Source organism: Zingiber officinale, chromosome 6B, assembly GCF_018446385.1.
Source record: "Zingiber officinale cultivar Zhangliang chromosome 6B, Zo_v1.1, whole genome shotgun sequence".
Lineage (NCBI taxonomy): Eukaryota > Viridiplantae > Streptophyta > Magnoliopsida > Zingiberales > Zingiberaceae > Zingiber > Zingiber officinale.
In genome coordinates, this window is record NC_055996.1 from 71,455,594 (window position 1) to 71,527,682 (window position 72,089).

Here is a 72,089-nt window from a genome sequence, read left to right on the forward strand (position 1 = left end):
CCGCCCTTTGGGCATTTAGAATCATGTCTAGAGTCTTAGAGCTAGTTGAGAATTTCTCAAGCATTTTCTTGAGTTTCTCAACCTCACCCTTTAAGGCCTTGTTCTCATCCTCAAGGACTTCTAGATGTAGGTCATCGACCTCATCTTCCCTAAGGGTCCTTAAGGTTTTACTTCTTCTTTCAACAATTTATTTTCTGTTTTTGACTTTTTAAGCAATGTAGATAAGTGAGTGATAGTTTTATAACACTTTTCTATATGAGAAGGGGTTACCTCTTCATCATCCGAAGATGATGAAGCCGTGGTTGAAGCGCTTGAGTCATCACTCTCGGATTCGGACTCTTCCCTTGCCATGAGTGCCAATTGCCGAGTGCTCTTTTCCATCTTCTCTTCTTCCTCCGATGAGCTTGATGAGGACTCATCCCAAGTGGCCTTGAGGGCCTTCTTCTTCTTGGCTCTTTCCTCCTTCCTTTTGACTCGTTCCTCCTTCCTCTTTAGTTTCGGACACTCGCTCCGAATGTGTCCTTTCTTGCTACACTCATAACATGTAACATTAGATTTATCAAAATTTTGATCATTAGTTTTACCTTTTCCTTTGTATCTTCGGCCTCTTCTCATAATCCTCCTTACGAAGTTCGCCATCTCGCTTGATGATGATCCACTTTCATCATCGGATTCGGAAGAAGAGGTGGATGAGGAAATCTCCTTTTCTTTCTTCTTTTCCTTCTTCCTTCTTCCATCCTTGCTCTTTGGTCCTGCAAATAAAGCAATACCCTTCTCTTTTTGACCTTTGTTAGCAAGCTCATGAAGTTCCATCTCACAGAAAAATTCATCTAGTTTAACAATGGAAAGATCCTTGGATACCTTGTAGGCATCTACCATGGATGACCACAAGGCATTCCTAGGAAAAGATTTAAGAGCGTACCTTACTAAGTCACGGTTTTCTACCCGTTCATCCACGGAGTGGAGACCATTGATGATCTCCTTGAATCTCCCATGAAGTTCACTCACCGTTTCATTGTCCTTCATGGTTAGATTTTGGAGCTGATTCAAGAATAGGTCCCTCTTGGCAATCCGAGAATCTCGAGTTCCCTCTTGGAGCTCGATGAGTTTGTTCCATAGGTCTCTTGCACTTGAGAACGGACCTACCTTGACGAGTTGGTCCTTGGCGATTCCACATTGCAAGGTGACCATAGCCTTGGCATCGGCTTGTGCTTTGCGGAGTTGTTCGGTAGACCACTTTGACGACTCGAGTTCCTTACCTTCTTCATCCTTTGGTGGTGTGAAACCTTCCTTGACTGAGAACCACATGGCTATGTCGGTTTTGAGGTAGTACTCCATGCGGCCCTTCCAATATTGAAAATCTGCTCCTTCGAAGTAAGGTGGACGGTTGGTGCTAAATCCCTCCTTCATGGCCATTGTTTTGCTCTTTGGGTTGTTAAGCCGAAATGAAGAGCACCAGGCTCTGATACCACTTGTTGGGACCTTAGATGGCTAGAGGGGGGTGAATAGCCTCTTTGAAAAAAACACTAAACAACAATTTCTTCAAGAACTTTGTTAGCACAGCGGAATTAGAAAACTAAAACAAGAAAACACAGCACACTAACTCAGAGATTTACGAGGTTCGGGGATAACTTGCCCCTACTCCTCGGCGTGTCCGTAAGGTGGACGAATCCTCTTGATCTTTCGGTAGATCACACCCCGGAAGCTATCCGGCTAAAGGATTCTCCTTCTCGGTGGAGTAACCTCTCCACAAAGTCTTTAACAGCAGTAAGAAATTAAGCACAAGACTTACAGTAGTGGCTCAAGTGAAATGATCAAAGGAAGCTCACAGCCACAATCAGCGAAGAACAAGCACACTGCTTCAATCTTCCAGAGAGTTTTTCTCCACAGTGTTTTTCACAGCAAGAGCACAAAAAGCATTGTGTCGAGAGCCTCTCCTCTCCACCTTCATATGCCTCTCTGCTCTGTAACGGATCTCTGCCAAACCTGCAGCAAATCCCTGCAAATCCCTGCAACCGTCCACGACGTCGCCAATCACACTTCTTCCTTGTCTGATTGTCTCAGCTCCCACCAATGGCATCATCGTTTCCACTGGTACCTCTGAGCTTGAACCTATCAGCACAAGTCAAGCTGATTTCGACCAAACGGCTGCCAGCAGATCGCAAACGAGACGTTGCTACCAAAACTGGTTTGTCCGCAGCGAGACACAGCAAAAGCCTTTTGTTGCCTTCTACTAATGATCCTTAATTTGAATTCACCCAACATCGTAATCTGTAACCTGAAACTTCGAGAAAACTTGCAGCAGATGGTTAGAAACGAAATAGGTAAAAGCAATTGCGAATCAGAAACAATAAGAGAAAGCGCATGCAAAACAAGCCATACTGTGGATCGGTCTGCAGACCGATCCATGTTTTCTGGATCATCTCTGATCGATCTGCGGACCGATCAGGAACTAATCTGATCGGTCCCCAGACCGATCAGGCTTCGCTCTTTCCGAAAGTGCGCAGATTCTGATCGGTCTGGAGACCGATCAGGAACTAATCTGATCGGTCCCCGGACCGATCGATGTCGCCGTCCGGTGCTTAAAGCCTCGATCGGTCTCGGACCGATAAGTGAAATCTCGATGAACATCGATTGATTTCGATCGGTCCGCATGACCGATCGATGCTTCTGATGGGCTCGATCGATTTCGATCGGTCCGATCGATGGCGTTCGATAGCCATTAATTCTGATCGGTCGGCGACCGATCAGTGATCGGTGCGGGCCGATCCGATCCGACTTCTTGACTCCCGGGTCGAGCCCTCTCTGACCTAGTCCGGAGGAACGAGCTCCCTAGCTCTCTCCGACTTCGCATGCCAAGCTTCCTTCTTGGACTTTTCAACACCAGATGTCCGATCACCCTTGATCCATCTGGATTTTCCCTTGCCTGGCTTCACTCACCAGGACTTGCACCTAGCTTCACTCACTAGGGTTTTTACCTGGCTTCACTCACCAGGATTTCCAATCTGCCTGGCTTCACTCACCAGGACTTTCCAACTGCCTAACATCCCAGTTAGGACTTTCTCAATCAGGTCAACCTAGTTCAACTTAGATTAGTAATTAATCTGAGTTAAATATCTGATACAAACTTAAATCAGTGTCAACAGCAAAACAACATCCAGGTCAGACTGTATCAACACCAAGGACTCTTGAGAAGCTAGGGCACAGGTAGACTACTAATAGGGGTTAACCACCTCTATTTCGTCAACCTCAACCAAGCTCCCAAGGCTTGGTTATATAGGCCACGGGTTGGAAAACCCCGTCTACCAGTCGACTGCTAAAACATGCAGTCGACTGCCCTCTATGGAAATTCGACCGTTACATCTTAACGGCTCGATTCCACACTAACTGAGCGAACAGAGACATTCTGTTCGTTGCCAGTCGACTGCCCGAGTCGACTGCACCAGTCGACTGCTACAGTACTGCTACAGTAAACCCCTAAAACTGGGATTTTACTCCGAGTACAATCTCTCATGCACTCGTACCCTCACCCTTATGACTCATTTGACGCTTCATTTGCAGCTTTAACCTCTTGCCTTCAAGCCTACTTCCTTTGGCTCTCGTTCCTCGGATGCATTCAAGCCCACGGCTCGTCCCCAATGTCATCCTTCGTGTATGCCTCGAAGTCGCTTTCCTCGGCCCTTGTCCTCGCTGCCTTGTCCACGGTCCCTCGGATGCTCCATCCTTCACCGGACCCGAAGCCATCAACCTGAGTCACATGTGTATCCTGCAAACCTGCACAACTCAAATACACATATCAAATACAAGGGTGAACCTAACTTAAACGCTTTGCCCAAACACCAAAACACATGGTCCCGCGGACCATCGGGATTGCTCCAACATTCATGTCATACACCGTGCCTCTAGACTCTTGTGACGCTCAGTCGAGTTATAAGCGAGCCTACTCTCGTGCCACTCGGCCGAGTTATAAGCGAGCACGTACGCCCTCTCGCCCATGTTCCAAGGCATTCAGGTCATACATTATGCATTCACTCTCTAGGGCATCTGGGTGATAAACCATACCTCCAGACTCTCATGTCGCTTGACCGAGTTATAAGAGAGCTTACTCTCGTGCCCAAGTCTCAAACTCTCGTGCTGATCGACCAAATTTTAAGTGAGCATGCCCTCGCACCCATGTTCCAAGGCATTTAGGTCATACACTATGCCTCTACTCTTAAGGCATTCGGGTCATACATCGTGCCTCCAGATTTTCATGTCGATCGACCGAGTGATAAGCGAGCCTTCACTCGTGCCTATTCCAGACTCTTGTGCCACTCGGCCGAGTTATAAGCCAGCCTGTTCTCCTGCCCAAGTTCCAGACTCTCGTGCCTCTTGACTGAGTCATAAACGAGCCTACTGTCACGCCTAAGTCCCAATCTCTCATGCTGGCTAAGCAAGTTATAAGTGAGCATGCTCTCGTCCCATGTTCGAAGGCATTAAAGTCATACATTGTGCCTCTAGTCTCTAAGGCATTCGGGTGATCCAGATTTTTATGTCGATTGGTCGAGTTATAAGTTAATCTGCCCTCACACATGTCCCAGACTCTTGTGTCACTGGGCCAAGTTATAAGTGAGCTTGCTCTGGTGCACAAGTCCCAAATTCTCATGCAACTTAGTCGAGTTATAAGCCAGCCTGCCCTTGCGCCTATGTTCCAAACTCTCGTGTCAACCGACCGAGTTATAAGCGAGCATGCTCTCACGCTCGTGTTCTAGACTCTCGTGCTGATCAGTCGAGTTATAAGTGGGTTTGCCCTCACGCCTATCCTGGACTCTCATGCCACTCAACCAAGTTATAAGAAAGCTTGCTCTCACACCTAAGTCCTAGACTCTTGTGCCGCCCGGCCGAGTTATAAGCGGGTTTGCTCTCGCACATGTTCTCAACTCTTACCACAACTCTAAATTATTCGAATGGGCAATGCTCCCAGCATAAAACTCTAACGACAGAAATAGGACCAAGTGTCTAAGCCAATGACACCAAAGAACATAAGTGTCTAGTCAGTCGAGCTTGCAACTTCTTTCGAATAGATTTGAAGGGGAGACTAGTGATACAACAAGTAAAGTGGGACCCCCGAAGTTGGGTTAGATGTCAAGAAAGATGATTGATGTGGTTGTTAAAGTCAAGAAGGGGTCAACTCTTGGGTAGTATCCATACCATGTTGAAATAAGTTTAATGTCACTGCCGAGTGCTCTGGCTAATCGGACCAAAAGGTTGATCGAACATACAAGGAACATCGCTCAGCTGGACTGAACTCCATATTCAAGTAAAATGACTGAGTTCAAAATGAACCCCCCCCCCCCCAACATAAAGTCTAACAGGATATATTGTCCGAGCGGATTCTGAAACCCCAATATAAACCCGGTCAGCTCAAAGCTAGTTAGACCTTAGGGGTTCAACTCCCCACTTCTCCTAATGCAAGGCTCTCAACTTGCATTCGCTCGACCCCAACACCAGTCAGATATCTGGAGCCCAGTTCCCCATATGAGCATGACTCCTAGTTTATAGTTGGTCGACCCAAAGCCGGTAGGATTCTCTCTAGGAGACAACATTGTTAGAGAATCGTAACAACCTGTCAGGAAATATGACATTACTCTAACATATGCATGTAATGGAACCTTCCTCCGCCTCTAAGAAGACTATCGTACATACTCCACCACTCGACATACTCTGACACCAGACATTCTCCACAGTCTCATTAATGTGGAGGTTATGAGAGGTGGTATAAAAAGGATGGTCTAATGACAACAAAGAAAGTAGTTATAGAAAATAATCTCGAATTAATTTCAATCAATCAAGATTTATCATATTTGACATCGTAAATAAAGAACGACAACAAAAGATAATATTTCTAAATTTATTATATTCAATGCTGTGATTATTATTATGATTGATGTCATATTTAATATTTTCATTATTAGTTAGACAATTTGTATAAATAAGTCCTTTGGTTTCATCAATAAAATTATCCAGAAATAATTATTCTCTATTTTCTTTATTTTTATCATGGTATTGGAGTCATGATCCTTAATCTCTTCCATCGATCGCTCTTCTTCTAATCTCTTTTTTCCTCTATCCCTCATCATTCCTCTGTTTCTTTTATGTATATCGTTCCTCTGTTTTTTCTTATTTTTATCATGTACGTCTCTATGATTATTGCCTTTTCTTTCTATTTTTTATGTTCTTTATCTCTATCTTTCTTTTTTCCATTTCCGCCATCCATCAATTGCCTTCTTAGCAATGTTTGGCTTCAGATTAAGAGATCTAAGTCTTCCTCAATATAAATCTGCCTTTCGACTAGCAATTCCCCAACTAACTAGGTAGAAGCCGAAGCAGTCCTTTCGGCCAACCACTGAACGACAGTTCCTGTTCTGCTACCGTTGTCGATCAACAAGAAGAGAAGATCTCCATGTGCCGCCGGACAATAAGGTTGGCCAATTTGCTCCTTTTCTATTCATGAGCGGTAGTTTGTAGAAGCCAACTTTCTTTCCTTTTCTATTTAACTCTAGCCAATTTACTCCTTTTCTGTTTGTGAGCGGTAATATGCAGAAGCTGTTGGAGCAATCCCAATGGTCCGCGAGACCATGTGTTTTGATGTTTGGGCAAAAGGTTTAAGTTAGGTTCACCCTTGTATTTGATATGTGTACTTGAGTTGTGCAGGACTGCAGGATACACATGTGACTCAGGTTGACGGCTTCGGGTCCAGTGAAGGATGGAGCATCCGAGGGACCGTGGACAAGGCAGCAAGGAAAAGGGCCGAGGGAAGCGACTTTGAGGCATACACGAAGGATGACATTGGGGACGAGTCGCGGGCTTGTATGCATCCGAGGGACGAGAGCCAAAGAGGAAGTAGGCTTGAAAGAAAAAGGTCAAGGTTGCGAAGGAAGCATCAAATGAGTCGTAAGGATGAGGGTTCGAGTGTTGTGAGAGAATGTACTCGGTACCAGTCGACTGGTGAAGTCGACTGGTGCAGTCGACTGGGAGTAAACAGAATGCTTCTATTCGCTCAGCCAGTGTAGAGCAGTCGACTGCTAGTTTTAGCAGTCGACTAGTATCGAGCCGTTGGGATGTAACGGTCAAATTTCCACAGAGGACAGTCGACTGCATGTTTTGACAGTCGGTTGGTAGGCGTGGTTTTCAACCCGCGACCTATATTAACCAAGGCTTGGAAACTTGATTATCTCTGACGAAATTAGACTTGGTTAAAGTCTTATTAGAAGTCTTTTATGCTCAAGAGATCTTTGTATACCAAGAGATCTTGGTTGGAGTTGTGGTGAGGTTTCTCCACCCACAAGGAGGTTGAGCTAGCCGGAGTTTGTCGGGGATTAGTCCACTGACGGATTGAGGGATCGTCCATCTTACGGACACGCCATAGAGTAGGAGCAAGTTATCTCCGAACCAAGTAAACGAACGTGTTAGCGGTTTGCTTTCTTGTTCTTTCCTTTAGTCTTTAGCTTGTTTGTTTTATTTGTATTATTCCACTGCGCAAGCTAACATAGTGTAGGAAGCAATCGATTTGGGAGCGCCGTCTATCCAACCCCCCCTTCAAGCCGGCCACCGATCCCCTACAAGTGGTATCAGAGCAAAGGTTGCACTTCACCGGACTAATCGTCGAGAAGAGCAAATAGAAGAAGATGATCGGCTTGATTGCACCTCCAAAGTTTGAAGGAGGAAGTCTTGGGGACATCACATTTTGGATGATGAAGATGGAAGTCTTCTTCGACACGGATTGGGACACCATGATGGTGATCAAGGACTCGTTCGAACTCCCAAGAGACAAGAAGGGAAAAAGACTCCGACCACGACATTGGACGGAAGAGCAAACCTCACGATCGGAGGCAAACTCAAAGGTAATATCAATCTTAATAGATATATTACCGTCTAATGTGATGAGTGGTATAGGTGAATATAAGAACGCCCACGATTTGTGGAGCAAAGTGAAGATGGTTCTACGGGAAGAACCTAAACCTACACAAGAAGAAGAATAACCCAAGGAGATGAGTTTAATTGCTCAAGTTGAAGAGGAGCAAACGGAAGTTGAGCCTTGCTCAACATCCGAGGAAGAGAAGGATGAAGAAAGGCCATCCACAAGTATGGATGAGGAAGATGAAGCATCATCAACATCCTCAAGGGTTGAAGAAGAATCCAAGACGGATGAAGAAGAGGTCTTGGAGGTCAACCTAGTGAGTACCTCCACCGAAGCAAAGTCAAAAGATCACATTGTGTGCTTCGGGTGCAATGAAAAGGGACACTACAAGAGTAGATGTCCATTGGGTAAGAAAGAGATATCTCCTAAATTCAATTCAATTCAATTCATTTTAAATATAATTTGAGTTGTAGGAAGAAGAAGGGGAAGAAGCACATAGTGTGCTTCACATGTGGTGAGCGGGGTCATTACCACACCAAATGCCCAAAGAAGAAAGAAATCAAGAAGTTGACGCATTTGAAGAAGGAGGAGAAGAAGTGGAGGAAGAATTGAGTCTCATGTCAAGGGGGAGCCCCAAAGGTAAAGGGTAATGTAAACCCTAGTTTAAATTTGAAGTCAAATTTAAATTCCTCCATGCATGCTAGGAAAAATAATGATTATCATTATGTAGCAATGAAAAATTTTAGATTTAGATATCATGATAGGAGTAGGGTAATTGTAGATCATAACCCTAGGAGACCAATTCATGATAACTCTAGAAATGGTAGACCTAAGGAGACCCAAGGCATTAATCCCAAGAAAGAGAGACATATGCCTAGAAAGGGTAGGTCTAGGAATGTCCATGGTGGACATGTTGACTCTAGGTTTAGGAACCTAGAAAGGGGAAATCAAGCTTTGAACGCAAAGCTTGATAAATTGGAGAAAACCCTAGAAAGATTCAATGTTGGATCTAAGGGTTTAGGTATGGTGTTGGGTAGCCAAAGATCCAACAATGATACATCGGGTTTGGGGTACCGATCTAGTGTCTCCAAGACTAAGGGAAAGTCTTATGCTAGGGTTGCATATGGCTATAACAAGGAGAAGCCAATAAATGGCAAGGGAAAGCCATTTAAAGGTAAGAAGAAGTTAACCAAGGACAAGGTGTCCAAGGTTAAGAAAGTTAGGTTTGTAGGCCAAAGGTCGCCGGAGGTGCACCGATGTGGCCTAACTATTGTGGATGAGTCACCTAGGGAGATGACTAAGGTTAAGAGCTCTAAGGGGAGCTCAAAGAGTCAATTTGGGACTCATGGAAAATGGATCTCAAGTAAGTTTTACTTGGGAGTCTAGATTGGGTCATGGAATGTGCCAAGTGGTTTGGAGACGGACTTGAGTCTCAAACCTAGGGTTTTGGCACAATTGGGTTGTGTTTCATGCTTAGAAATATAACATTGGGGTTATATAGCATGATAATTAGGTTTGGATGTATAAATGCCATATAAATCAATGCTAGGGATGCATTGTGGGTTAGTATGGGCAAATACATCAAGAGGAAGTCCAAATTAGGACTTTAGGTCAAGGTTCAATTGAACCATTTAGCTAGTTTTGTGTTTTGTGTCAATCTTGGGATTGGTGATAGATATATTTTTTTAATGTATTTTTCCTAAGTAGACATGGGTAAAACAGACCTCTTCATAAAATTTGGAAATTTTTGGATGTCTGTGGAATTATTGGTGCATTTTTGAAATTGGATCAAAAGTGTTGAAAAGGGCTGAAAATGGGTGTCAGTCGACTGGTACAGTTACCAGTCGACTGGTAACAGTGAAAATCGAGCACAGAATGATTCTATGTGTTGTTTCGATGAGGCCAGTCGATTAGGATAGTCGACTGATACCAGTCTGAAATTGTTTTCAGCATTGACTTTGACCAGGTCAACTCATATATGTGTATGAGATCCATGGGGGATGAATACATGAGTTTAGGGCCAGTTCGATGATAAGTTTTCAACAATTGGGATATTGTTAGAAAGCTTGTTGGATGTTAGGAAAAGGGGGAGAAGTAAGGTTTAGTTGGGAAAACCTGAAAATGTCTTTGCGTAGGGGGAGCCTTGGGATAGGTTCTTAAAAAGCCCTGTGGGAAGGTTCTTAAAAAGCCCTGTGGGAAAATCCTAGCTCAATGGGGAGCATAGGTGTACGGGGAGCCTTGTTATAGGTTCTTAAAAAGCTCTGTGGAAAAATCCTAGCTCAATGGGGAGCATAGGTGTAGGGGGAGCCTTGGGATAGTTTGCCTTTCGGCGGTGTAAGTCCAAGTGTGTAGCCTTGGCAACGTAAGTCCATTTGTTTTAGCATGTTTATTTGCTATTTGTTTTCTCTAACTTAAATGTATTGTCAAACATCAAAAAGGGGGAGATTGTTAGAGCAATCCTAATGGTCTGCGGGACCATGCGTTTTGGTGTTTGGGCAAAGGGTTTAAGTTAGGTTCACCCCCGACGGACCGTGGACAAGGAAGCAAGGACAAGGGCCGAGGAAAGCGACTTCGAGGCATACGCGAAGGATGACATTGGGGACGAGCCGCGGGCTTGTATGCATTCGAGGGACGAGAGTCAAAGAGGAAGTAGGCTTAAAGGAAAAATGTCAAGGTTGCGAAGGAAGCGTCAAATAAGTCGTAAGGGTGAGGGTCCGAGTGCTGTAAGAGAATGTACTTGGTACCAGTCGACTGCATGTTTCATCAATCGACTGGTGAAGTCGACTAGTGCAGTCGACTGAGAGTGAATAGAATGCTTCTGTTCGCTCAGCCAGTGTGGAGCAGTCGACTGCTAGTTTTAGCAATCGACTGGTATCGAGCCGTTGGAATGTAACGGTCGAATTTCCACAGAGGGCAGTCGATTGGTAAGCGGGGTTTTCAACTCGCGACCTATATAATCAAGGCTTGGAAACTTGGTTATCTCTAACGAAATTAAACTTGGTTAAAGTCTAATTAGAAGTCTTTTGTGCTCAAGAGATATTTGTGTGCCAAGAGGTCTTGGTTGGAGTTGTGGTGAGGTTTCTGTTGGTTGCTACTCGGAAAACCTATAGGTTCCACTGTACAAAAATTTTGTACAAAGGTCTGAACCTTTTCCTAGCTACCATGTGTTCTTTTAAATTAAATTTTGGATCGCCTGCGGAACTTAACACGTTTGATCCAAAACTTAATCTATTTGTTCTTTTAGGTTTTGACTTGGATCTCCTGCGGAACTTAACACGTTCGACCCAAGTCTCCTTAAGTTATTAATTCAATTAAATATTAATTTCCATAAAAGGTTCCCAGTACTGACGTGGCGAGGCACATGGCCTTCTTGGATATGGGAGCAACCACCACCGACTAGACAAAACCTTTAATAGAAAGCTAATATTTAATTTCCTAAAATAACTTTAGGTTAACCAAAGAGAACAATCAAATCACAAGGAAAAGAAAGAAACAAAAGAACACAACTTCGAAAAACATATTCGAAATTCTAGAACGTAAGCCTCTTGTATTTGGTATTATTTCCATAAATAACTAGCATGATGCGGAAATAAAATTTACTAGTTATACCTTGTAGAAAAACCTCTTGATCTTCTACGTATTCCTCTTCTAACCTCGGACGTTGTGTGGGCAGCGATCTTCCGAGATGAGAAACCACCAATCACCTTCTTCTCCTCCTAGCTAGGTTCGGCCAACAAAGAGGAAGCTTCACCAAGGAAGAAAAACAAAATACTAACCAAGCTCCAAGAGATGCTAGCTTTCTCTCCTTCTTCTTCTTCTTCTCCAGTAGTATCCGGCCACCACAAGAGCTCCAAGGGAAGGGAGAGGTTCGGCCACCACAAGAGGAAGAGAGGGAGATGATGGCCGGCCACACCAAGGAACAAAAGAGGAGAGGAATAATAGATGTTGTGTCTTGTGAAGGCACCTCACCCTTCTTTTATATTCCTTGGCCTAGGCAAATTAGGAAATTTAATTACAATAAATTTTCCTTAATTTCCTTGACATGATTTAATTGAGAGAAATAAAATAAAATTTCCCAATTAATTTCAAGTGGCCACATCATTGGAAAACAAAGAGGACAAGTTTTAATCAACAATTAAAACTTCCTAATTTGTTTCCGGAAATTTTAAAAATAAAATTTCTCTTTAAAATCTCTTCATGGTTGATAAAAGGAAATTTCTATAATTTTAATTTTATCAACATGTGAATAATTTTAAAGAAAAATAAAACATCTCTCAATCTACAAATAAGGAAAGAGATCTAATCTCTTTCTTTAATCTTTGTAGATCTTTTACAAGAGATATTTTAATTTTAATTCTCTTTAAAATATATCTTCCACATAATAATAAAAATTAAAATTAAATTTCTTTTTAATTTATTTTGGCGGCCCTACTAGCTTGGGTTCAAGCTAGGGCCGACCCCTAGCTTGGTTCCCAAGCTAGCTTGGCCGGCCCCTTATTGGTGGGTATAGAAGGTGGGTATGGGTGGGTATAGAACTCTATAAATAAGAGGCTACGATAGGGACCGAGAGGAGGAATTGGTTTTGGTCTCCGATAAAATTAAGCATCCGTGTTCGCAACACACAATTTTATCAATGATAATTCATTCCACTGAGAACTATCATTGAACTACCGCACCAATCCCAATTACATTTTGGGCTCCTTCTTATTATGGTGTGTTAGTCTCCATGTTTAAGATATCGAATGTCCACTAATTAAGTGAGTTCGACAACTCATTTAATTAATGTCTAAGTCCAAGTAGTACCACTCAACCTTATCGTCATGTCGGACTAAGTCCACTGCGAGGTTTAACATGACAATCCTTATGAGCTCCTCTTGGGGACATTATCAACCTAGTATCTCTAGGACACGGTTTCCTTCTATAATCAACAACACACACTATAAGTGATATCATTTCTCAATTTATCGGGCTTATTGATTCATCGAACTAAACCTCACCCATTGATAAATTAAAGAAATAAATATCAAATATATGTGCTTGTTATTATATTTGGATTAAGAGCACACACTTCCATAATAAGAGGTCTTTGTTCCTTTATAAAGTCGGTATAAAAGCGACCTCAAATGGTCCTACTCGATACACTCAGGTGTACTAGTGTAATTATATAGTCAAGATAAACTAATACCTAATTACACTCGACCTTCTAATGGTTTGTTCCTTTCCATTACGGTCGTGAGTTCTTGTTTATAATTTATAAGGATTGATAACATCATCTTACGTATGTGACACCACATACTATGTTATCTGATATAAATTAAATGAACAACTACAAACAAATGTAGATAATTAGACCAAATATGATTCTTTATTCATAATGAATGTTTACAAAGCTTAGGCTTTGATATACACTCAACAATCTCCCACTTATACTAATGACTAGGCTGCCATATCTTCTACCATACATCCGATTCTCATTCCTCCACATGCCGGTCGAAAGCTTTTGTGAAAGGGCCTTAGTGAAAGGATCGCCAGGTTATCCGTGATGCAATCTTGGCGATGACAACTTCTCCTCGCTTCGCGATATCTCGTATCGGGTGGTACTTGCGCTCTATATGTTTACTTGCCTTATGAGCTCGTGGTTCCTTGGAGTTTGCAACTGCACCGCTATTATCACAATAAATTGTGATGATTTTGGGCAAACCAGGAATCACATCTAAGTCCATTAGAAAGTTCACGAGCCATACTGCTTCTTTAGGCGCCTCAGAGGCTGCTACATACTCAACTTCCATGGTTGAGTCCGAAACGCATTTCGCTTAACACTCCTCCGTGAAATGGCTCCACCTCTAAAGTAAACACATGCTGATGTAGACTTCTGTTATCCCTATCGATTGGAAATGCGAATCAAGTGTAACCCAGGAGGCGGATCGTCTGCTTGGTAAACTAGCGTATAATCTCTAGTCCTTCTCGGTACTTTAATATATGCTTTACTGCGATCCAATGTCCTTGTCGAGTTACTCGATATCTCGACCATGCCGCACCGAAAGCAGATATCGGTCTAAATACATAGCATTGCATACATTAGGCTTCCTACGGTTGAAGCAGGAACCGCTTTCATGTCCTCTATCTCTTCGATGTCTTTGGAGACATCTCTTTAGATAAACTACTCCATGTCTAAAGGTAAGAAATCTTTCTTGGAATCCTGCGTACTAAAGCGAGCAAGGATTGTATCTATATATGAAGCTTGGGACGGACACAACATTCTTTTCTTCGATCCCTTATAACTTTGATTCCAAGAATGTGCACAATCTCTAAGTCCTTCATATCAAATTGTTTGGACAACCGTACCCTTACGATCGATAATACCTTGACATTGTTGCCATTAACAAAATATCATCTACGTATAGTACAAGAAATACCACCACGTTTCGTTACACTTCTTGTATACACAAGATTCATCCGGACTTTGAATAAATCCATATTATGGATTACTTCATTAATCGGATGTTCCAAGACCTGAAGCTTGCTTGATCCATAAATGGACCGATTGAGCTTACACTAGATGCTCTTTGCCTTTTCAATGAACCCTTACGGTTGCTTCGTATGGATGTTCTCTTCAAGACTTCCATTAAGGAAAATCTTGACATCCATTTGCCAAATCTCAATAAAGCAGTGATGGATAAGAGTATCCGGATAGACTTAAGCATAGCTCTGGTGAAAAGGTCTCCTCATAATCGACTCCCTTCTTTTGAGTGTACCCTTTTGCAACAAGCCTAGCTTTAAAGGTTTCTACCTTCCATCATCCCTCTTTTCCTTTTGTAGATCCACTTGCATCCAATGACTTTTACACCATCGGTGGTTCTACAAAGCTCCGGACCTTATTAGAGTACATAGACTCTATTTGAGAATTCATCGCCTTTTGCCAGGATCTTGCATATCTTGGAGTGCTTCATCGTATGATCGGGATCGGGTTGTTTACCGGGATCAAGTCCGAAGACTCTCCCAAAACATGAATCTCTCGGGCTACCTCACAACCCTCCCACTACGACGAGGCATGCGTGGTTGTGTATCATGTGTGACACGTGTTGCGGTCTCTTGTGGTACTTCATCTTGTCTTGTTGGTACTGAAGTAGACATGTCCTCTCTAAGTTCTTCTAAAAGAACTTTACTACTTGGGCTTGTGATCCATTATATAGTCTTCTTCTAAAAGCGGGCATTGGTGCTAACAATGACCTTCAGGTCTTAGGACTATAAAATAAACCACCTTTCGTTCCTTTGGGATATCCTCCAAAACGCTGAACTTCATGCGAGATTCTAACTTATGCATCTGAGGTTATGTGCTGGACTACCCCAAATCGAATATGTCTTAGGCGGGTTTCGCCCATTCCACAATTCTATGGGAGTAGAAGAAGCGATTTAGAAGGTACTAAGTTCGGAGCATATCTTCTGTTTCAGAGCATATCCCAAACGAATTTGGTAATCTGAATAACTCATCATCGATCTAACCATCTCCATAAGAGTCCTATTCCTTCGTTACGCTACACCATTCTGGGGTGTTCCAGGTGCGAACAATTGGGATTGAATCGACCTCGATAAGTAATTCCTAAACTCTCCTATGAGGTATTCGCCACCACGATCAGATCGTATTGTCTTGATACTTTTACCTAATCGTTTCTCCACATCAGCCTTGTATTCTTTGAACTTGTCAAAGCATTCGGACTTGCGGCGCATTAGGTAAATGTATCCATATCTTGAATAATCGTCTATGAAAGAGACAAAATATTCAAAACCTCCTCTTGCCTGGACAGACATAGGACCACACAAATCAGAGTGAACCAACTCTAACACTTCTTTGGCTCTATACCCCTTGGCCTTGAATGGCCTCTTGGTCATTTTACCTTCTAAGCAAGATTCACAAGTTGGAAAATTTTCCAACTCTAATGAACTCAAAGTCCATCGCTATAAGCCTCTGAATCCTACTTAAATTAATATGACCAAGTCTTAGATGCCAAAGATATGCTTGGTTCATTTCTGAAGGTTCTTTTCTCTTATTAGAATTAGAAGATGAGTTATAAATTTCCATGTTTTGCTTTGTGGAAGAAATTGGATTTAAAATATACAAATTGCCAACTAATGCACCATAATAGATAATCACTTTATTTCTTTTAATAACTACATCGTTACTGAAAGAAACTGAATATCCATCTAAAAACAGTTTAGAAACTGAAATTAAATTCTTTCTAAAACTGGGTACATAAAGACAATTTCTTAAAACCAAATTTCTATTTCTACTAAAAGACAAGTAGACGTCTCCCACTGCAACAGCTGCCACCTTAGTAGCATTTCCCATGTAGACGGTAATCTCCCCTTCAGATAGTCGTCGGGTTTCCTGGAACCCCTGCAGAGAATTGCAGACATGAGTGGCTCCGTATCTACACACCAGGTCTTGGTAGATAACACCGCTAAACATGTTTCAACAACTAGAGTATGAGATATACCTTTGTTTTGGTTCTTACGAGGACGGTCCGCCTTCCAATGTCCTGCTTGCAGATGAAGCACTTGCCCTTCGACTTCTTCATTCCAACTTTAAATCCGTACTCTGAGATTTATTCACTTTCTTTCTGAACCAGTTTGTTTCTTCTTCTTCTTTCCTTTCGGTTTAGAAGTAATTTCAGCATAGTGAATTTGAGCATTGTGACGAAATAACCCTTCTGCTGCTTGAAGTTACGTCAGTAGTTCCCCTAATGAATAAATCCTTTTATTCATATTATAGTTCAGTCGTCAAAACTTCTAGGTAGGGTTTGGAGGATCATATCGATCTGGGTTTCCCATCAATTTCTCCTCCAAGATCCGTATTTCGTTCGGATAAGCCATCATCTTTAGGATATGATCCCTTACGAGTACCCTCTTGCATGGTGGTGTCATTATCTTTCTCATGGCTTCTTGCCTAGATGCCTATCCCGATGACCAAAGAGTTCCTTGAGATTGTTCATGATATCATAGGCTGTTTGGTAAATCTTGATGTTGCAATACATTTGACATTGAAGCGAAAATGTAACACAGTGCCATCTCATCTGCTTTTACCCATTTCCTATGATATTGATCTCCTCTTGGGTAGATTCACGATGGGTGCATCGAGCATGCTCGATCGAAATTTATAGCTTTCGTGATGAAACAATGTCCGGTTTCTTTCCAATCTATGTAGTTAGGTCCGTAAGTCTATTTTGTTGAAGTATGATGGACAGTGGGTTGAATGACATCCTAAGAATCACAAATAACTTTTGGTCGAACTCTAAATTTAGAATAATATTGATTCCTCAAACAATACTATTTTAAATTAACCAACACCTTAAAACACCGTGAATTTTGTATGCCACGTTAGTGTGGACGTATACAAATTCAACATTTGTAAAAGGAGGGTGTTAACCCATTAATTTTATTATCTTGTCAACCTAACTTTTTGACAAATAAAATTAATAGTTGGTATTATTGGTCACACAAATAATAGCAGTGACTCCGTTTGGGAGGATACTATTAGATGTGTCTAAGTGTACACCATTACTTGACACTAAGTCCATTAATAAGATTATGCCCTTTTTGGGGAAGATCACACGCTCTTAATTAACTTCCTATAGTCATCCAAAATGGAAGTCCATTCTAGTGATCCACAAACAAGCTCATCCATTATGGAGGAAGGCACTCAGAGCCAACGCGCAAGCTTGTTTGCATCACTTACAAACCAGTAATGGAGACCATGGGATTTACTTAAAAATCCCTCTCCCACTTAGTTATTTATAAATGAGGAATTTCAACTATGCTAGCCTACTAAAGTTGTAAACTAACATGCACACACAATATAAAAGCAATAAATAGAAAATCTAATTTTCAACTATTATGGCTTTTATCTTTAATTATTCTCCGTGTGTTGTCATCCGAAGCTGCTGCCATATTTGGCCACCGCCACCGGGTCTAACTGTCACATCCATCTTGCTCCGAGTTCAGCTGCGCCTCTGGTCCTTAGAAGGTTCCACGCTTTGCAAGATTCGATCCATGACATAAATAGAATTTTACATTTTGATCCTATATTCCATAAAAGGAATGTACATGTATCTAGATCAAAAATAAAATCCTAATAAATCTAAATACGACTCTGCTGTATTTTAATACAATCATGCACACATATAAATTGCCCTTGACATGTCCAAGGGTCCAATCACACATAATTAACTAAAAGCCATAATAGTTGGATCCTGCGTCCACAAAGTTAGCACATCCTATTATCATCCCTAAATTATGTATGACATGTGCATAATTAAACTAAATACCAAATACAGAGGCAAAACCCTAGCTCGATACCAATTGTTGGTTGCTACTCGGAAAACCTATAGGTTCCAAAAAATTTTGTACAAAGGTCGAACCTTTTCCTAGCTACCATGTGTTCTTTTAAATTAAATTTTGGATCGCTGAACTTAACACGTTTGATCCAAAACTTAATCTATTTGTTCTTTTAGGTTTTGACTTGGATCTCCTGCGGAACTTAACACGTTCGACCCAAGTCTCCTTAAGTTATTAATTCAATTAAATATTAATTTCCATAAAAGGTTCCCAGTACTGACGTGGCGAGGCATATGTCCTTCTTGGATATGGGAGCAACCACCACCGACTAGACAAAACCTTTAATAGAAAGCTAATATTTAATTTCCTAAAATAACTTTAGGTTAACCAAAGAGAACAATCAAATCACAAGGAAAAGAAAGAAACAAAAGAACACAACTTCGAAAAACATATTCGAAATTCTAGAACGTAAGCCTCTTGTATTTGGTATTATTTCCATAAATAACTAGCATGATGCGGAAATAAAATTTACTAGTTATACCTTGTAGAAAAAACCTCTTGATCTTCTACCGTATTCCTCTTCTAACCTCGGACGTTGTGTGGGCAACGATCTTCCGAGATGAGAAACCACCAATCACCTTCTTCTCCTCCTAGCTAGGTTCGGCCAACAAAGAGGAAGCTTCACCAAGGAAGAAAAACAAAATACTAACCAAGCTCCAAGAGATGCTAGCTTTCTCTCCTTCTTCTTCTTCTTCTCCGAGTAGTATCCGGCCACCACAAGCGCTACCATAGCAGGGACGGGGTCGGCCACCACAAGAGGAAGAGAGGAGAGATTGGCCGGCCACACCAAAGAACAAAAGAGGGAGAGGAATAATAGATGTTGTGTCTTGTGAAGGCACCTCACCCCTTCTTTTATATTCCTTGCCCTAGGCAAATTAGGAAATTTAATTACAATAAATTTTCCTTAATTTCCTTGACATGATTTAATTGAGAGAAATAAAATAAAATTTCCCCAATTAATTTCAAGTGGCCGGCCACATCATTGGAAAACAAAAGAGGACAAGTTTTAATCAACAATTAAAACTTCCTAATTTGTTTCCGGAAATTTTAAAAAATAAAATTTCTCTTTAAAATCTCTTCATGGTTGATAAAAGGAAATTTCTATAATTTTAATTTTATCAACATGTGAATAATTTTTAAAGAAAAAATAAAACATCTCTCCAATCTACAAATAAGGAAAGAGATCTAATCTCTTTCTTTAATCTTTTATAGATCTTTTACAAGAGATATTTTAATTTTAATTCTCTTTAAAATATATCTTCCACATAATAATAAAATTAAAATTAAATTTCTTTTTAATTTATTTTGGCGGGCCCTACTAGCTTGGGTTCAAGCTAGGGTCGCCACCTATTTGACCCTAGCTTGATCCCAAGCTAGTAGGGTTCAAGCTAGGGCCGTCCACACCTGGCCCTAGCTTGATCCCAAGCTAGCTTGGCCGATTGAGTGGGTATAGAAGGTGGGTATAGGTGGGTATAGAACTCTATAAATAAGAGGCTACGATAGGGATCGAGAGGAGGAATTGGCTTTGGTCTCCGATAAAATTAAGCATCCCGTGTTCGCCCGAACACACACTTAATTTTATCAATGATAATTCATTCCACTAGAGAACTATCATTGAACTACCGCACCAATCCCAAATTACATTTTGGGCTCCTTCTTATTATGAGTGTGTTAGTCTCCTGTGTTTAAGATATCGAATGTCCACTAATTAAGTGAGTTCTTGACAACTCATTTAATTAATGTCTAAGTCCAAGAGTAGTACCACTCAACCTTATCGTCGTGTCGGACTAAGTCCACTGCAGGGTTTAACATGACAATCCTTATGAGCTCCTCTTGGGGACATTATCAACCTAGTATCTCTAGGACACGGTTTCTTCTATAATCAACAACACACACTATAAGTGATATCATTTCCCAATTTATCGGGCTTATTGATTCATCGAACTAAATCTCACCCATTGATAAATTAAAGAAATAAATATCAAATATATGTGCTTGTTATTATATTAGGATTAAGAGCACACTTCCATAATAAGAGGTCTTTGTTCCTTTATAAAGTCAGTATAAAAGAAACGACCTCAAATGGTCCTACTCAATACACTCTGAGTGTACTAGTGTAATTATATAGTCAAGATAAACTAATACCTAATTACACTACGACCTTCTAATGGTTTGTTCCTTTCCATTCTGGTCGTGAGTTACTGTTTATAATTTATAAGGTACTGATAACATCATCTTCTGTATGTGACACCACATACTATGTTATCTACAATATAAATTAAATGAACAACTACAAACAAATGTAGATAATTAGACCAAATATGATTCTTTATTCATAATGAATGTTTACAAAGCTTAGGCTTTCAGTATACACTCCAACAGTTTCTCCACCCACAAGGAGGTTGAGCTAGCCGGAGTTTGCCGGGGATTAATCCACCGACGGATTGAGGGATCGTCCACCTTACGGACACGCCGTGGAGTAGGAGCAAGTTATCTCCGAACCACGTAAATGAACGTGTTAGCGGTTTGCTTTCTTGTTCCTTCCTTTAGTCTTTAGCTTGTTTGTTTTATTTGTATTATTCCACTGCGCAAGCTAATATAGTGTAGGAAGCAATCGATATGGGGGTGCCGTCTATCCAACCCCCCTTCAAGCTGGCCACCGATCCCCTACAGAAGCCAACTTTCTTTCTAATTTGGAACAAGGTCTATTACTATCAAAAGACAAGTTATTTATTTTCAATGTCACAGACTCAACAACATCAAGATGGTCAAAAGAAAAGTTCAAACTGATGTCAAATTTATCGCATCGTTGGTCATACTGGTATTCATTGCTCTAGAAGATTTGATTGGTCTTATAGTCAAAGAAGATGTCAAATTTATCTTAGAGTTGGACATGTTGATATTTAATGTCCTAAAAGATTTGACTTAAATTTTACTGGTGGTACTGCAACATTAGGACAACCAGCAATTTCGCAATGTGAACTTGCATCTTTAAATCGACCACCACCTTCCTGGCAATCTATAACTCAGTTATCTCATTCTGGAGCATTCTCATTTTCTATCTTTCCTAATATAATTTCATCGATTCCTGAGAATCCAGGATGACATCAAATTCTGGAGCAACTGATCATGTTATACCAGATTATGATATTCTTACAGAAGCTTCGCCTTATCATGGACCCGACATAGTACAAATACTTAATGACTCAAGTTTGCAAATTACTCACCTTAGAAACGCATCCTTTCGCCCATGTGGTCAAACTTTTCGTACGTGCAATGCTCTTCATGTTCCTTTTATTACCAAAAATTTACTTTCTGTGCATTAATTTGCTCTTAACAATAATGTGTTCTTTGAATTACATCCTCATCATTGTCTTGAGAAGGATCCCACAACAGTAACTATTCTACTCTGAGGAAACATTAAAGACGACCTCTATCATCTTCAACCCACATATACTAATGCTTTTGTTGGAGAACGTATTGACAAACTCTCTTGGCACGCACGTCTTGGTCATCTATCTCTACATCTTGTTCATAATATCATTATTCAGTATGGTTTATTAATTTCTTTAGCCTCCTTATCTCATTTATGTGAAACTTGTATGAAAGCAAAATCTCATAAATTATCTTTTGTGTTTTCTACTAGCACCTCTAATTTTTCTTTTTAAATTATTCACTTTGATGTGTGGGGTCTTGGTTCTATTCTATCTAATCAAAGTTTTATTTATTATATTATTTTTATTGACAATTTTAATAAGTTTACTTAGATTTTTCCTATGAAAAGAAAGTCTGATCTCTTCAATATTCTTTGTCATTTTCAAAAATATGTTGAGCATTATTTTGATTGTAAACTACTATCTCTTCATTTTGATTGGGATAGAAACTATTAATCCCTTCATCATCATCTTACCTCCTCAGACATCCTTTATTAAGTCTCTTGTCCCTACATTCCTGAACAAAATGGATCTGCTGAAAGGAAACATTGTCATATAATTGAAATCGCCTTAGCCCTTCTTAATCATGTCTCAATTCCGCTTAAATTTTGGGATGACGTTGTCTAAACCTCAATATATCTTATCAATCGTTTGTCTACTCTACTACTTCAAAACAAAAGTCCCTTGGAAAGACTTTATAATCACTCTTTGAATTACTCATTCTTCCGTATCTTTGGTTGCACATGTTATCCTTGGTTGCAACCTTACTCTAAACATAAATTAAACCCTCAGTCTCAACAATGTGTTTTCCATAGTTATAGTAATTTGCATTATGAGTGTCGTTGCCTACATATATCAACTAGATGAATATATATTTCTCAACATGTTACTTTTGATGAGTCTCTCTTTCATTTGCAGTTGTTCTCTTAGACACTCCCTCGGATAATCAAGGTTACCTTTCTAATTTCCCCTAACAGTATACCAAAACTCTCACAGGTTACTCCAACAAAACATACTCAAAGTCCAAAGGAAGATGGAATTTTGAGCTCTGCTCCATCTCCACCAAATTTTGCAGACTTAACATCTAGTAATGTTCTGCTCTCTAGTCCTGATTCCCATTAATCTGACCACTCATCTCTGAGCAGTTCCGATGATGATACTTCTCGTCGTATGCTTCCTCTAAGTGAGATTATGCTCGATGTCCACCAATTTCCATTCGCTATCCTCTTCCACGAGCTATAATTGCTTCTTCAAGTTTTGTTGAATCAACTAGCTTTACACAGGCAATCAAAGACCCAAATTGGCGTGTTGCGATGGTTACAGAGTTGGGTTTACCGAATCAAGTATCACGTAGATGAATCCATTGAATGCTTCAAAGCTCGCCTTATTGCAAATGACTTTAGTTAACAACCATGTATTGACTTTAATGATACTTTCAGTTTGGTCATAAAAATTACAACTATTACATTGTTACTATATATAGTTATTAGCTCCAATTGGCCGATACAACATTTAGATGTTTTCAATGCTTTCCTTCATGGTCAACTTGAAAAAACTATATTTATGGAGCAACCATCATGTTTAATTCACCTGCAACTTTCAACACATGTTTATAAACTTCATAAATCTATATATAGTTTTCAACAAGCACCTTGTGCGTGGTTTCATTGTCTATCTAATTGTCTTCACATTCAGGGTTTTTCTGAGTCAAAAACTGACTCTTCGCTATTCTATAAATGCAATGGAAAATTTACCCTATTTTTTGTAATTTACGTGAATGATATTTTAATAACTAGTAGTGATCAAGAAGACATCACTTCTTTCCTCTATCTTCTTAATCAAGAGTTTCTGATTTGGGACTTCAGTAATGATTATTTTTTCCTTGACATTGGGTTTCTTCCACATGTTGAAGGTTGTCTTCTCTCTTAGAGCAAATATATCACTGGACTTCTTCAAAGAGCTAAAATGGGTGACACGTGCCCTATCATCACACCAATCATTGAAGGAGGTTTTAATTCTCCTTTTTCATCTCCTTTAATGGCTGACCCTAGATTTACGGAAGTATTATTGGTACCCTATAATATGTCATCATTATATGACTTGATATTGCTTTCACAATTAATCGTGCCTATCAATTTATGCATTCTCCCACTAAGTACCATTGGAAAAATGTTAAGAGAATTCTTCGTTATCTTAAAGGCATAATTTTATATGGTCTTCTTTTATGTCGTCAGTTCTCACTAAAGTTGAATGCCTATAGTGATACAAATTGAGCCGGATCTCCTAAAGACAGACGTTCGACTAGTGGATATGTAATATTTCTTGGACGAAATCTTATTTCTTAGTTCTCAAAGAAATAACTTACAGTCTCTTACTCAAGCACTGAAGCTGAATACAAAGCTATCGTTAATACAACATCCGAAATTATTTGACTGCAATATCTTCTTTTGGAATTATATTTTCCCCCAACCGTTATGTCTAAAATTTGGTGTGATAATATAGAAGCAACTTATCTTGCAATAAATCCAATCTTCCATGCCCCTACTAAGGAGATTGATTTTCATTTTGTTTGCGAACGTATGACGACTCGACAACTTTCGATTCTTACGTCTCTATAGAAAATTAAATTGCTGATATATTCATCAAGTCATTATCTAGACAATATTTTACTAAGTTAGCAATCAAACTCAACGTTCGAACATTCCCGTTGAGTTTGGCGGTGGTAATGACAATAAAAAAAATAGCTATGGAAAATAATCTCAAATTGATTTCAATCAATCGAGATTTATCATATTTGACATCGTAATTAAAGATCGATGGCAAAAGATAATATCTCTAAATTTATTATATTCACTGCTATAATTATTATTATGATTGTATGTTATATTTAATATTTCCATTATTAGTTAAATATTTGTATAAATAAGCTTGTTTCATCAATAAAATCGTCCAGAAATAATTATTTTCTATTTTCTTTATTTCTATCAGGGCCCTCTCCATTGGCCAGGTACATCCTCATATGCTAGAAAACACACACGCACCCACTCTATTGTTTATATTCTTCTCCACTTTCCACTCGATTACTGTATTAACTTGAGTGTTGGAGTGTCTACGCCAGGACCCCCTTCCTGATTCTTGCTTCTAACGCTTCCCTTTGTTTTCTTTGCGATATCCACAAGTAGCGCTAGAAAGGAGTGTCAGGTGTCATCTCTTATCTATCTCAAATTCTTCTCTAGTCAACAACAAAGTCATCTATCTAGTCCATTGTCTCCATCGTTTTTAGACCGGATTAGATGCCATGAATACTTGGGTCTGTAAAGGGTTTAGGGATAATTGTTTAATTTTTATTATTATTAAAAAGATATTCTAGGTTGAAAAATTATTTAAAGGTGTACACTTATATTTTTATCCAAAAAAATATCCTTTTTTATCACTTATCTTGATCAAATTAACGCATGTAAGTTTTAATAAAAAAATATTATAATATATATAACAATTTAAATTAAATTTAAATAACCAAGAACAGGTTTAGTTTTGATAACAATATTCAAATAGTTCTGATTAAAATTACTTAAAATATTTTTTTTAATTTTATAATAATTTTGATTAAAATGACTCTACTTCAGTAAAAAGCATTTTATTTAAAAAATTAAAATGTCATTTTTTAAATATTTTTTAACAGAGGGAAGAAAATAAAGAAAAAAAAAATCAAAAGGATGTTCTATTTTTTTAAAAATTATTGAAGGGACACTACAACCTACCATATTAACAACTAATATATAATTAATAAACTATCCTCCATTATATTATGAGATGAGATCCTCCAATCCCCTTGTCCTGATCCGTTCTTAGACCAAGATAAGGGGATTGATGAGAAACAATGACCTCCATCTATTTATAGATGAAGAACCATTACCTCCACTAATACAAAGACTGGATCAGAAATTGATCTAAATTTTACGAGCTAAAGGATCTCATCCCTTATATTATTCCTACATTATTACTTTCTATCATTCAATCCTATCAATCATTTGTATAAATAAATAAATCTATATTATAACAGCTACCTTTATTATTCAGTTCTATCAATCATGTCTATAAATAAAATAAATCTACATTATAACAACCATAACTATAATCATCATGGTAGTGATAACAACTCGTCTCCTCAGATGGATCTAGTGATTAACACATGAAATGTTACCACCAATGAAGTCTGGAGTTCGAATCTCGGCAAAGCCGAGATCAATATCTCCCTTATGTGCTAGTCACTATTCCAAAGACTAGTAACCGCCCATGATTTATCTCCTCCGTGTTGACCCTGGGATGAATTGACGGGAGCACTGAGGACAAATATATTCATCTTTTGTCACCAATGATAATGATAACAACTCAATTCTATTTGTATAAATAAAATAAATCTATATTATAACGACCATAACTATAGCCAAATGATAACAACTAGTGTTTATAGAATAAGATAAGCCACTATAAAATTATAATTATTACAATGTAAATATTATTAAATAAAATATATTTATATTATAATAATTATAAAATCATAATTACTTCAACATACATTATAATAGTTATGATTCACAACTACTATAATTTAAATGAGAAATAATATTTTTAAGAAAAAATTTCAAGAAAAACTCTTAAGAATAGACACATAAATTATGAAACCCATAAAAAATGAAATGATTGATCCCATCATTTATGTATCTATCTTTAAAAAAAAAATTTAAATTTTTCCTTAACAATATCATAGCTCAATCTAAATATAGGAGATAATAATAAAACGTAATTACCAGCATATAAATGTTCGTGAACGTATCAAATCTCTTTGCGCCCTTTATGGTTCAGAAAAAATGAAGCACTTTTGCCTATAAGCTCTTTTTAAATTTTTGTCTATGAAATTTAATCAGCTGCAATGATAATTAATTTTAACCATGCCGCTAAATTTCCAATCAATCCAGAATTTGTAGCCCAAAAGCAGATCCATCGATCAAACGTCATGCATAGTCTCCTACAAGAAAAAGCCAACACAACCACCACCTGGCTTCTGAATGTTCCCCTTTTTCTTTCCTTACTCCAAAACTATCATCAATTAAAAAAAAAGCACTAAGTTTTTAAATGTGAACCCAAACTAACAATATATATAGACAGACACACATGATCTACAGTTTATTTATGAAGAATCTCATGGATAAAACAAGCATGGAGAGTTATAGATTGATCTCTTATGCCCTAACAGCCCTGGGTCCATTTCCTGGCAGCAATGTCTAATGAGCAACAAGACAAATTACAAACTTGAGGTCACTAACAGGACTGTTTGATTTAGCTCGCTCAGGACTCGATGCTAGAAATTAAAAAGTTTGGCTTGAAATGATCTCAACTATTTCAATGAAAAAAACCAAGAACTTGGCCCCCAACATTTTGCTTTATAGCATCCTCATGGTCCAAGACACCATTTGGAGTTGTGATTACAACATATCCCCACTGTAAAAGGACAAAAAAAAAAGAAGAAAAATAGTTGAACATTTCACCAATTTAGATAGCAAAAGGGAATAATTTCCGACGTCACACATCCATAACTAAACTAACATTGTGAGCATGGAAGCAGTAAATATGCATATTTGAACTAGTAAAAGGTATGCTTAACTTAGAAAGGATGCATGATCACTGTTCGCTCTATCATAATGGCAGGTGTTTTCAATTAGGGATTGACGAGAAGTCAACTAGATAGGTTCCTAATTGATGAGAAGTCAACTAGATAGGTTGAGTATGAACAATAAGCCTAATTTGATCAAATTTCAACTAATTCCATCCGTTGTCACTCTTACCTCCAAATTTCAATTGCTTCTGTCCATTTTCTAGTAAGGTCTAGCTTGGTAGATTCTAGTTAATTCTTCCAAATCTTTATTTTTTTTAATCTTCACCATAATCTTCCTGAGAAGCACAATTCTAAGAGAAAGATAATATAAACCTTTGCTGATACCAATCCATCTTCAGACGATAAGTATTATTATCCAGATAGTTTGACAACCATGTATTTAGCTTGTCCAATTCAAAATTTTGACTCAATAGATACTTTAAAAATACTCGAACATACAAGCAAAGGGTACATTGTCATTGCCAGCTATCATGGAAGATGGTGTGTTTTAACACCTACCTACTGTGGCTAGAAAAAGTTAGAAAATGAAATCGAAAAAAAAAATAGGAAACTGAAAGTGATAAAGAGAAAATTGAGTACCTTAAGGTCGGATTACTAAATCAAAGAGTAAAAGATAGGCAAGTTAGAGGACATCAATACATGTTTTCCATTCCCTGGCTCAAAATCTAGCCTTATAATTTTAGAGTAATCACAAGAATTAATACTTAATAAATTGTCACTTCGAGGTTTCTGAATTTTTATCATCTTGATTAATCTGCTCATAACCCAAATCACAATGTAAGTAGAATAAATGACAAAAAACTATTAAAAAAATGAAAGATAATGGATCAGATTATATATGCTCACATCTGTCAAGTGGAGGATATATTAGAATGATACAGAAAACAATTGTGGCAAACAACTGGCAAAAGAGAAAGAGGTTATCATTAGAGAAAAATTAAGGTGACGTTTGATTTAGAGGTTTGGGAATGAGGAAATGAATTCATTCTCAAACCTTGTATTTGGTTGATGGGAATGAAATCAAGATTTTGGAATGAAATCCAAAAATTTGAGTATGGATGAAAGTCATCCCTTCCCTTGGGTTTTGATGGAATGAGAATAAGAATTAAGTTTTGGACGAAAATACCCTTAGTATGTTTATTCAATTTTTCTTTCATTTTACTCTCTCTCCTTGTTCTCTCTCATCATATTTTCTCTTTTCATTCTATCATCACACTTTCTCTCTCAACATACTTTCTCTCTCCTCATTCTCTCTCATCACACACTCATTATTGTCTCTCTTCATTTTCTTCTCATTTTTTCATCATACTTTCTCTCTCCTCAATCTCTCTTACCATTTTCTCTCTCCATATTTTCTCTCATCACACCTTCTCTCTCTTCATTCTCTTTCATCACACTCTCTCTCCTCATTTTCTCTCATCACACTTTCCCTCTCTTTATTTTTTTCCCATCACACTTTCTCTCTCATCACATTTTCTCATCATACTTTCTCTTCTCAATCTTTCATTTTCTCTAATCACACTTTCTCTCTCTTCATTTTTTTCCCATCACTCTCTCTCTTAGCATACTTTCTCTCTCATTATACTTTTTCTATTATCAATCTCTCCTATCATGCTCTCTCTCTCCTCATTTTCTTTCATCACACTTTCCCTCTCTTCATTTTTCCCCATCACACTTTCTCTCTCATCATTCTCTCTCATCATATGTTTCTCTCACATTCAACTTTCTCTTCCATCTAATTTTTCCTCTTATTTTTCCTCTAAGGACAAAAAAGAAAATTTAGGTTCATTCCGATTGAAAATATTCAACTAACCAAATATTATTTTTAGAAATGATATACAAGCTCATACCCATTCCCATTCCACAATACTGATACTCATTCCTATTCCGATTTATATGAGAGAACCAAACGACACCTAATATTCCAAATATATAGGGTCGGAATCACTCTTCAGTCCTTATCAAGACAAAAGCCTAAACTATTTAGTGTTAGGCATATGGACCTTACAACTCTATTGAGCTCTAGACATAAAAAATTATATTCAAAAACAAGCGTCCCCTCATCTATATTGTTTGATGTGAAGATTAGTCTCAATGACGACAATGCAAATTGAAAGGAAGTCTAAACTTTTGGGTTTGTGAGGACAAAGATACCCACAGGGTTGAGACAATGCAAACTGGATTAAACTAAAGCTTTGTGGAAGAAAGTGGTGCAGTCTAAATGATGAGAAGTTTTAGCAATATATGAATAAAATAGACCAACTCCAAACAGATAATTAATTTGTTCTGAAATTTTATAGCTGAAATACGTTCCAGTTAGTGCATGCATCATACTCTGCCAGAAATGTGCATGGCAACAAGACAAGATAGTGAATACATGCAAAATTCTTTATGCATGGTAATTTTAATGCAAAGAAAAACTGGAACATTGGACAGCAGACTTATATAACGTTAGGCCTAAATCCAGTTATATCTAGTTCAGTAATTAATTACCCAAGAATGCATGCTAGAAAGAACTATAACAGATCATAATGTATTCCCATTTTTCCGATTGTATCATATAGTAAAAAGCCAACAGTTAAAGATCCAAATAACAGCAAATGAATAGAATTGTACAGTATGAAACTCTAATTTGGATAATATATATATATATATATATATGCACCATTAGTTTAAAACAAACCTGCCGTGTTGGAAGCATTCGTATTCTGTATTTTTCTATATCTTTAGCTTTGATGTCTTGTCTATATGAAAGAGCTTTGCAATCCTTTAACCTGCCAAATAATTCTACAGAAATCCGCCCCACTCTATGTGGATCAAAGACTTGAAAGTCTTTAATATATCCTGCAAAAGATATGGGCTCTTGTTAAAATTCGGAAAGACAAAATACTAAGGATTGTGGAAGAACTTAGTATTGCTGGGGTATCTTTATGAATCTTATTTCTACTTTTCTCCCCTCATAGAAAATGTGCCCTAGGAATCATCCAGAATGAAAGAAATTCTACCAAATGGTTTCTAATATGTATATTTGATTGTCATCAAATATCAACATAAAACCAAAATGGAGTTCACAGTGGAGTGAAAAAATCCATGGAGTTAACCTAAATAGTTGGGAGAAGATGATTAAACTGTGTACACATTTTTTGTTCTATAGTACATCAATTTCAAAATTAAATATATTAGAAATAAATTCAGTGTCAATAAAATAAATGTAATTCATAGAAATAAAAAATTGAAAGTTTAAAGGAACAATTACTTGATAGTTCACAGCAGCAACAAAAAAAAAAAAAAAAAGAGTTGCACTAGAAATTGAATTTTTCTTCCTGGTCAGCAAGCACAAACCGAACCCTTTGTTCCACCTACCATCCAACATGAAAAACAACAAGACACAAATCCAGTCACAAGTATTCCTTGAAAAAGTGACACAGCTATAAGCTCCACCCAAGGCATCTAAGACAACCACAATGTCATATGACCTTCTCCTAAGCAAGGCAATAATGAGGCTTCTGCGAGGCAAGTTTCTTCCTCTTCTCCACCCAAATTCCTTCCTTCTCTCCATCAGTATCTCAAGTTTTTTTATAACTGCCTGTTGGTACTATTGGCACACCTATCATTCTAGCCAGGACCAAAATGTGATTCCAAGCTTTGCATTACATATAACTTAATATCAATCAAAGCATTAAGAGCTCCAACTTCACTTATTCTTCACAAGTGGCTAATAACTCTTGACTAAGAAGAATGAATGTGAATATGAAGAGGGATTAAATGAAATTGTTTCTAATAAAAAAAATATTTTACACATTTCACAAGTTGCCTTGACAGTTGGTAAGTCTTTGAACCACGAAGAAGATACTATTTAGAATTTAGTTATCAATTGTTCATGGTATAGATTATGTGAATTTATAACAATCATTTAGATTATAATATTCTGAGGGAAAAAATTAAACTGCTTCCTGAAGTTCCACTATTGTTTTTTAGCTATGGCATATTGTTAGCATAGAAACTCTAGCATAGAAGGAAGAAATTCTTTTTGCAATGAACCAACCCTCTGTCGTTTATATACACTGCTCTGAATACAGTAATTCCACCTTGCAAGATGCATCAATTAGAACCATGATTACACAAGTTTGGTTGAGAAGCTTGAATCTAGTGGACTGTACATAGTACACATCGTATGGTTCTATAATGTGCACAAAGTGGGTTTTAGATATGGTTGTGTTGGTGACGTAGGAAGGCAAGTACAAATTATAAGTGTAAATTCAAAACAAGATTTGCATGCCAACTATGGGATTGGATACTCAAATCATATCTTGCCATAAGGTTATCAGTGGTAATACCAAGTCATTATGATTACTCTCACGTTAGTGAATATTTTGCAAGATTATATTACAGATCATGCCATTGATAATGTGGCTTGTATAATTACAAAAAATACTAAAGATTATAGCCTGATTTTAACTTTTCCGAGAAGTAGGTTGTCTCATGTGCATCTAACTTCCAAAAGGTCACAGTAGCATATCTTAATAATTATTTATTCAAGGTTTTAGCACAATCATCTACACGCTAATATGCACCAATATAAGGAGAAAAAATGTTCCAAAACAATGTTAAATACCGCATAGGTGTAGAATATGTTCTTTATAAATACAAAGCACCTTGATGAAAATTATAGCAGTGTACATAGATGTCAAAGGGCTTCGAGAACATAAGAAGTACAACATTAGCACCTGCAACGCATGTATCTCAAGAAAGACACTAAATTGAGTAGATACAATAGCAAATCCAGACAAAATGAATGTAAGGAAGCACGAATATAAAAAATAGCTTAAGATGAAAACTACCCTGTCAATTGAAAGCATCCTGTAGGATAAAATTCTAACCGTCTTTTTTAATTTTAATAAATCCTGATACTTATAATCAACTATGCCAGTTCCAGCAAGTTGAGGCTGAAAATTAGTAGCTCGATAGGTCCAAACATAACAGAAAGCACGTTATCTCCTAAATTATACTGATAAATATACGACCTATATTTTCCTTCTCCTAAAATGGATCAGAATGGATAAGGAAAATATTTCTTATTTGTCTCCAAAACCTTTTTTCTTCTCATCAAACACAAATTCAAATTGTAGCAGTATCTCCAAGGCATTCGCCAGAGATCTTCAAGACTCGTCCAATTACCACTAGCTATTAGTTGAAGTTTACGGAAACTCTTGAGCAACTTTTTCATAGATAGAAAAACGAACAACTCTCTTTTACAAGAACAATTAACTGCATTTAACAAAAAATGGAGTGAGAACACAAGCAACAATAGAGAGAGAGAGAGAGAACCTCGACTTTTCATGACGTTGAGGAAAGCAATAATGGTGCCCGAGATGGGCTGGAGGGTGGTGGATGCGTTGCCTCGCCTCTCCGCGTTCAGCATCTTTTGCAGCGCATCGTTCAGTATCCTGCGACCCATTGCTTAGGATGAGGCGTGGCTGCGGCAAGACATTGCAGAATTAGGATGCCCTAACGCTTTTAAAAATAATATTTTCTTTGATACTTTTAAATATTTTCATAAAAAAATCATAATTGCAGAATAAATGCTAAAATATTCTATACTCAAAAGGTCGTTGCGCGGTGCAAACCACAAACGTGGAAATAGAAAGAAAGGAAACAAAAAAAAATCTCACCTCCAGGAGCTTGAAGAATGGAGATCAAGGACGGCCGGTGCGGACTGGTGGGATTCGAGCTTGGAGTTGGAGATCAAGGAGTGCTGGAGGCGGACTGTCGCCTGTCGGACCGCCGGTCCAGGCGATTCGGAGGCGGCGAGGCGGCGAGGCGGCGAGGCGGCGAAGCGGTAGATGGGTAGGCGACTAGGGATAGGGTTTTTCTCAACCCGCGGATGAATCCGAACCCAGCGCGGCTGATCTGTCTGGATCCGTTGCGCGGGTTGATCCGTTAAAACCAACTCAATCCAAAATTATTGGGCCTAACCCGACGGGCCCAAGTAATCCAAATTAACGGCTTGCCTTCGCAGCAGCATTCGTCGGCAGTGGCACTCGGAATAGATCCATCTGCAGATCTCGGCTCCTCATGTCTCTCTATCAACGGCAGCAGCCGCTGCCGCCGGCGGCCAAACCCTACCCGCTCTCCCCCCGCGCCTCTTTCAACGCTCAGACGCAACGCACCATCCCCTCCTTCTTCCTCAGTCGATCCGGCCTTGTCTCCATCCTCGCTCTTCTCCTCCTCCTTGGCGTCTTCCTCCCATTGTCCCGTCCCATGGCCGCCCTCTTCTCCTCCTCCTCCTCCGTCGACGCACGCCGCGCATCCGCATCCCGGTGGAAGGACTACACGCTCGCTCGCGCTGCGGCCTTCGCCGCTCGCAACAGCACTGTCATCGTTTGCGCCGTCAGCCAACCCTATCTCCCCTTCTTGAATAACTGGCTCATCAGCGTCGCACGGCAGAAGCGTCAGCAGCAGGTGATCGTCATCGCCGAGGACTACGCCACCCTCTACGAGGTGAACCGCAGGTGGCCCGGCCACGCCGTCCTGGTCCCACCTGCTCCCGATTCTCAGACTGCCCACAAATTCGGATCTCAGGTGCTCTTCTGAGTTTTGATTTTGTCGATGTTGCAGCATTGTTGCCGATGGTTGAGTTGCTATGCAGGGATTCTTCAATTTTACATCGCGGAGGCCTCGCCATTTGCTGCACATTCTGGAGCTAGGATATAGTGTCATGTACAACGATGTGGATATGGTGTGGTTGGCGGATCCATTCCGTTATCTTGAAGGCAATCATGACGTATACTTCACCGATGATATGGCTGCAGTAAGTACTGTGGATGCTTTTAATGTAGTTTGGGGGTCAGAATATGAAGATATGTGTAGACCTTAGCTACATTTGGTAGACTTCTATATCTCTCTTCTGGTGTTTTCTATGATTCGGTGTCCTATCCTTGTATCTTCTGAGAATAGCTATTCCTTCTATATGAACAGGTGAAGCCTCTAAATCACTCTCACGTTTTACCCCCTCCAGGGAAGAAGGGACGGACCTATATATGCAGTTGCATGATTTTTCTTCGTCCGACCGAAGGAGCAAAGAAGGTAATGAACAGTTGGATTGATGAACTCCAAAATCAGCCATGGTCCAAGAAAACAAAATCGAATGACCAGCCTGCTTTCAATTGGGCTTTGAACAAAACTGCAGGAGAGGTGCTTTATATCATTCCATATCTTTGCTAATTAAGAACTCAGCTTCATGAATTCATTTTTCCCATTTTTTATATTTTTTATGCAGTCATCATCTATTATACATGAACAATTTGTGATTTATCTCATGAATCCAATATTAGCATCTGAACATTAAAATTTATCGTGATATAAAAACTAAATATAGTGATGTGATTTTTTTTTACTGAGGTTCATGGTTGCATGGTTGGACAATTCAATTGCATAAATTACTGAAAAGTTTAATTTATTAAACATTGCTGTTGTAGATAAAATTAAGACAAATGCAGAGCTACTAGAATATATATCTAGACTGTTGAATCAATTAGCATGGAAGCTGTAAGAGATGGAGAAAGACCAAAGAAAATTTCAGTTAATATAATTAAAAATGTTTGAATGATGATGTGACTTGTATATGTTAAATGGAAGGAAAAGATTCATGGAACTGACCCCAAATAGTTGGTACTAGTATAACTTGATGATAATGATGATTGTTGTAATCCCATTCCATAGTTTCATCAAAGAAAGAATAATCAGTGCTTTTAGATGTCCCTTTGAACAATTCTTCTCAGAGTGGTAGTTCATATTCAGAACAGAATGAGTCTTTGTGTATCAGTTATCACTTATTTAAGTCTTACACTATACACTCTTATAAGGTCAAAGTGTTGTTTATGAATTTATAACATTCTACAAATTGGCATTTATTACAACTAAATAAAATTCTCATCACTTTTGCCATCATTTGGTAAGTGGGAAGGGTGGATGGTAGCAATGGTTTACCTTATAGATCTATGCTAATGTGTTAAAAAAAAATTCAACCCAATTAGAGATGGCTGAAAAATCTGAAAGGAGGATCTTTGATCTTAGAAGGAAGGGGACACTTCGTGCTCCAAAGCTCTTAGGATGTGTTTGGTTGGGGGTTATTTTTGATAACCTTGGTTATTCATCCAAGGTTATCAACGAAAACCTTGTTTGATTTAGGTAATTGATAATTCCCGAATAATGTTCCATGCCCGACACGTTAGCAAAACGGGCATGCAATTCAAAATCTGAAAACCTCGGAAAACTGAGGTTTTTCTTGTTTCCGGGGTTAATGATTTTTTTTTACCAAAAATACCTTCCGATAAGAGAAAAATGTTAACAAATGAAAACATAAAGAAAAAAAAGAAAAACATAAAAAAACTTTAAAAAAATAAAAAAGACATAAAAAAATTAAAAAAACATTAAAAAAAGAGAACAAAACGTAAAAAAAAGAAAAAAAAAACGTAAAAAAAGAAAAAAGTAAAAAAAAAACACACACATAAAACATAAAAAAGAAAAGCAAAAAAAGGAAAATAAAGGTAAAAAAAATAAAAATGTGAAAAAGAAAAAGTACAAAAAAATATTAAAAAAAGGAAAACGTAAAGTTTAAATAATAATAATAATAATAATAATAATAATAATATTATTATTATTATTATTATTATTATTATTATTATGTATGGTTGGTTTTATAACTGAGGGTGATGCACTAAAATATTAAACTAGGTTATTCATTAAAATCTTCAAATAAAAAAGTTTTTGTTGCATTACCTAGGTTAAACCAAATAATATTTGATTATGTTTTATTCCCCATAACCTTGGTTATGTGATTACCTGATAATCACATAACCAAGGTTATACATGATAACTTGAACCAAACGCACCCTTAGATAAATTCTCAAAGGAACATATATATATATGACAAGTAGATAAATTGTAGGAAAATTCTCATGTGTAATTTATAGGAAAATTCTCCTGAGCCTACCTGAAGGTTCAATCCTTAATGTGATAAGCTTGCAACGTGCACCCAAAATGCGTAAGCCAAAGTCTAAGGTTTTGCATTCACGAGTCATGAGACTTGAACCTAAAGAATTATCCTTGCATTTCCAATTAAGCTAGAGCATTATAATCTTCCTTCAATTGTTGTACCTTAAGGTTTGTTTTTGTTAAGGTCCGACATCCAAACTACAACCAAGAACCATCCTCGACCCATTGGTGGTCCAACATCTACAATCAATCTTCAAGTTGATTCCTTCACCATTCTAAGAATTGATATATACTAATACTAATGCAGAACTAACTCAAAATACGTTATTTGATGTCAATGATATCAAACCCATCTTGGAACATATACCGTGTCGTATCCATTTGACTCCTGTAGTTCTGAGCAGTGTACTGCATAATTTAACAGTATTCAGTACAATTGTTAGCATTAACTTTTCAATGTAGGTTTGAGGAAGAAACTGTAATGAAGGAAAGATTTTAAGTAGTTGGATAGTTAAACACACAGGTTAGATAGTATTATTATCTTTAAATGAAAACTAATGTTTGTTCTTTTGCATCTCATGACTTGTAGAAGATTATAATGGACTTGGTTCATCACTAAGTTATTGTGAAACAAAATGTCACTGTATACTCAATCTCCTCTTAAGAGATTGGAAAACTAATCTCGTGGATTAACATTACCAGAAGATCTTGAGGTTATTCCAATGAATGTAAGATAAAAGCAATTGTTCATATACATGCTACATCTTTTAGAAGCTTAGTCTGGTTGGCCTACTATAACTATTCTCCTTTCACTACCACAATAGTAGTTTCAAGTTTCAACAGTTTCTACTTCCTGATGTCCCTAACATTTAAGCTGAACTACATGGATCTTTTTATTTCTTTACAAAATAAAATCTCTGGTCAAACAATGATTCTAGAATCATAATAATTTCATAGCTGTAAAATTCATCTTAATTTTCCACAATTGGGATAGAGGCAACTTTTCTACTTTTTAACATTCATCTTTTTTTACTTGTATGTTGCCCTAACTCCTGTTAAATTTTGTGAGATCATTCATCACTCATGACATCCCTCTAAATTTTAAAATTGCATATAGAATCCATGAACAAGGGTTATACTCCTACACAATTATTGAGTTGATAATATATATTTAGTTCTTTTTCTTTTTTTGCATGGTCAGCAACTGTTTATTCAATATTTATTCTTCGTTTATGCTTTCTTGGACAAACTCTTATTATAAGATTAGTTGTACTCAAATCTGAATAGGATTTGTCATTGTTCTGTAGTTTTGGCTCTTACTGTAACAACTATTCACAGTCCACTAGGCATTTTTTCACGTAGTTCCCTTGATTCAGATTTGCATCTTGTTAATTGAATGTTTGGTAGGAATAGCCCATAATTATGTTGTTGCTTATAAGCTTTCTTAATTTCATCTCCTTGTTTGTTGGATTCAAATTCAATCTCTAATTATATATCGTTACTTTTCTATTAATCCTAAAGGTGACAATTGAAAACATATTTCTGTTATATCCTCGGGAAATTGCAAACCAACCGTGGAATATATTTTCTGGATATTCTTTTTTACCTCCTTTTGTAAACTTCCAATCAAGTTTGGCAACAGTTGGTTCAAAATTCCCATAAATATATATAGGCAACATAATCATTATATAATGATCATTTTTGGGCCATTTAAATGCTTTTAGAGATGTATTCCAGAAGCATACTTTGCATAGTTGGAGCATTTATGTACCGAATAACTCTTAAGTTCCGAGTGTCTGGTTTCATTTCAAATTCAGATATCTTTTGGCTTTTGTAGAACTTTTTGATGGCTGATATAATTAATAAATATTTGTTTAAATTTAAACAGTTGATTAATATGCTCTATGATTTTAATAATCCCAGTATATCTGGCAACATGAATTTGATTGTTAACTAGGAATAATAGTTCCTGGAGATCAAATCTTTCTAGAACATATGCATAATTATATACATAAACTGGAGAGACTACCACACGCATTTTGAAGACACTTTGTAATAACATAGAAAAAATTTGGTACATCTAATGGTGGATTTTAATCAACTGGAGCCGAACAAAATGTTGTCATTGGTGATCTCATTATAAAAAGCTTTTAGGGTGCTTTGAGATAGGAAAAAAAAGGACGTTACACAAACATTCTTAATGCTACTTAGATCAACTGCTAACATCATTTAAAACTTCCAAGGGCTTGGATCAAGGTCAAGGCTCTTGATCTTTTCTTCATTAGATTTATACTTCATTCTATTTGAGATGCGTGATCATTGTAAACATTCAACGGTAGGGATTATAAGAGGGTTACTCTAATATCTCTTGTGAAAGAGTAGTTCCTAGTAGAGCATTTGGGAGGGACACATTGGATGTGTCACGCGTTGTGGATTAGAAGCAGGATCTCTAAACCATATAAATATTCGTGTTAATGTGTTCTGTATTTACATTTCTTATTTTCGTTGTGATACAATTGACATGAACAACATGCACCAGCATATGCACTACTGGCATTGATTTAATTGTTTTTTTAGCAAAATTGCAAATTAGATGTGTTCCCTATTCACTCCACCTCTAGTTAGACAAACTAGCGATTCTATCTATCCTATATATCCTACGTGAAATATTTTGTTAATTCAACTAGCTTGCACAATATGCTTGTTTGCCCCTATTGTGCTTGATCTTGCTGTTGGTTTAACTCAACCAACCCACTTAATGAGCCTGCTTGATGAGCCTGTGAAACTTGGCGACATTGTGCAATGGCCAACTAGTTCACTTACTCCGTTCAACTCACCTAAGTAATATGCTTGCTTGACCTGATCAACCTAACTAGTTGACCTACTCATGCCGACCAACCCACTTATTTCACCCATTCGGCTTGTCCAATCCACCTAATGTGTTTGGCTTTTTTATTTGTTCAAGTATATATTTCTTTGGAAGATACGAATGGAGTAAAAATGATCTGTTGATTATTTTTTGTGGGATATTTTTTTTGGACTTAATTTTTGCAAATTACATGAGAATTCATAACTAATGAAATAACAATATTAATATTTTGAGTTCATTTTTGCAAATTCCATTAGAATTCATAAGCAATCGAATAACAATTTATATGCACCAAATACACCATCAGGCTTCATTCCTATTGGGTCTTCATTGTATTGTACTCTAAAACCCTAAAACTCACTGCTCCATCTCTTTCATTTTTTACATTGATCTTTATTTCACAGGTTCATTCGTACTGCAAACCTCTGTTGTTCCGTTATGTATATCATTAAATCAATTATATGTTTTAGTTCACTGCACAGTTCATCTCTTTAATTTTTTTACATTGATCTTTATTCATATATACTTCCGGCGTGTTTAACTGCAGGTGGATCTTTATCTGTTACCTCAAGCTGCATTTCCATCGGGAGGATTATATTTCAAGAACGCGAGCTGGGTGAAGGAAACTCAGGGCATGCATGCCATCATTCATAACAACTACATTACAGGTTTTGATAAGAAGATAAAACGTTTCAAAGAATACGGGCTCTGGTTGGCGGATGACCATACGGATGAATCACCACTCGGTCAAACGTAAGCAAACCTTCACTCAACTGTGGATTTACCTAGTAAGAAATCCACCTTCCAAACTAATCGAAACTGCATGAAATTTTCCATCGGTTATTTTCTCCGCTGTTAATTTACCCATTGGAATACTTACATATACGTGTTATGTATGTGTTGAGTACTTGTATGTGTTGAGTGCCTTAGTTAGGATCTTATATATCTATTTATTTTTTTTGGTTTATGTTTTAGCCAGATTAATTGGCTGCCTTAAGTACCCTATAATAATTTTGTAGACAACCCTTTAATATTCTTCTTATTCCTAACATATATTTGCTTTATGGTTAGGTGTTATTAATTTTTATTCCCAACAAAAAGATGCTTGTTACCTATAGTGTTCCCTTCAAGTTATATTGCCCTGCTAGTTATATTAGATGATATCCTTTGCTTAACGATTATTACTCGAAAGGTCAGAGAGAATTAGCAAGTGATAGAACAAGTGACATAAGGAATATTTTTACTTTTGAAATTTATAAAATTAATAAAAATATGTAAGCATTAGAGATTGAAGAAATCAAAAAATAATTATATAAGCATTATTGTTTTAATCAAGGCATTTTTAAATGTAGTTATTGTTGATCATGATTTTTTTAAATCGAATATATGATTAGAGATATTAATAAATAATTAATTAGATAGGAAAAATGTGCATTTAATTAATGAGGATGTTTAAATTTGTATGTTAATTATAGGTTGATCTCATAAGAACATGGAAATATGGACCTTATAAGAAGGAAATTCTCTACAAGAGTCGGGGCTTAAAACTGCTTGGAAGTTGGATATTTTCATCCAAATATTATCATCCCTATTAAAATTAAACCATAAAAAGAAATTTTAATTTTAGTTTTACAGATACCAACTTAACCACTTTATTGTCCTCGAAAATAACCATTACATTGGGAAATTAGATTTGGCCGAGTGGTGATTCATCAGTGTGGATATCCGCCAGCCTGAGCCGTAGTCTTTGCAACATTGAATCTTGTGTTGAAACCCTACGATGTAGTTCTTGTGGCCAATTTGCGTCCCTGAAGTACAACCCTCCCGGTGGGAATGCAGTTTGAGGAAATTTTAATGAAGGCTGAAATAAAATTATGTTAATTTTTTTTTCGCATTAAAAATAATTTTAAAATTTATTAATAATTTTAATAAATGCATCAATTAGGGATCTTTGTGATGATTATTGAGATTTTTTCATATTAATCAATAGTGATTTAGAGTTTGAGACTCAGGTATTATTATAAATTTTTTTTATTAATCAATCAAGCATCTAGTGTTCGAGACTCAATTAGTTGTGACGTATTATTAAGAATTTTTTCATTAATCAATTAGAAATTTAAGATCTTTTTAGTTTATATTTTAGAATTGACAATAATATAAGCAGAAAAATTTTTATAAATATTTTGTGTCGGTGTTGTTAAAAAATATATTTTTCTTAATTTTTTGGCTAAGATAAATTATAATATTAAGTTATTTTTTTTTATAATGGGAAATTTGTTATACTAATTTGGTCTTGAATTTAAAAATCTTAAGAAAATATTCAAGAATAGATATATGATCTAGCGTTTCTTTTTTTTTATGAGTTTTACTATTTTATGTGAGTATATCATTTTCCATATTATATATTTATTTTTTTAAAAAAATATATAGTAAGTCATGCATTACGAAAAGATCATATGAACAAAATAAAAAAAAATACAGAAAAGTCAAAACACAGTACTAATACGTTGAAAATCGGAAAATGACTACAAATTGATAATTTAATATGCAAAAAAAATAAATCCTATAACATAAAAAGCAAACTCGATATCTAAAAAATTGTTTAAAATTAAATTAATTTGTCCCATCATTTATTTATAGTTTAAACTTTGATCTTATATGAATTACGATTCAAGGGTCAATTAAATCGTTAACTTTGGAAGAACGAAAAGTGTAAAGCGTATCATGTATCGTAGGGAGAAGAGAAAGCGGTCGCGCAAACTTCAACAACCAGTCACCTTCAATCCTTCTCCTATTTCTCTCCCCTCGCCTGAGTTGACTTTTTCATCGGAGGAACTTGTTGTGCATCGCGTTTCACCCTCATGCCTATCAATCGACGGCAGCCTCCTCCGCCGGCGGTGGCTAAACACGGCCTACTCTCTTCACGCGTCTCTTCACAAGGCATCACCCGGTCCGGCCTTCTCTCCGTCCTCGCCCTTCTAGTCCTCATCCTCCTCGTCTTCCTCCAATTGCCCGGTCGTCGACCCGTGTCCGCCCTCTTATACTCTTTCTCCCTCGGCGAGGTCGACGACGGACCCGTATCCCGATGGAAAGACTACACGGTCGCTCGCGCAGCGGCCTTCGCCGCCCGCAACGACACTCTCATCGTTACCTCCGTGAGCGAACCCTTTCTCCCCATGCTGAACAACTGGCTCATCAGCATCGCGCGGCAGAAGCGGCAGGACCAGGTGCTCATCTTCGCCGAGGACTACGCCACCCTCTACGAGATCAACCGCCGGTGGCCTGGCCACGCCGTCCTGGTCCAGCCCGCTCCCGATTCCCAAACTGCCCACGATTACGGATCTCAGGTGCTCCTCCTACCTCTAACCATAATCGCTAGCTAGTAATTCATGAGTTGATCCCACGGATCATTCGAGATGGTAAGTGATGGTATGCTTATCACATGAGGTCACGGGATTGAATTGTAGGGTTGTCGGGTGTAAATCCTCGGACCCTGTGCAACTCACCCCACCACCACTTACCCTCTGTTTGGGAGGAGGTGAGTAAAGGGGAGGGAAAGGTAAACATGGGTAAAAAAAGTTTTTACACTTGTTTGGGAGAGAGTGAGCCATGAAGGGGAAGGGGAGAGAAGGGTAAAGCTTCCCCTTGCATGCTCGGGAATCAGCGAAATTCCTTACACCCCAAATTGGGGTGTAAGGAAGGGTAAGGAAAAATTATCCTAATTGTATCCTTATTTATATTTTCACATGCAGATTTATTAAAAAATAAGAGGATATTTTTGTAAATTTATATATTTAACCTTCATTTCCATCCCTTTGAACTTTCCCTCCCTTCCAAACAAGGACAAGATAAATATATTACTTTCCCTCCCTTCCCCTTCCATCCCCTTCCATTAATGAACCTTATCTCACCCCATCCAAACAGAGGGTTACCCTCTCAGAGCACTGGGACAAACAATTTCGCATTTTTGTCACATGATAATTCATGAGTTGCTTAATCTCCAGGGGTTCTACAACATCACATCGCGGAGGCCTCGCCACTTGCTGCAAGTCCTGGAGCTGGGATACAGCGTCATGTACAACGACGTCGACATAGTGTGGGTGGCGGATCCATTCCGTTACCTCGAAGGCGATCACGACGTCTACTTCAGCGACGACATGTTCGCTGTAAGTAGTCCTGTACTATATATACAGGGGAAAATGGAGATCTGTGTGCTAACTGTCCTCTGACAATACGATGAGTACAGGAGAAGCCTCTGAATCACTCTCACAATCTGCCACCTCCGGAGACCGACGGCCGGACCAACATCTGCAGCTGCATGATTTTCCTCCGTCCGACGAGGGGCGGCAAGAAGCTGATCCGCAGCTGGATTGAGGAAATCCAAAAGCAGCATTGGTCCGAGAATGCGAAGCCACATGACCAGCCCGCTTTCAATTGTGCTCTGCGCAAAACTGCAAAAGAGGTGCATATAACTTGTTTAATTCCTTTACATATATATTTTATATGCGATAGATTAGACCCATCACCATTCCAAGAATCACAAGTCCGATACTCCAATAACACAGATGGATTTGCACTTGTTACCTCAAGCGGCATTCCCATCGGGAGGGCTGTACTTCAGGAACGCGGATTGGGTGAAGAGAACTGAGGGCATGCACGCCATCGTCCATAACAACTACATGATAGGGTTTCAAAACAAGATAAAGCGTTTCAAAGATTACGGACTTTGGCTGGCGGATGACCACGCCGATGAATCACCGCTCGGCCAGATATAATTAATTTATAAGCCGCCATGCATCCACTCGCCGGACTGCAGGCTTTACCGTGTAGCAATTTTACCTTTCAAAATAAACCAAAATTGTAGGCTAAAATTTCCCAGTGGTTACGTTATTGTCAAGGACAATAAGTGCTATTATCTTGAGCTGGTATCTGTATTACTTTTTTAATGGATTATACAATGCAATGCTATAAGGTTGTTGAGCTGGCCAACATAGTTAATTCGCGGACTGGATCTCGAGAGGAACCCTCATGTTTTTTCTTTTTTTTTTTTGATTTTTTTATTTTATTTTTAATTTTTTTAACTCATACTTATATATTCATACTTATATATTTTTAATTTTTAATTTTTAATTAATTTTAATTTTTAATTTTTAATTAATTTTATTTTTAATTTTTTTATTCATACTTATATATTTTAAAATTTTTATTTAGTTTATATATTTTAAAATTTTTATTTAGTTTAAATTTTTAATCAATTTTATTTATTATTTTTCATTAATACTTATATATATTTTTAATTTTATTTAATTTTATTTAGTTTTATTTTTTAATTAATTTTGTTTATTATTTTTTCATTAATACTTATATTTTTTTAATTTTATTTAATTTTTATTTAGTTTTATTTTTAATTAATTTTATTTATTATTTTTTTAATTTTTTAATATTTATTTAGTTTTATTTCTTTAATCAATTTTGTTTATTATTTTTTTATCAAATTTTTTAATTTTTTTTATTTTATATAATTTTTAAATTACTCCCTTCCTTTAAATTATATTCCTAATTTGACACTTAAATTACCCGCATCCAACTATTAACACATATCATAATCTTCTCTTTCTTTAAATCATCCCTCCCTCCAACCATTGACATATAACACATGTCAGAATCTCTCACCCTCTTTAAATTACCCATCATCCAACCATTGACACCGGTCAAAACACCCCCCCTCCCTTTAAATTACCCCTCTTCAAGGCTTGACATATGTCAGAACCTCCCCTCCCTTTATGTAAAATACCTAAAAATGGCGAACAACGATAGGGGAATTTTTTGAAATTTTTAGGAATTTTCTGAGAATTTTTCGGAGCTCGTATGAACGAGTTACCAGGGACAAAAATGGGGTCCGGAAAAGCCTGTTTAGGTGACCCTGTTTTAATGAGGAAAAGTTTTAATTTATATTTCCTTTTCCCATTTTCTTTTTTTTTTCCCATTTTCTTTTCCTTCCGCGAGCCGACCCTTGCCCCAAAATCTTGCGGCGACTTCTCCCGAGCCCTAACCGGCGCCGAGCTCCTTCTCCCTCACTCTCATGGCGAGGAGCGCTTCTCCCCTCTACTGATCTCCTCTCCCCCTCATCCATGCCGAGCCGTGCGCCGATCACCGGCCACAGGAAGCCAGCACATCGCCTGTGCCCTAGCGCCTCCTGACGCCCTCTTTCTCTCCTCTGGCTGACGCGACGCCACGAGCTTCCGCCGGCCGAACCCTTCTTCCCTTCTGATTTCTTCTTCCGGCCACCGAGTAGAGCTGTCTTCTTTTTGCCCTAGCGCCGATGCCCTTGCCAAATAGTGTGCCCTAGATCTGTCCCTCATAGTCGCACCTCTGCATAGTGCTGCTGTCGAACGACCCAGCGACACTGATGCCTAATCGCTGTTGAGCACTATCTGAGGGACACCTCGAAGACACCACTGCTGATCCAGCCGGTCTACAGACGACACTACCCTCCCTGTCGTGAGCAGCCAACATTGAGGTAAGCCTCGTTGTGGATCACTGATGTAGTTTAGGGATACATTGGCTAATTGATGATGTTGGCATTAAAAGGGATTCATCTATAAAGAAGAAGGAAGAGGTTGAATTGGAGAACTGGATTTGGAAATCAAATTTTCGGCAGCGGGCTGATATAAAAGCAAACGGATTTAGGGTGCTGTGGGATTTCTTGGATCTGGCAGCTACTTCCATCCAGCAAGCTTTTTGGCTGTGAAGTGAGGACCTTGACGTGAGACGACATCTCGACGTCAGATTTGGACCAGATACAATCCTTCCTATTGAAGGCGGGTACCTCTTGACTTATCATTTATGATATCGTCATTTGGATATGCATAGTACTTTATAGCTGCAAGCAATGAACATGTTTGTCTTTGGTATGTCACTGTTTGATATCCATAGCATGTTAGGTTTGTCGCTTGTTATGTATCCGTGCTTATATCTCGTGATTTGTTACCATGAGTATCTTATTGCCATGAGTACTTTATTACCATGAGTATCTTAGTTTCTAGAGTGACATACCATGTTTTACTGAGGTTAGGACTAGGTTCTGGACTTTTGGTTTCAGTCATGTGTATCGAGATTGTCTGATACTTAGGTTTTATGCCATGACTGGCTTGTGTACCTCTATTTGTATATCATATATGATTCGTGTACCTAGACCTTGATTCTTGATATGTGCATATTGTTGGTACATATGTTGGAAGGAGATATGTTTAGGATCTAGGTTGTTATACCATAGAGGACCTGTATACCCTAGATCTGTGGATTTGACTCACTGATATTGTGGTACCCATATTATATATATGGATATGGTTATGTTGATCAGTTTATGACTATGCTTAGTGTCATGCATCATGATTGCATGCTGCGCGATTGTCGGCTCCACTATGGTTGAGCACATCGCTAGTTACATGTACTGCACACACCACCACTCATGGTTTAGTGGTATATCAGGCAGGTGTGTGGCGGTTCTGCTGTTTGGCTTCGTTGGTCATATGACCCAGCGTGGTAGCCGTGATCGATTCCTCTGTTTAGGCTCGGCATTTAATGTAGCAGTAGTAGCCGTGACGGTGGACTCTGTTGGCTCCGTTGGTCGGTGACTCGGTGTGGTAGATACCTCCCCGTCATTGTGTACCGGAGTTGAGAGCATTGAGCTCCCCATTTATGATTTGGGATCACAGGACAGGAGACAACATCCCGTCCACTCGGTCACTCATCAGGAGCAGTGACGACAGAGTGCACGGTTGTCACAGCCCTACCCACTCGGTCTCACCATTTGTGTGTGAGATGACTGACTGGCGTCAGGGGTGACCAGGACGCATCATTAGCATCATATGCATTGATGCATTTATATTCTTATGATTGTGTTTGCTGCATTTTGGTTGGATGCATACTTTTGACCTGCATACAGGATTATTGACACTTTCAGTTTGACGACCCTTTTGTCTGGATAGGAGTTCCTGGTGAGTACAGCTTCCTCAGTTACCTTTCAGTTTTGCATATTCCCTATATATGATTAGGAAGCTGTATTCCATGTTTGTTGCTGTTAGATATATCTTACTACTCATGTCCATTGGTATTCGCTGAGTTGTTGAACTCACCCCCGTTGACACCTATCTTTTTCAGGTACCAGGTTATTTATGGTGTCGCTTGGAGCATCCTGTCTGCTGGTCCCCACGTCACATCAGAAGACTTATCGGTTCACGTATGTTTTGTTTGTTTTATGTATCAGTTTGTTTAGCTCTGTACTCTGGTTTTATTTTTGGAGTGTTGACGTTGTTATGTGGTATTTTGTATTTATGTTATTGGTTGTGTAAGTCTAGCCGGCTAGCAGTTTTGTGTTTTGGTTTTGGTACAGTCGAGTGGGCTGCTTTATTTAGCCAGAGGCTGAATTTGATATTAACTGCGTGGTGTTTGTTTCCTTTTATTGTTATTATTCCAGGCGCATGTGGCTGAGGTATATAGTGCTTGTAGAAAAGTTTCAGATTGTCCGCCGTACAGGGGAGATGCTGCCGATATTTCTTCGGACAGAGACTCCTCCGGGGCGTGACACTTTAAATTACCTTACTTCTAACCCTTGACACATGTCAAAATCTTTTGTCCCTTTAAATGACCCCCCTTCCAACCCTTGACACATGTCAAAATCTCTCATCACTTTAAATGGTCCCCCTTTCAACACTTGACATATGTTAAAATCTCTCATCCCTTTAAATTACCCCCACTTCCAACTCTTGACACATGTCAGAACTTCTCACTTTCTTTAAATTACCCATCATTCAATCCTTGACACATGTCAGAACCTCCCCTCCCCTTAAATTACCCACCCTTCAACTCTTGACACATGTCAGAACCTCCCCTCCCCTTAAATTACCCACCCTTCAACTCTTGACACGTGTCAAAACATCTCCCTTTAAATCCTCCTCTCACACTTCATTTTTAGTCACTCTTCATTCACACCTCCCTTCACTGCTATCTCCCTCTCAGCTTCTCCTTCTCTCTTCCTGAAAATATGGATGACTATTTGGGCTTATTTTCAGATAGTTGGTCAATTGAGAATGATGTTCCTAGTCAAGATATCTCCAACAACAGTCGCGATTATACAATCGAATTTACCACAGATCAGGTTAGTTATTATCATTGTTTTATGTATATTCATTATTTATTTTATAAGTAGAGAAATTATATTAAGATTGATAATGTCATACTTATACATCTTTGTTATATTTTTTTATATAGATATTTAAAAGTAGAGAAGATATGATAAATTAGGTAAAGACAGTTGGTTTGAAGAATGGTATTGTAGTGGTTATTAAAAATTCTGCTAATTTAAAAGGTGGCAAGCTACCAAAGTGTCATCTTATGTGTGAAAGAGGTGGAAAGTATAAACCGCCACGATATCTAGTTGATGGGCAATCCTTAGAAAGAAATACTGGGACTAAAAAATGTGAATGTCCATTTGAGCTGCGAGGTATACCAATACCTCCAGATGGTGTGATGTGGGGTTTAAGGGTTGTTTGTGGTTTTCATAATCATCAATTAGCAGAATATATTGATGGACATGAGTACCCGAGTAGATTAAAACCAAAAGAAAAAGAATTTGTGCTTGACATGGCCAACAGCACCACACCTCGTGAAATTCTTAGTATTTTGAAGGAAAGAGACCCATCAAACACTACGGGGATCAAAAGCATTTATAATGCTATTTTCACAAATAAATCCACTAAACGGGGTGGTCTAAATTCTATTCAGTATGTCTTGGACCAATTAATCAAGAAAGAATACCTCCATAAATACCGTACAAATCCAGACACCAACGAAATCACAGATATTATTTGGGTTCATCCAAAAAGTCTAGAGTTGTCTGTCAACTTTTCATCTGTGTTGATCATTGATGCCACATACAAGACTAATGAGTATCGGATACCACTATTGGAGGTTGTGGGTATCACATCCACAATGCGAACTTACTCACTTATGTTTGCATATCTTAGTAATGAGAAGACAGAGCAACTGACATGGGCATTAGGTACATTAAAGAAGTGGATGGTTGAAAAGAATGCATCGTTGCCATTGGTATTTGTTTCAGATCGGGATTTATCGCTTATTAATGAAATTGAAACATGTTTTCCCAATGCACGTCACATAATTTGTATTTGGCACATAAATCAGTGCGTAATGAAGAAATGTGCCCCTATGCTTGGTCTGGAGTGGCAACATTTTTATGCATCATGGCACTCACTCATTAATTCATCGACACAATGGTCTTATCAGCATAAGTGGGATGTCATGCGCAAAGAGTATCAACGATTCGAGGGTGCTCTAAATTATCTTTGGGATACATGGTTACACCCTTACAAAGAGCGGTTTGTTTCAGCATAGGTTGATACATGTATGCACCTCGGGAGCAATTCAAATAAAAGGTATAGTCATTTTATAGTTTTATTATTTAAATTTTGTTCATTATTGTAGTATTTCAATTCTTTTCAGTATTTAAACACAATGCATTTTTTTTATTACAGGGCAGAATTTGCACATGCGAGATTGAAGTTATATTTGGGAGATATCATTTCATCCCTACAGACATCTTTTGAAAAATACATAAGATGTTGAGAATTCAGTTCGGGGATATTAAGAAGTCGTTCGAAAAATCTCTGAACATTCCACGCCATCAACATTTACATAATGACATTTTCAGTCAAATAATGTGTCGGATTTCATTAGATGCAATGGAGTTGATTTCTGGTCAGCTAAAATGTATTGAAGAAACATCTCACCAGCTATCCGGCAGATGCAACTGTTCTATCAAAATTGTATACGGATTGCCATGCGAGCATGATCTTGCATATTACCATTACTTTTCCATTCCAATTCCGCTTCAGAGTATCAACGCTCATTGGAGGAGATTGTCGATGCACGCACATCAGTTTAATGACGAGGGAGCAGAACCTAACAGGACATCCCACGTTGTTGAGATATTGGATGGGATTGATCCATATATTCGAGAGCATATGATAAACAAGTTTCTTGATATGATTGATCCATCTCAAAGTACATTGCGAGCTCCTTCATACAACACAGAACATAGAGGTCGACCTACGGGTAGAGATGAGCAAAGTGGACGCCGCATATCTTCTTTCGGAGAAGCATCCACTTCAGGATCGAGGGTCTCTCAACCGATTGCAACATCTCAAGGGAGAGGAAGACGTGGAAGAGGGTCGAAGGTTCGCAATACTCAAACGACCCATGATCACTCTCCAGTTCCACCCATCCGTGATACTTATATTGAGAAATTACCCATGCCTCTGCAGCGTTATATTTCTTACACTGTTGATGTTCAACCTGATGGTCATTGTGGATTCAGGGCAATAGCTGCACTAATTGGGTATGATGAAGAAGGTTGGGTTCAAGTACGATTTGAGCTTATAGAAGAGATTCAACAAAATAAGGATCTATATGATCAACTTTATCCAGATCCAAATTTGGTAACCAATCTATTATTCTCATTGAATTATTTCGAGCAGTGGGCACCAGAAATATATTGGATGGACGCTATGCCTTTGGGAATTGTCATCGCATCAAGGTACAATCTTGTACTTCATACATTTGGTGAGAATATTGGGCGTTGTTTTACTCACTTGCCATTAAGAACTCCTCTAGTTCCAAACCAAGAGCGTCGAGAAATAGATATTGCTCATATTGGCAATCACTTCGTACAAGTTTTCTTATATTCTCATTATCCTGTACCACCCATTCCAACTTGGTGGTGGCAACATTTATCGTATGAAGCTAAAGGATGGGTCACTCGTTACAGGACACGCGCTCATTTGTGGTACGAAGTAATAGGTGCACCACCACCAAATGCATCGGGAGCAGAATTTGGAGGCAATATTGATTAAGATTTCTATTTTTATATGTTTTTATGTTTTTTTTTGTATTATTACATGTACTCTTCATTTGGAAAAAATATGTTTGTTCCTAAGTTATGAATGTGTTCATTATTAATTGGTAGTATTTTTTTTAGTTTTAAATATAAACTAAAAATAAATAAAAGATTATAAATATATAAAAAAATTATTGAAAAAATAAAACTGATAAAAAATTGATAAAGAAATTGATTAAAAAAATTAATAAAAAAATAAAATTTAAAAAAATCAATTGAAAAATATAAGTATTATGAAAAAAATAATAAATTAAATTAATTAAAAAATAAAAATAAAATAAAATTTATATAAAATTGAAAAATAAAGTATTGATAAAAAATAATAAATTAAATTAATTAAAAAATAAAACTAAATAAAATTAAAAATATAATTGTATGAGAGTTATTTTTAAATAAAATTAATTAAAAAAATTAAAACTAAATGAGAATTAAATGAAAAAATAAAAATAAAAAAAAACAAAGAAGACTACATGCGTCTTTTGGCAGGGAGAGAGAGGGGAGGTGAAGGGGGTGTGCGTTGACGGGGGAAAACAGCTCTCTTATTTTTTATAGAGAGGTGACTGTTTTTCATGTGTTCCAATATTCCCATTAATGTCATCCAAGTCTCCTAATACTATAAAAATAGTAAATTTTGTTTACCAGAGAATCTGACCGGCTATAAATTAATTATAATATATACATATAATTAATATCTAAATATAATATTACTAAAATATTTTTGATAAAAACTTATAAAATATATTTTAACTGGTCAAATTTTAATTTAGTACTATCCCTATAAAAAAAGATTTAATTAATAAATCATCCATCACTAAGCAATCGCTATTTTCAATTAACGATCAATAAATCACTAAGTTGTTGGTTAGTTCTAAGAAAATCGTACCAATTTCACTGTACAAAAATTTTTTGTACAAGTGTCGAACCTTTCCTTAAATAACTTATTGTGTTCTTTAGAAATTAAATTAGGAATCGCAGACGGAACTTAATATTATTCATTCCAAATTTAACTTATCTGTTCTTAATAGTTTAGATTTGAATCGCAAGCGGAACTTCACACTATTGATTCAAATCTACCTAAGTTATTAATTCCATAAATATTAATTTCCAAAATTGACTTCCAGGACTGCATAGCGAGGCACATGGTCTTATTGGATATGGGAGCAACCACCACCGCCTAGGCAAAGTCTTTTAAGGAAAGCTAATATTTATTTCCTTAAATAACTCTAGGTTAACCAAAAAGAACAATCGAATCACAAATTCGAAAAAGAAGAAAACACAAACTCGAAAAAAAGCTATTTCGAAAAACTCTAGAATCATATGCCTCTTGTGTTTGGTATTTCTATAAATAACTATACAAAGAAAACTAGTATGATGCGGAAAACAATTACTAGTTATACCTTTCTTTGTAAGCAAAAATAACCTCTTGATCTTCTACCGTATTCCTCTTTTTTATCTCGGACGTTGTGTGGGCAACGATCTTCCGAGACGAGAACCACCAAGCTCCTTCTTCTCCAAGCTAGATTCGGCCACCAAGAATTCTCCATGAGAAGTAGAGGTTCGGCCACCACCACCAAGTTCCAAGGGATGCAAGAAACAAAACCTCCTTTCTCTCCTTCTTCTCCTAGCTTGAACCGGCCACCATCAAGAGCTCCAAGAGGGGATAAAACCGGCCACTAGAGAAGAAGAGAAGAGGAGAGGGAGAGCCTCTAAGGGCCGGCCACACCAAGGAGAAAAATAGAGGAAGAAAAGAATAGAGTTGTTAACCATGAAGGCACCTCTACCCCTCTTTTATATTCCTTGGTCTTGGCAAATAAGGAAATTTTAATAAAAACTTTCTTAATTCCTTTGCCATGAAAAAGAAAAAATTATTTAATTAAAAATAATTTTCTTTTCTTAATATCAATGGCCTGCCGACCACTTATTTCCCCAAAACAAGGAGAGTTTTAATTAAAACAAAAATTAAAACTTCCTAATTTGTTTCCGGAAATTTATAAAAAATTTCTCCAATAATTTTTCCTTTCATGGTGGGTTATAAAAAGGAAATTTTATAAATTAAAATATTTATTTTAAACATGTGGATAATTTCCAAAAAGGAAAGTTATCTCTAAAAATTAAAATCTTTTTTCAATCTACAAATAAGGAAATATATCAAATCTTTTCTTAATATTTTGTAGAAACTAATAAAAGAGAATATTTAATTTTTAAAACTCTCTTTTAAATTATGATCATGGTTAAAAAGGAAAGTTTTCTCAAAATTAAAATCTCCTTTCAATCTACAAATAAGGAAAGATTTTAAATCTTTTCTTAATCTTTTGTAAAAAGCTATAAAAGGAAAATTTTAAATTTTAAACTCTCTTTTAAAACCATGATATCCACATAAGAAATAATTTTAATAAAAAACTTTTTTAATATTCTAGTGGCCGGCCACCTAAGCTTGGGACCCAAGCTTTGGCCGGCCACCAACTTGGCTCATCCACTTGGTCTTGGCCGGCCCTAGCTTGGGTTCCAAGCTAGCTTGGCCGGGCCCATTAGGATGGGTAAGAAGGTGGGTATGTGGTGTGTATAAATCTCTATATACAAGAGGCTACGATAGGGACCGAGAGGAGGAATTTGTTTTGGTCTCCCGATGAAATTAAGCATCCCGTGTTCGCCCCGAACACATAACTTAATTTCATCAATAATAATTCATTCCACTAAAGAACTATTATTGAACTACCACACCAATCCCAAATTATATTTTTGGGCTCCTTCTTATTATGAGTGTGTTAGTCTCCCTGTGTTTAAGATGTCGAATGCCCACTAATTAAGTGAGTTACTGACAACTCATTTAATTAATATCTTAGTCCAAGAGTAGTACCACTTAAGCTTATCGTCATGTCGGACTAAGTCCACCTGCAGGGTTTAACATGACGATCTTTATGAGCTCCTCTTGGGGACATTATCAACCTAGATTACTAGGACACAGTTTCCTTATATAATCAACAAGTCACACTATAAGTAACATCATTTCCCAACTTATCGGGATTATTGATTTATCGAACTAAATCTCACCCATTGATAAATTAAAGAAATGAATATCAAATATATGTGCTTGTTATTATATTAGGATTAAGAGCACACACTTCCATAATAACTAAGGTCTAGTTCTTTTATTAAATCAGTATAAAAAGAACTTACCTTAAATGGTCCTACTCAATACACTTAAAGTGTACTAGTGTAATTTATTAGTCAAGATAAACTAATGCCTAATTACACTACGACTATTCCAATGGTTTGTTTCTTTCCATCTTAGTCATGAGCTACTGTTTATAATTTATAAAGAACCGATAAAACAATCTTCTATGTGTGACACCACACATTATGTTATCTACAATATAAATTAATTGAATATCTACATTTGGTATATATAAATGTAGACACTTGACCAATGTGATTCTTATAAATGTTTATACAAAAGCTAGACCTTTAGTATACACTCCAACATAAGTAACGATGGAATTTAATTTCATCACAAATATTAGTGACGAGATTAAAATAGTCCGTCGCTAAATTCATTAACGATGCCCGTTATACTATAGCCAATATTTGTGATGGAATAATTAAAGACCATCACTAAATAGAGACAGATAAATAAATACCGTCGTTAATTAATGTAACATTTTGAATAGCATTAGTCACGAAAGTTAAAATTCTATCGTTATTTAGCGACGAAATTTTAAAATCATTCTGTCGTTATTTAACAACGAAATTTTAAAATCTCGTCGTTATATAGAGATGAAATATAAATAGGTCATTGCTAATTATCGTAATTTTTTAAAAATTATATATAAAAAATAGAAATAGAAATTAAATATTTTGTCGTTGATTAACGATAAAATTATAATATTAGTCACTAATTAAGGATGAATATTAAATTTTAATCACTAACTATCATAACCTTTTAAATTTCATATATGAAAATATAGCGAGAGAAAATTAAAGGCCATCACTAAATAGTGACAAAATATTTATATTTTATCATTAATTATTAATTAGTGATAGAATATTAAAATTCTGTCACTAATTATTGAACTTTCCATATTTTTATATTTTTCCTTGTTTATTTATATATATCAAGGTAGATGTGTGGACATACGAAGATGGACAAAATAAGGAATGAGAGCATTAGAGAGAAAGTCGGAGTTGCATCTATTGAGGACAAACTCCGAGAGACACGTTTAAGATGGTACGGACATGTACTTAGACGACCAATAAATGCTCCAGTTAGGCGATGTGAAACTATGATAAACATGCATATCAAACGAGAAAGAGGAAGACCAAAAAAGACTTGGTTAGCAACAATAAAATAAGATAAAATTTATTTAAATATAGATGATGATATAATAGGAGATAGAGCTCAATGGCATAAAAGGATTCATACAACCGACCCCATCTAGTGGGAAAAGGCTTGGTTGTTGTTGTTGTTATTGTATTTATATATATCAATCGAAACCAATACGATAGTTTTAAAACACATTTTTTTTAAAAAAAAAATGGCATTCACAAACACATGCATTCCACAAGCATAATATTGACATGAATAAACAAACACATTATAACATCTATCTTCCTAAAATTCAATAAACAATACATTTAATAAAATAAAAATATCAAACCTAATCTAAGCAAATATGAAATTAAACCAACAATAAAATAAAAATCCAGACATCTCAAATAAAATACTATAACATTTGAATCAAATAATATGAAATACAATACCTTATGACAATCCAATCCAAAACTAGTGAGTAGTATTCAATCATACAAAAAATATAATATAATAAATTATTAATAAAAAAAGAAACAAATTAGTACATATTATTAAAATTATGATTAACATATTGAATTTAATAATATAAAAATTATTTTACACACGTGAATGCTAGTTTAGATATCTGTTAATGGTGATGTGTAGAGTAGATTTACAATGTGTTGGATCGAGACGCATATGAAGGGAGGACTAATATTTTTTTTTATAAAATAAATACGCAGCAGAAAAATATAAAAACAAAAAAGCAAGTAAAAAGCCAGGTTCAGTTTTACTTGGTTCGGAGTCTTTGACAACTCCTACTCCAAGACTCAGGTCCCGCGGACCTATCAATGGGTAATCCACTAATAACCTCTTCCATAACCGCCGGAAGAGGGGATCGAGTATAAAAGAATAGGAACAAGTGCAATACGCTACACATTTCATTTAGCAATAATTAAGTATAGAATTTAAACTTCATTACCCAACACTTTTTGTAGACAGTTGGCTCGAGTTCAATGTTGGTCGGCTTCTCAATCAAGCGTAGCAAAGTCGTAGCAGGGTAGCAGCAAGAAGCCGGAGTAGTTGGAACCTCAATCAGACGAGTAGAAGCTTGTAGAATGAATGATATTGAAGCCTTGGTCGAATGCCTCTTTTATAAGGGATGGAAGACGCCTTCCATAACATTGAAGCACCTTTAATGCCAAACTCTATCCCTTAAAAAGTGGCTCCTTATCGTCGACGACGTCTCTGCCTTATCCTACTGAAGGCGCCTTCCAAGTACTCGAAGGCGCCTTCTAAGAACTTGAAGGTGCCTTCCAAGCTTCAGAAGGAGCCTCGAGTACTATTCACTCGAGGCCTTTTGTACTTCTTTTTCCCTGTTAAATATGTTATTCCAACATAGAAATATTTATCCTACAAAACAAGGTTAGCACAATGATAATTTGATTAATTTATGACTTAGACCTTGTCCTCCAGACCAGGATATAGTTAGAGTCTCAATTTAAATTTCTGAAATGGACCTAAATTGGACTGACGCCACTATCCCTTTAATCAGGATGCGTTCTCACTGAGTCACTCTCCTCCAGTGACTTACCTTCACTTGTCAAACATCTGGTCCTCCAGATCTGTTTAGACTTTCTCTGGTCTTGCTTAATATCTGACCAAGTTGATCTACTAAGACTTACTTACAACACTGAGTTAGCACAATAGATAAAATAGTAAAGTAAAACAGTGTTAATAGATTTTGGGATTCATCGGTCTGATTGATCACACGCAGTTTACATAAAACTAGTCGGTTACACATGCTTAGAGTTTACTCTTCCAAGACTTCTCATTACCTATGTTACCTCCCCCTAGGGTTGCCCAGCTTTACTCACTAGGACTTCTATTGCCTGACTTCACCAATCAGGACTTCCACCACCTAGCTTCAATTACTAGGGCTGACTTCACTCACCAGGACTTCCACCACGTAGCTTCACTCACTAGGGTCCGGCTTCACTCACCAAGACTTTCACTACCTAATTTCACTCACTAGGGCCCGACTTCACTCACCAGGACTTCCAATACCTAGATTCACTCACTAGAGCCCGACTTCACTCACCAGGACTTCCACTTGTCAAACTTCTAGTTAAGACTAGTCACTCAGTAGACTTCTCACATACCTATCATTCGGTTAAGACTTACCCTTGCTAGTCATCTAGTCCTGACTAGACTTTTCTCTTCCAAATATTAAGTACTGTTTGGATCAACCCTTGGTCAAATTGACCAAACTTAGGTACATTGTTAAACATTGAATCCTTAGAGGTCGATTGCACCGACACAATGTTCCTAAAAAGATATAATACAATTAGATATGCATCTAATATGAAAAATTAATAGATATATTTTCATTAGTGAAAAAAGTAAAAGGTCAACACACCTCTAGGAATCTACTAATCAGTATAGTCCTAAGTCTTTTAAAAGGTAAAATGATGAGGCGTTTGACTCATCTGAGCCAAGAATTTCTGCATTTCCCATCTAATTTCCTCAAGATTCATTCGGGATTACCGTTCGTCTGGAAAAATCCCTCTCTAGGTTCGAGAGTCAAATCTACATTTTCTTTCTCTAAGGCTTCTACTATAGCAGATGATCCAGATCCACTAAATGATGCGTTGGGATGCCCCTGGCCCTAGGAGTCATCACCCGAACATATATGACTCTCTCATGGGACCCAATACCAAAGAGGGTGGAGGTCTTTTTCTTTCCACTGACCACATCATAATAAATTTTATTTATCTAGTCGGTGGATAGAGTCTATGCCTCACCTCCCTCTGTACTAGGCTGAGACGCTTATGCAATCCTAGTCACCATTTCTTCCTATTTATTTTAAAAAAATATTCTTATCAGATATTTATTAAAAAAGGTAGTCATTGTTAACAATTAAAGATATTCAAGTTTATATTCTTACATGTAATGTCGATGATCGACAATCGATAAATGTGACATCTTTTGACTGTGTGTCTTGGTAAATACCTCCCAACAAGTAGGAGGTCGTTGTAACTCATGTTCATGAATATTAAAGAATGTGATTAAATCAAAATATTAGAATTCATTGATAATCACATAATTTTTATATAAATTTATTTATTGTAAACTCACCAATTCTAAGACATGCTCGACGATCGATCGAGATCTAGCTGTATGCTTTGTGAATTTGTATTGGGCTAGCCAGCTCATTGTTTCTATTGGCTCAAGCTGTCATTGCATTTTCCTGCCATCTATCTGCAACCTAGATGACTCTCCATGCATCCCAAATATCCTCTAATACATAGGAAGACTTTATTCTCTCTTATCTTACTTTGTATAATATATCTTTATACAATTTGGTACAAGCTGCATTCCAAATTGCATAAAATGGCAAATCATGTCCTTCCTCCCATGTATATCTTTTCTACAATAATAAGTTCACAAATTATTATAAAAAAGATTAAAAATCTTGATAATTGATATTTCTTACAAAAAATTTATCTTAATAAAACTGCTTTATATCCTGGTTTATACGCTTCCATATAGTACCAGTAGGGTTGAATCCTTCAGTGCTAAAAAAAATCTAAATTTTCACCATCATCAAATGATGGTACGTTAACCCCACTATTCTGAGTAGTTCTGTGAGAATCACAGGACCTCGCATGATACGAATACCATTTACAATGCAGATGCCATAGAGTTGAACTTCAACATCAGGTCTCATTGCTAAATAATACAACTTGTTTGTGATTTCTAAATTTGTTAAATTTTTTAACTTTATCATTCTTTCCCTAAACTATTGTGGAAAATCTCTCTCATGATATTGGAAAAGTTGATTTGAATGAACTTTATGTGACAGAAGTTATAGATGCTCACTGCATTAATAAATATTTAAATTATAATTTTATAATAATATGTAAACAATAAAATTACATAATATAAAAACTTACTTCCTATATGTTTGAACCTTAAGGTTGTTTTGATGTGATCAACAAGTTAAGTTAGGTCCTGTCGTGTTTTTAACCTTGTGTCTAAGTGTGCAGGAGCTTAGGAGCACAGGAAGTAGAGCAAAAGACGCAGCTAGCGAGAAGGATGACACGGGAGGGAGCCGACGGGCTCGGTGCGTCTGAGGTATGAGGCGCTGAGGAAGAGTACGCAGGCGGACGAGAAGGAGGCACGCAGTGTTTCTGAGGGACAAGAAGTCGGAGCAGAAGGTTGCTCGAGAAGGCCAAAATTGGGTTCGGGTAAGCCTTATTTCGGTTGGCTGAAATCACCCAAACGAGCGAAGTCGGAGTGGAAGACCCGGATCGAGGCGAGCAGCACCGGAGCAGAGGGTCCGGACCAAAAGTCAACTTGGTTGACTTAGTGGTCCGGGTGCCCGGATCCATTCCGGGCGCCCGGACCGTCCGAGCAGCCGGAACCATTCCGGGCGCCCGGGATTGGATTTTGACCAGGATCGCGTCAAACGTGATCCGTTGCAAAGGGGATAAAATTTTATCCCCTCCCAAGCGCCTGGACCCCTCCCAGGCGCCTTGACCAAGGCTATAAATACAGTCCAGAAACTTCAAATCATTCCAAGCATTAGCAATCCAACACTTGTACGCTTTCTTTTAGAGTTGAGCTTCTATTTCTTGTACGTCATTGTTGTAAGAGGCTTCTCCGCCTGAAGGAGATACTAGTGTGACACTTTTCTTGGATTAACAACCTCCCCGGTTGTAACCAAGTAAACATCTTGTGCCTCTTCTTTTCTGTTTTAATTTATTGCTTTTATAATTCATGCAAGTGTTCTGTTGAAAGTTTGAGAAGGGTTGTTTGTTTTATTTTTTAGGGCTATTCAACCCCCCTTTAAGCCGGACGTCGCGATCCAACAAGTGGTATCAGAGTGAGGTTGCTTCAGGAGGACTAACCGTCGATCGAAGCAAAGACGATAGTCGGACCAAGCATCTACCCGCCAAAATTCGAAGGGGAATTCGCTACCTGGAAAAAGCGAATGCAGGTATTTTTCAAAACCGACTTTGAATTACTTCTTATAATGGAATTTGATTTTGCAGCACCGGAGGGCAAAGAAAAATATCAATGGACGAAAAAGGAGCAGAACGACTACGTGGCAAATGACAAAGCAGAGTACCATCTGCTAAGCATTCTTCCGCCACAAGAATTCAATCGAATCGGCAACTACGACTCCGCGAAGGAACTTTGGGAGAAGTTCCTTGAGCTGCACGAAGGGGCGTCCAAAGCCAAGCTCGCAAGACGGGATCTACTTCGCAACCAGCTCACCAACTTGTGACTTGGAGAAGACGAAACAACTGCGCATCTGCACTCAAGAGTCAAAGAGCTTATCACCAAACTTTCGAAACTCAGAGAAAAGGTAAGTAATCGAGATTCGCTCAGGTAGGCACTAAATTCTTTTCCTAGAAATACGAAATGGGCATCACTAGTAGATGCCTTTTATATTTCTAAAGATTTAGAAAAAATACTTTAGAAGAATTATTCTCGACATTTGAAGTGCATGAATCAAGATGTGCAGGTACAAAGGAACCCAAGCACAATGTCACCTTCAAAGCATCAAGAGATGAACCTGAGTCAGAATCCTCTCTCGACGACGAGAAAATGATTATGATGGTAAGACATTTTAAGAAACTTTGTAAATCTAAAAATACTAACCATCCGTAGGGTAGAAAGAAAAGGACGATTCACTACTACCACTGCAACAAAGAAGGGCACGTCAATGACAACTACCCCAAGCTGAGGAATAAGGACAAGAACAAACGTAAGAAGCATGTCCAAAAACATAAAGTCTTAAAGGCGATGTGGGACGATACGTCGTCCGAATCGAAAGTCGAGGCCTTCTATGGACTTACACTAATGGCAAGTCATCAAGACGTCGACTGCGAGTCAAGCTCTTCTGAAATGAGCATCGAGAGCATTAATGAAGGGGGAGCTACGTAGGAAGATAACAGCAGTTCAGGGGGAGACACGGACAACGAGATAGACAAGGTAAGTCAGGTACGATCTCTTCCTCCTGATAAACTATTTAAATTTATTAAACTGTTAACTAAGGATTGCTGTAAATTAGAAAAAAAAATTTAAAATTTAAAAGTCATACTAGCTAAATCTTGCCCTTTAGAAGAGTTAGAAAAATTAAAATTAGAAAATGATAATTTAAAAATACAAGTAAATAACTTGAAAAACCGAGCGTGCTCATCTAATACAAATTTTAGAAAATATAATAATTTAAATTGATATTTTAGATATCACAAAGGAAAAATCAGAAAAATTTCAAAAAGGTATGTCCATAAGAAATTTTTAGTTAATCAATAGGCTAGAACCTATATTGGGTTCCAAAATCCTGTTTAACTTGAACTATTAATTAGATTAGAGCTTTCAGCGAGAAAATTAGACATTAAATTTATTTATGAGGCTTTGTCTAAAAAAGTGATTGTTGCTCCAATAACCAAGAAGACCTAGTGTCTTGACACTGCCTGGAAGTCAAAATATTGAAAGAAAATACTTAATTAACTTTATGATAAAGCATTAAAATTGGAATTTAATAATTCCTTAAAGTTTTTCAAATATTTTTTTAATCTTTCAAAAAAATTTTATATACTTAGAAAAATTTTCTTGCGTAAAATTTTCACTTAGAAAAATTCTTAAAAATTATTGCCTAAGTTAAATTTTCTTCTAAAATTGTTGCTTAAATTTTTTTTTTTACATAGAAAATTCTCAAAAATTTAAGTTAGAATTTTTTTTCAAAAATATTTCTTTTGCAAATTATCTAACTTAGGATTTTTTTAACTTAGATTTTTTTAAGAAACTTAGAAACATTGTTGAAAATTATTGTAAATTTTTAATCATTGAAATTGTTTTCTATATTTTCTAAGTTTTAACCCTTAGATTTTTTCTTGGAACCCCATTTTTTATGTGATCAAAGGGAGAGAAGGAAAAGTATAAGTCAAGGGGGAGGTAGACCATTTTTTTCTACAATTTCTCCATCTTTTTGCATTATATTGCAATATTAGTTATTTCATTTTTATGTCTATTTACCCTATCTTAACTTGGGTTGCTCACATCAAAAAGGGGGAGATTGTTGGAACCCCAAGGTTGTTTTGATGTGATCAACAAGTTAAGTTAGATCCTGTTGTGTTTTTAACCTTGTGTCTAAGTGTGCAGGAGCTTAGGAGCACAAGAAGTCGAGCAAAAGACGCAGCTAGCGAGAAGGACGGCACGGGAGGGAGCCGACAGGCTTGGTACATTTGAGGTACGAGACGCTGCGGAAGAGTACGCGGGCGGACGAGAACGAGGTGCGCGGTGTTTCCGAGGGATGAGAAGTCAGAGCGGAAGGTTGCTCGAGAAGGGCAAAATTGGGTTCGGGTGAGCCTTATTTCGATTGGCTGAAATCACCCAAGTGAGCGGAGCCGGAGCGGAAGACCCGGATTGAGGCGAGCAGCACTAGAGCAGAGGGTCTGGACCAAAAGTTAACTTGGTTGACTTAGTGGTCCGGGCGCCCGAAACCATTCCGGGCGCTCGGGATTGGATTTTGACCAGGATCGCGTCAAACGCGATCCGTTGCGAAGGAGATAAAATTTATCCCCTCCCAGGTGCTTGGACCCCTTCCAGGCGCCCCGACCAAGGCTATAAATACAGTCTTGGTCCAGAAGCTTCAAATCATTCCAAACATTAGCATTCCAATACTTGTACGCTTTCTTTTAGAGTTAAGCTTCTATTTCTTGTACGTCATTGCTGTAAGAGGCTTCTCCGCCTGAAGGAAATACTAGTGCGACACTTTTCTTGGATTAACAAACTCCCTGGTTGTAACCAAGTAAACATCTTGTGCCTCTTATTTTCTGTTTTAATTTATTGCTTTTATAATTCATGCAAGTGTTCTGTTGAAAGTTCGAGAAGGGTTGTTTGTTTTATTTTTCAGGGCTATTCAACCCCCCTTCTAGCCGGCCACCGTGATCCAACACTATATTGGTCAACTTCTTTACAATTGTTGAGAATATGCCAATGTGCTTTCTTATACAAAGTCAAAGGCAATTTCAAATTATGTGGGTTCTCAAACACTTTTGCTTATTGTGAGAAAACACTTAAATTGCATGTTACTAGTTGAGCATCTTTGTTTCGTTCTAGCCTACTAAATTTTGTCTCAATTTGACTCATATATAAAGAACTGAAAGTTAATGACTCATTTATAATATACCCTCTACAATAGATCCTTTAGGCCTTGCTTTATTATGAACATAGTTTTTAGTCTGCCCAAATATCATTCAAAGGGATACATCTATCGTGACGAAACAAGTCCAGCTAACATGGCTTCATGGGGTAAATGAACTGACAAATGAGCCATAATATTAAAAAATACTGGAGGAAATATTTGTTCCATCTTATACAATAAGAAGACTATTTCCTCCTTCATTTTATATAAGTCTGCTATGTGTAAAGATCTTGCAGTTATCTTTTTGAAAAACATCACATAACTTAATTAGTATGTCATATATATCTTTTGGGAAAATTTTCCATAAAGCAGCTGAAATTATTCTTTGCAACAAGACATGACAATCATGTGATTTTAATCCATATAACTTTTCATCATCTACATTCACATTTCTAGATATATTGGCAGCATATCCATAAGGAAACTTCACAGATTTTAGAAATTGACAAAATGCACGCCTTTCTTCTAATGTTAACGTGTAACTTGCATATGATTTATTAAATTTATCTCTAACTTTCTTTAAATACAATTCACTTCTAATCCCCATATCTTGCATTAAATGTATCCTTTGACTTTCCATCTATATTAAATAATATGTCAACCAAAGAATCACAAATATTTTTTTCAATGTACATCACATCTAAATCGTGTCTCAACTTTAAATCTGATCAATATTTTAACTCGAAAAATATAGACTTCTTTACCCAATTTGTATCATCCAAAGATCATTGCCGCTTTTTACTTAATATAGGATGCTTACTGAATGTCACATGAGGTAACGTATCTAACTGTGCTAAAATCTCATAACTACTAAATCTTTGTGGTGATCCTTCTTGTTCAACCTTTCCATTAAAATTCTTATTTCTATGCCATGGGTGTTGCACATTCAAGAATTGATGGTGGCATGTGTAGTATATTTTACTCCATAATCTTTGAGATTTAGTTTTACCAAGACATATTGGGCATGTTTTATAACCCTTTATGCTCCATCCAGATACTATTTCATATGCTGGAAAGTCATAAATGGTCCACATCACAACAACATGTAATTGAAATACTTGATCAGTCGATGCATTATATGCTTCCACCCCATCATCCCATAGCTCCTTCAGTTCGTTGATCAAAAGTCGTAAGTACATATCTCTCTTTCCCAGGTGATTTAGGCCTAGGAATTAAAAGAGACATTATCAAGTCTGATGGCTTCATCATTTTTCATGGCGGTAAATTATAATTCATATGTATAACAGGTCACACACTATAAGTATTTGATATATTTCCAAATGGATTAAAATCATCAGTAGCCAACTCTAAGCGAATATTTCATTGATCACTAGTAAATATTTCATATGAAGTGTCAAATTCTTTCCATAATTCACTATCTGCTGGGTGTCTTAATACACCATCTATTTCAACTCTCTTTTATTTATGTCATATATCTTTTTGTCACGCCCCAAGGGAGTCTCTGCCAGAGGAAAAATCCGGTAGCATCTCCCCTGTACCGATGACAATCTAAAACATAACTACATCCACAAATAAAATACATCAGCCCACACAGCTGGAAGATACACAACCACATAGTTATATATTAAATAGTCTACACGGCTGTACTAAAAACACAACCACACAGTTATATATACTAAACAACCCACACGATTATACTAAAAATACAACGGAAAATGAAAGAAAACTCATACAAAAATAAAATAACGCATAGACTATTAGCCAGCGAGGCTTACACAACCCCAAGAAAACAAGACAACTCCACATAGCAACTCCAAAACAAAGTCAAACTTATACAACACCAAAAACAATAAAATAATCATATGGCTAAACACCATCATAATGCTAAAACAATAAAGAATATATGAAAAGAAACCATAATGCGAGGTAAACCATCTTCTGATGTGACGTGGGATCGACAGACAGGATACCTACAAACAACTGCTTAATCATCTACCTGTAATAGGAATAATGCAACGGGGTGAGTTCAACAACTCAGCGGGTATCAATCTAACATGCATAGTAAGAAATAGCTACCAATAATAATCATGGATTACAGTTTCCTGACTAATAATAAGAAATGCAAAACTGGACAAGGGGAGATGAACTGTACTCACCAGCACCTCCTATCAGAAGTCGTCTGACCGAAAATGTCATATCTCCTGTATGCATGTCAATCATATGCATCCACCAAATATGCAGCAAGCAAAGTGCAGCAAACACAAGTAATAAATGCAATCATGCATATGATGCAAATGACATGTCCTAGTCACCCCTGACGCCAGTCAACCATCTCACACACGATAGTGAGACTGAGTGGGTAGGGTTGTAACAACTATGCACTCTGCCATCACTTCTCCTGAGTGACCGAGTGGACAGGATGTTGTCGGAGTACATCTATCCTCCTACCCCAAATCATAAGTGAGGGAGCTTAATGCTCTCATCTCCCTGAGACAGTCCAGAGGAGGGATCCCTGTCGTGCTACCACGCTACGTCACGCTACCCATAAGTGGACCAGCGAAGCACTGATAGAGCAAACTGTCACACACCCTACTTGATATACCACTAACCCATGAGTGGTTGTGTGTGCAGATTCATGTAACTGACAATGTGCTCAACAATAATGGAACCGACAATCGCTCAGCATGTAATCATGTAAAATGGTGCATGACACTAAGCATGTAAATCCTGAAAATACCAACCTCCCCATAATGTGTACCAAAAGGGAATCAAGTCCATAACAATGATCTAGGTACACATGCCAGAAAATAAACCTAGGTACACATGCAAATAAATAAACATATGTACACATGCCAGGTAATAAAGCTAGGTACACATGCCAAGTAATAAATCTAGGTACACATGCCAGGTAAGGAACTAGTAGCTAGATCTGTATCCGGTAATACATTGAATGCCACTACATAAGTACACATGACAAGAAACAAGAGAAACATAAGCATGAATGCATAATAGATAACAATAAGGGCAAACTACGGGTATCAAGCAGTGACATACCAAGCAGATATAAACATAACCATTACAACTAGTTATAACCTACTAAGCATATCAGAATGACAATATCTAAAGAGATAAGTCAAAGGTACCCGCTTCAAATGTAGATCGTGATAAACCAATCTTACGTCGAGACGCCCGTCTCGAATCAAAGTCCTGTAATCACACAATGTGAAGTTTAGCTAGTCACATCTACAATAATTAGCTAGACTTCAAGGCTCAAACAAATAGGGAAAATCCTAATCCAACCGATTATTAATTAATCCTAATTTAATGATCAACTTCAATTAATCTAATCCATGAATCCTTTAAAATCTTCCCATCATAATCTCATCAACTGGCAATCTATCATGAACCAAGCATACATAATACATCTCAATCCAAGATCATCAACCAAGTATAGATTAATCGACTCATCCAAATTAATCTTTCTTTAGGATAATCAATACCAACTCAACTACACAACCACAAATTAAATTCATAATCAATTCAGATTAATAACCCTATCATGTCACCAATCACTCTAGTTTTAAATTCAGACATAATTCAATCCAAAACTCACCTAAATCCATTGCACAATCTCTTGACCCACTATTGGAAGCAATGGTTGGAGCTAAGTTGAACCACTGACCTACAAATCGAACACCCCAAATTTGTAGTCAATACATCCACTTCTGAGAATTAAACCCTAACATTAAATCCACAATATTTAAACTAACTACTTACTTCAAACTAAAGACTCGGTCGAAGAAGGTGTTGTTGGAAAAGTAGCCCAAATCAACACTTGCTGTCCCAATTCAATAAGGATGTAATTCTACATATCAAATCTAGAAGAAGGGGCATATTAGGTGGCTCGGTAGAACCTGCGACCACAGTGATCACAGACACGAGAAGCACCTTCGGCGATGGGTGGCAGTTGTCGAGTGAGGATGGTCGGTGATCGAGCAGCCCCCGATTGTAGGCGCCGGGATCAGATGGAGGACCTAGCTGCAATGATGCTGCCCGCATCTAGGGCAGAGACAGTGTGGGTTGGTTGCGCGGTGAAACGACGACTCAATACATCGGGAGGAAGGGAAAGCAGTGGCATGCCCTCCTATGACCGGTGGATGGATAAAGATATGGGATCGAGAAGGAGACAACGATGTCCGACAGATCGGGAGAGCCTAATGATCGACATCGCATGAAAGGAGACGTTGTTGTGGCTTCGAGGTTGGGGGGGCATCGTCGACTGAGGAAGACTGCACTAACGACAACCAGATGGGGAAGAGCGCGGCCAGCAGCGACGAGTAGGGGAGGAGGAGGTTGGAAGAAGAGGAATTGGTGGCGATGAGGAGAAGAGGTAAAGGAAATTGGGCGTAGAAGCTTAGGTATGGCTTAAATACCTAGGTTTAATAACTTAACTTTGGTTAATCAAATTAATCATCTCCCAACTAAAATGGGTATTTCAAATAGGCTTTCTCTATGCCTAATAGTTTATCCCCTTAAACGGCTCATACGGACTCCAAAAAATTCTCAAAAAAATTTCTAAAAAATTCGTTAAGGTTATTCGATTAAACTTTATTATATTATTATTATTTTTTTCAGTATTTTACACTTTTACTATATGTTTGACAATATAGAGATATGTTTGAGGATTGCTATATGTCCATTAAACCTCATATAGCAAAAGTGTTTGACAATATAGAGATATTCATCCAATTATCTTGCTCTTAAATTTTGAATCAAAGAAATTACTACACCTTTGGCATGGATAATGAATATTGGATAAATTTAAACTTTTCATATAATTCTCTAACACCTTTAAAAATTAAGTTAACCCATTTATATATTCAGGGCTAATCCAATTCTCAAGTATTATCCAACTTTTATCCATTGATACAGTTGGTAATGGAGGGGCCCATGAGGAAAGGGTTAGAAAAGTCAAGGCCATATGGCGGTCAAAAGTCAAGAGGATGTGGCAGTCAATAGTCAAGGCGACTTGGCAGTCAAATAGTCAAGCTGACGAGGCGGTCAGAGTTGAGCATAGGGGATGGCCAGAGGCCTGACAGGTCTGCTGGTAGAAGGGGCGAAGCAGTAGGAGAACGAAGAGAGACGACAGGCCTGCGGTGGAGAGCCAGGAAATACAAAGCGCAGGATGCAGGTCGGGATCGGCAGAGCTAAGCAGAGGCAATTCGAACAACAGGCCTGCGGTGGAGGGCCAGGAAATACAAAGCGCAGGATGCAGGTCGGGATCGGCAAAGCTAAGCAGAGGCAACTCGAGCTATAGGCCTGCGGTGGAGGGCCAGGAAATACAAAGCGCAGGATGCAGGTCGAGATCGGCAGAGCTAAGCAGAGGCAACTCGAGCTACAGGCCTGCGGTGGAGGGCCAGGAAATACAAAGCGCAGGATGCAGGTCGAGATCGGCGTAGCTGTGTCTAGACAGCTCGGGCTGCAGGTCGGCGATTTGGAGGCCCGGAAATGCAAACCACGGGTGCAGGCCGGTGCAGGTCACAGTGGATCGGAGGAGCTAAGTAGTACGGGTGCGAAGAATCTCAACGGTCCGTCAAGGAGAATCATTACATATCAACAATGCGGGCGAAGGCGGAGGTTCCTAGAACGAAAAGATGCCCTCGTAACCAGTAGTAGTCTGCCAGCTGTCCCTCACTACAAGATAAAACCCATGTGCGAAGGCGGAGGTTCCTAAACAGAAAGATGCTTTCACGACAAATAACAGCACGACAGGTGTCCGGAACTAGGCGACAAAGCTCAGCGTCTAACGTTTTCTAACAGGATGGCAGGTTCTAAGAGGAGGAGGCATAAAAGGGGAGAGATCCCTCGGACGCAGGTACGCGCACACACTCCCTCGTCACTTTTTTCCATAACTATTTTTTATTCTTCTTCTCTCTGCTTTTTTCTGGGGAAAAAGGACCTGACTTGAGCGTCGGAGGGCCTGATCCGGGGACTTTTTCCCTGGGTTTCGGTCTCTAACCTGAAGGGGGGATTGTCTGAGTGTGCGCAGGGTCATGCAGCAGCGTCAGCCACCCGTGGGAGCCGAATCACCTACGACTTTCCATGAACAACCAGGCCGCCGCGACCAGCCTCCGTCCGACTCAGCCTCCGGACGGGATCAAATTTGGCGTCGTCTGTGGGAAACACAACAGCCTGATCCGAAGCGTGAAGATGGAGGACTCTGGTCGAAGTTCCAGCAGGAGGATTAACGTCACCATGACCGCGGGGGAGTACAAGCTCTTCAAGGAGGTCAGGAAGCAGGCCGCCTCTGAAAAATAAGGAACGGTTTCACGACCTCGCTTGGCGCCCGAAGCATCTAGAGAGCCAGCTCCTGCCTCCGACAGGGGCTCAAAGAGGAAGCAGCAGGAAGAACTCCCTCGTACTTCATTTCGGGAGCCTCGCCGCAACTATCATTGAGCCGAACCCCGTGAGCACAGTCCAAAGAAAGAGGAGCCGCCGGCGTCGGTGGCGGAGAGCTCTCTACATCCACCTCGGGATTCAGGAAAGGGAAAAGCTATAGTCCCTGCCAGAGATCTGCCTGAAGATCCGGATGACAAGATACCCTTCTCGGCTCAGATCCTGAGGGAAAGCCTGCCCAAGGGGTATCGAGCCCCGAACATTGGAGAATACGATGGGAGCAAGGACCCGAAAGAGCACCTGAGGAAGTTCAAAAACGCGGCCATCTTGTACCAATACAGCGATGCTGTCAAATGCCGAGTATTCCTACACACCCTGTCCGGGTCGGCGCAGAAGTGGTTCGACGGATTGCCCCCGGAGTCCATCAATCGCTTCATGGATTTCAAAACGGCCTTCCTACGCCAGTAGTCGTAAGTATCAAAAAACCGACCACTGTCTTTTTGCTCTCAAGCAGGATTCGACCGAGCCCTTGCGGAGCTACATCAACCGGTTCAGTCAGGTGGCCAATGGCGTCCCCTCCGCCACCTCAGAAATATTGATGAGCGTCTTCTCCGACGATATGGTGGAGAAAGCTTCTTGCTACATCAAGGTGGAGGAAGCTCAGGCCGCTAGGCGGAAAGCCGAAAAGACGGTGGCTCCAGGCAACCGACCTGAAAGGAGAGCACCACAGCCAGCTCAGCCATTCCAGCGCATTCAACCCAGGCCTGCCCCCCAGCCCGCTCAGGGAGTCAGGCCAGCTCCGCGAGTCGCCGCCGTACACGCGCCCAGGCCTGGACCAAGGGGAGCGCCATATTGCACATATCATCGATCCAGGAAGCACGATCTCAGTAACTGCTTCCAATTCGCCCGTGACTCCAGGCGAGCTGCAGAGCAGGGCTTGCCTCCCCCGGCGTTGGCGCCCCAAATACAGAGGATGGACGAAGAACGGGCTGCAGCTGGGCGCGCTCGGCAGACTCGGCCCGACCTAGCGGGCCCATCTAACCAAGCTGGCCTCGGGGAAGACCGAAGAGATGCCGGAGAATTGGAGAATCGGGGCAACGCTGCTGTGCGAGAGATCGGTATGATCTCAGGAGGACCCACTGACGGGGACTCAGGCCGAGCCCGTAAGTCACACGTTCGGCGGCTGTATGTGGGAGTCGTGGGATGCAGACACGAGCAGGCCTCCGGCCCTGTTATTAGCTTTGGGCCTCAAGACCAGGAGGGTCTGGAACTGCCCCACGACGATGTCCTCATAATCAAGGCCGTTATTGCTAATAGCCGAGTGGCTCGGGTCTTTGTGGATACCGGGAGCTCGGTCAACATTTTATTCAGAGCTGCGTTCGAGGAGATGCAGATCGACGCCGCTGAGCTCCAACCTGTAGCCACTTCCTTGTATGGGTTCACAGGTAACGAAGTCAAACCCATGGGTCAGATCAAGCTGGCCATCTCCATGGGCACTGAGCCATTGGTGCGCACCCGGAGGAGCACATTCATTGTGGTGGATTCGCCTTCCTCCTATAACGTCATCCTGGGAAGACCGGCTCTGCACGAGTTCCGGGCTGCCGTCTCCACTTTTCACCAAAAGATCAAGTTCTCGGTCGGTGAGCAGGTCGGGGAGGTCAAGGGAGAGCAGAAGGTGTCTCGCAGCTGCTACATAGATATGGTCCGGGTAGAGGCGCGCAAGAGCCAGAGGATGCAGGATGGGGGAGTACACGCTATCCAAGAGGAGCCTCTGCCTGTTGCAGAGGAGCCTATCCCTTGGGAAGAAATTCGGCTGCATGCCGACCGAGCAGAGAGCATCACTCTCATTGCCAGTGACTTACCGCCGGAGCTTAAGGCGGAGCTGATACAGTGCCTGATCCGCAATAGGGACGTTTTTGCTTGGTCACCAGAAGAGTTGCCCGGGGTCAAACCAGGGGTAGCTGAGCACAAGCTGCA

At 38.2% G+C, this 72,089-nt stretch overlaps 3 protein-coding genes across 3 annotated transcripts; 2 read left to right on the plus strand and 1 right to left on the minus strand.

Moving 5' to 3' along the window:
- Positions 1 to 26,862: 26,862 nt before the first annotated feature.
- LOC121992659 (40S ribosomal protein S15a-5-like) lies at positions 26,863 to 33,304 on the minus strand. Its single transcript, XM_042547161.1, has 4 exons — positions 33,076 to 33,304; positions 32,732 to 32,880; positions 30,087 to 30,247; positions 26,863 to 27,228 (listed from the first exon to the last, which is right to left on the minus strand). The coding sequence occupies exons 2-4, from the start codon at positions 32,859 to 32,861 to the stop codon at positions 27,130 to 27,132; spliced, it is 390 nt and encodes a 129-aa protein (XP_042403095.1). The 5' UTR covers positions 32,862 to 32,880; positions 33,076 to 33,304; the 3' UTR covers positions 26,863 to 27,129.
- A 110-nt stretch (positions 33,305 to 33,414) lies between these two features.
- LOC121992658 (UDP-D-xylose:L-fucose alpha-1,3-D-xylosyltransferase MGP4-like) lies at positions 33,415 to 40,333 on the plus strand. Its single transcript, XM_042547160.1, has 4 exons — positions 33,415 to 33,985; positions 34,053 to 34,214; positions 34,382 to 34,597; positions 39,817 to 40,333. The coding sequence occupies exons 1-4, from the start codon at positions 33,479 to 33,481 to the stop codon at positions 40,024 to 40,026; spliced, it is 1,095 nt and encodes a 364-aa protein (XP_042403094.1). The 5' UTR covers positions 33,415 to 33,478; the 3' UTR covers positions 40,027 to 40,333.
- A 1,695-nt stretch (positions 40,334 to 42,028) lies between these two features.
- LOC121990269 (UDP-D-xylose:L-fucose alpha-1,3-D-xylosyltransferase MGP4-like) lies at positions 42,029 to 44,221 on the plus strand. The gene is made up of 4 exons (XM_042544437.1): positions 42,029 to 42,616; positions 43,274 to 43,435; positions 43,516 to 43,731; positions 43,835 to 44,221. The coding sequence occupies exons 1-4, from the start codon at positions 42,131 to 42,133 to the stop codon at positions 44,042 to 44,044; spliced, it is 1,074 nt and encodes a 357-aa protein (XP_042400371.1). The 5' UTR covers positions 42,029 to 42,130; the 3' UTR covers positions 44,045 to 44,221.
- The last annotated feature ends 27,868 nt before the right edge of the window (positions 44,222 to 72,089 follow it).

Excerpts from the sequence above, each read along its gene's own strand:
- LOC121992659 (XM_042547161.1), bottom strand. The coding sequence starts at position 32,861 with ATGGGTCGCAGGATACTGAACGATGCGCTGCAAAAGATGCTGAACGCG. Across the intron at positions 30,248-32,731 it reads CAACGTCATGAAAAGTCGAG|GATATATTAAAGACTTTCAA; the intron begins GTTCTCTCTCTC and ends TATCTTTTGCAG. Across the intron at positions 27,229-30,086 it reads GAATGCTTCCAACACGGCAG|TGGGGATATGTTGTAATCAC; the intron begins GTTTGTTTTAAA and ends GTCCTTTTACAG.
- LOC121992658 (XM_042547160.1), top strand. The coding sequence starts at position 33,479 with ATGTCTCTCTATCAACGGCAGCAGCCGCTGCCGCCGGCGGCCAAACCC. Across the intron at positions 33,986-34,052 it reads CCCACAAATTCGGATCTCAG|GGATTCTTCAATTTTACATC; the intron begins GTGCTCTTCTGA and ends GTTGCTATGCAG. Across the intron at positions 34,598-39,816 it reads TGAACAAAACTGCAGGAGAG|GTGGATCTTTATCTGTTACC; the intron begins GTGCTTTATATC and ends GTTTAACTGCAG.
- LOC121990269 (XM_042544437.1), top strand. The coding sequence starts at position 42,131 with ATGCCTATCAATCGACGGCAGCCTCCTCCGCCGGCGGTGGCTAAACAC. Across the intron at positions 42,617-43,273 it reads CCCACGATTACGGATCTCAG|GGGTTCTACAACATCACATC; the intron begins GTGCTCCTCCTA and ends CTTAATCTCCAG. Across the intron at positions 43,732-43,834 it reads TGCGCAAAACTGCAAAAGAG|ATGGATTTGCACTTGTTACC; the intron begins GTGCATATAACT and ends CCAATAACACAG.